The sequence below is a fragment of the Aquarana catesbeiana genome, linkage group LG06 (assembly GCF_042186555.1).
Source record: "Aquarana catesbeiana isolate 2022-GZ linkage group LG06, ASM4218655v1, whole genome shotgun sequence".
Lineage (NCBI taxonomy): Eukaryota > Metazoa > Chordata > Amphibia > Anura > Ranidae > Aquarana > Aquarana catesbeiana.
In genome coordinates, this window is record NC_133329.1 from 404,815,183 (window position 1) to 404,887,271 (window position 72,089).

General features: G+C 45.3%; 1 protein-coding gene across 1 annotated transcript; it reads left to right on the forward strand.

Annotated features, from left to right (window-relative positions):
* Nucleotides 1-17,287: 17,287 nt before the first annotated feature.
* GYPC (glycophorin C (Gerbich blood group)) lies at nt 17,288-48,495 on the forward strand. Its single transcript, XM_073634438.1, has 3 exons — nt 17,288-17,449; nt 42,357-42,401; nt 45,783-48,495. The coding sequence occupies exons 1-3, from the start codon at nt 17,410-17,412 to the stop codon at nt 45,980-45,982; spliced, it is 285 nt and encodes a 94-aa protein (XP_073490539.1). The 5' UTR covers nt 17,288-17,409; the 3' UTR covers nt 45,983-48,495.
* The last annotated feature ends 23,594 nt before the right edge of the window (nt 48,496-72,089 follow it).

Consider the following 72,089-nt stretch of genomic DNA (forward strand, 5'->3'; position numbering starts at 1 on the left):
TCAGTGTGTGTGCCTTATAGAAAAGTTGCTGCAGTTAAGCTGTTGCAGTGTCCTGGCAGAAGACAGATTTCTGGTGAAGCTTTTGCCCAGAATCTTATCAGATCATTGGAAGACAGAAGCTGGGCTCAGACTGCAGACACAGAGCACCACTCATTCTGTCTGCTTCATCTGTACAGGACAGATGACAGGCATTTTCTTCAAGTCAAACCCAAACACTTTAGCGGTGCACAGCTATTTTTTTTTTAATAGTATAAACTATACATATATTTTCCAATAAATAACATTTCTAAATTAATTTAATTTCTTTAAATTTAAATTAAATTGATTTCTAAATTAATCCCATCCTGCGAGTCCCCCTTTACATCAGATTCCACAGAGTTCCCCTTTTACATCTGAACTCTCAGAGTTTCCTTACACTGTAAGAGGGAACTCTGCAGACTCTGATGTAAGGGAGAACTCTGGGGACTCTGACATAGGGGATGTTCTGGGAACCCTGATTTCAGGGGGAGCCCTGGGAACTCTGATGTAAGGTGAGGTTTCTGATGTAAGGAGGAACACTGTGGCCTTTGGTGTAAAGAGGAGCTCTGATGTAAGGGGTGGTCTGAGAACCCTAATTTACCTTAGTGTACTCACTCAGAGACAGGAGAGAGAAGGGGGGAGGGGGGGAGACTTCAGTTACAGACAGGGATGGATGGTGAGCTCATTCACCCTTTGGCAGTCAGCCCCTCTCATCCAGATGTATCTGAGGTTACTGGACTTCAAATTTCCCACCCCCCCCCCCCACTTTCCTTTTCTGAGCCACAGAGCCAGGGATTGGAGTGTGGGCAGACACAGAGGGGTAGGGGTGTGTGGAAGAGGTGTAGATCGAGCCTTCTCTCCTCTCCCGTCTGTGTGTGTGTGTTGTGTGTGGGGGGAATTGTTAGTGCTGGCTTTGGGCAGTGCGAAAGAGAGTATACTGTAACACACGTTCAGTTTACACAACTGCAGCCAACAACCCTGCTGGGAAGCCATAGTCCAGTCTGAATAATGTGTCCGGGTTTCAGGCGGTCTGAAAAACCCAGACGCTTGATTCCAAACCCGAACTGTCCGGGTGAATCCCAGACAGGTGGCAACCCTAGCTGAGAACGGGGAAAATGATCTGTGTCTCAATCTGAATTGAATCTGAATTGCACTGTTTTATGCTTTCTCTCCTGAGCTCTCTGTCCACCCCCATTCATCCTGAATCCTGAGGTCTTCCTGTCCAACCCCCATCTTATCCTGCGATTTCCCCCGTCCTACCCTGCGATCTCCCCGTCCCACCCTGCGATCTCCCCGTATAATTCTGCGCTCTCCCCGTCCAATCCTGCGATCTCCCCGTCCCACCCTGCAATCTCCCCGTCCCACCCTGCGTTCTCCCCCTCCAATCCTGTGATCTCCCCATCCCACCCTGCGATCTCCCCGTCCTATCCTGCGATCTCCCCGTCCCATCCTGCAATCTCTCCGTCCCATCCTGCGATCTCCCCGTCCCATCCTGCGATCTCCCCGTCCCACCCTGCAATCTCTCCGTCCCATCCTGCGATCTCCCTGTCCCATCCTGCGATCTCCCCGTCCCACCCTGCGATCTCCCCGTCCCACCCTGCCATCTCCCCGTATAATTCTGCGCTCTCCCCGTCCAATCCTGTGATCTCCCCGTCCCACCCTGCAATCTCCCCGTCCCACCCTGCCATCTCCCCGTCCCACCCTGCGATCTCCCCCTCCAATCCTGCGATCTCCCCATCCCACCCTGTGATCTCCCCGTCCTATCCTGCGATCTCCCCGTCCCATCCTGCGATCTCCCCGTCCCACCCTGCAATCTCTCCGTCCCACCCTGCAATCTCCCCGTCCCACCCTGCCATCTCCCCGTCCCACCCTGCGATCTCCCCCTCCAATCCTGCGATCTCCCCATCCCACCCTGTGATCTCCCCGTCCTATCCTGCGATCTCCCCGTCCCATCCTGCGATCTCCCCGTCCCATCCTGCGATCTCCCCGTCCCACCCTGCAATCTCTCCGTCCCATCCTGTGATCTCCCCGTCCCATCCTGCGATCTCCCTGTCCCATCCTGCGATCTCCCCGTCCCATCCTGTGATCTCCCCGTCCCATCCTGCGATCTCCCCGTCCCATCCTGCGATCTCCCCGTCCCATCCTGTGATCTCCCCGTCCTATCCTGCGATCTCCCCGTCCCATCCTGCGATCTCCCCGTCCCATCCTGCGATCTCCCTGTCCCACCCTGAGATCTCCCCGTCCCACCCTGCGATCCCCCCGTCCAATCCTGCGATCTCCCCGTCCCACCCTGTGATCTCTCCGTCCAATCCTGCGATCTCCCCATCCTATCCTGCGATCTCCCCGTCCCATCCTGCGATCTCCCCGTCCCATCCTGCGATCTCCCTGTCCCACCCTGAGATCTCCCCGTCCCACCCTGCGATCCCCCCGTCCAATCCTGCGATCTCCCCGTCCCACCCTGTGATCTCTCTGTCCAATCCTGCGATCTCCCCGTCCAATCCTGCGATCTCCCCGTCCAATCCTGCGATCTCTCCGTCCAATCCTGCGATCTCCCCGTCCCATCCTGCGATCTCTCCGTCCAATCCTGCGATCTCCCCGTCCCACCCTGTGATCTCTCCGTCCAATCCTGCGATCTCCCCGTCCAATCCTGCGATCTCCCCGTCCAATCCTGCGATCTCTCCGTCCAATCCTGCGATCTCCCCGTCCCATCCTGCGATCTCCCCGTCCCACCCTGCAATCTCTCCGTCCCATCCTGTGATCTCTCCGTCCAATCCTGCAATCTCCCCGTCCCATCCTGCGATCTCCCCGTCCCACCCTGCAATCTCGCTGTCCCACACTGCGATCTCCCCATCCCATCCTGCAATCTAAAGCCTCGTACACACGATCAGATTTTCGGACGACTGTTCATTCGTTTTTTGTTGCATGCTAGTCTCACGTCGAAAGTGAAGAGGTTACTCACCATACGAAAATTCTCGTACGACAGAATACAACGTCAGAAGTGACGTAATGTGTTGTGTTGAATAGTTTTGTATGTATTCTTTCGTTTCTGAGCAAGCGTACTCTTGCTTAGGGCTGCAACTTACGATTATTTTCATGATCGATTAGTTGGCCGATTTATTGTTTCGATTAATCGATTAATCAGTTAATAACCTTAAAAAAAGAGTGGTGTATCATTTAGTTAATATGTAAAGTTTAAAAAAAAGGCAATTTATTCTTAAAGTGATTGTAAAGGTAAAATAAAAAAAAAATTAATAAAAGCATAAAAAACATTTCATACTTGCCTCCACTGTGCAGCTCGTTTTGCACAAAGTGGCCCCGGACATCCTCTTCTGGGGTCCCCCTGGCGGCTCTCGCGGCTCCTCCCCACATCTGATAACCCCCTCGGAGAAGCGCTCTCCCCCGGGGGTTACCTTGCAGGCGTGCTCCCGAGTCCAGCATTCGGCGTCCATAGAGGCCGAATGCAGGACTCGGCCCTGCCCCCCCGGCACCCGCGTCATTGGATTTGATTGACAGCAGTGAGAGCCAATAGCTGCACTGCTATCAATCTATCCAATCAAGAACCGAGAACCAGGGGCAGAGGGACAGCGCGTCCCCGCCTGGTCAAGTTCCAGGGCTCAGGTAGGTAAAACAGGGGGGGCTGGGGGGCCAGTCACTGCCAGGTGTTTTTTCACCTTAATGAATAAGATGCATTAAGGTGAAAAAACACAAAGGTTTACAACCCCTTTAAATATCTCTATATGCAGTGGTCAGGGGCGGACTGACAACTCATGGGGCCCCCGGGCAATAGGAGATTATGGGGCCCCCGGGCAATAGGAGAAGATTATGGGGCCCCCAGGCAATAGGAGATTATGGGGCCCCCAGGCAATAGGAGATTATGGGGCCCCCAGGCAATAGATTATGGGGCCACACAGTATACACACACACACATACAGTATACACACACAGACACACAATATACACACACAGAATACACATGTACACACTGAAAAGGTACTGGAGAGGCGGGGCAGCTATAATCTTGGGATTTTTTAATAAACACAGATTTTTACATACTGTCCCTGGTTTTATTGAGGCTGGCCACCCTGATGGGGCCCCTTAGTGGCATGGGGCCCTCGGGCAGTGCCCGAGTGCCCGAATGGTCAGTCCGCCCCTGGCAGTGGTAAATATAAATAACCAACTGTATGGTTAGGTAGTAAAATCTTTAATCCACTCTGAGAATAACGGACAGCAGAGATATACTGCATATACTGTTAGAGGTTGAATCTAGAAAATATCAACAGACTCAGAGATCAAATTTTTTTTATTTAAAAGAAAAAAAAAAGTTAAAGACTGTTTTGAAGATTTTCAAACAGAACTGTAATATATTATATGCTGGCCATACAAAAACAATGTCTTCCTTCAAGAAAAAATTTCATTTTAAGAACGTTTGTTCGATTTTCTAATCGTTAGTGGGGTCAAATCGACATTTGATTTTCTTTTTTTGCGCACGTAATTTTGCTGCGATTTGCGTTTCTGCATATTTTTATGCCTTTTTTTTGTTGTTGGGCAGATTAAAAAAAACAAAAAAAAACACAAATTGCTGCAAAAACGCATTACATGCTTTTCTGCAGCTTCTCCATTGAAGTATATTGAACCAAAAAAGCACCGTTTTTACATTGAAAAAAGTCCCTGACCCTTTCCAAATAGGCAGCAGCTTAAAAAAGCATAGATGTGAACTTTAAATGAACTGTAGTGCGTTTCTGCAAAAAGCACCAAAAAACACATAGGTGGCAACCAGGCCTAAGACGTTTAGTGACAGAATGGGGTTAACAAAAAAAAAAAATTAGCTCTTTATAGTACAAAAAGAGCAAATAATCGCTACTGTAAGGGGTTCATTTTTTTTACTGTGCAACAGTGAAAGTAATATTTACAGTAGCAATTATTTGCTCTTTTTGTACTCTAAAGGGCTCATTTTAGGTTTTTTAACCCCATTTTGTCCTGGCCAATTAAACGATTATGAAATTAATCGATTACTATTTTTATAATCGATTAATTGTCGATTAATTGATTAGTTGTTGCTCTTACAAATTTTTTTTTGGACAAAAACCGTAGTATTGAAACGAAAATCGGATGTTGAATTCACGTACTGTACACCAAAAATGTTATCGTCTGTACATCCAACTTTTGTCAGACGGAAAAGCAAAATTGGCTGTCGAAAGCACCAAACTAACGATCCGAAGACCGGCAGATCCTTTAAATAAAAAAAAAAAAAGGGGGGTGCTGATGCCTAAAAAATTTTTACCTTAAAAAAAAAAAAAATGTTTAGGCTTTGGAACCACTTTAACCCCTTCACACCGACCGTATGCAAATATGCAGCCTTCAGCTTGAAGTGGTGGTGGCATCACCCCGGTACCGTTTTATTTTTTAGATCTGACGGTTGGCTTGCTTATGATAACAATTGAGCCACTCGATCCTTACCTTAAGCAACCGGAGGGGACGCCCCCCTCTTGCCACCTTCCGCAGCTCGCCCGGGCTCTCCCATCTCACCGGGAGGCTCGAGCGAGCAGTATAAATTAAAATAATGGCACTGCAGATAAAAGTATACCCTGACCTCAAATCAACCACAAAATAAAATTAAAGACATAAAAACCACCAATAATTAGAAAAAAATAAAGCAGCAAAGGGGTTGATCGCCAAAGAGCTAGCAATCAGAGTTACAGTACAGTTTCCTAACTGACCCTAATAACTCCCCATGCAGTTTCCCTATCCTTTCCTTAGAGAAGCTTCCAATTTACCAACACTATGGTTGCTAGGTGCTGCTCCTTTTTATAATAAGGTGACTGGCTTATATAAAAGCCCCTTTATTGAGCCAGCTGGTTATAGTTCAAAGCCCGTGCAGTGCAATATGGCTTTAATAAATTCTCCTGGGTGAATCTGCACACAAATTCACCTATATTGTAAATCTTAAACCCGTAGGATTTGCCTCCATGGTAGCAGCAAGCCAAGGCTCATCGCTACAATTAAAACTCCAAAGAGAACCTGACTATTCCTCCCCCTATTCATAACAGATGTGAGTTGCAGTTCATTCATGGAGCCTGTACATGACTACTCTTGTCCTGCAGATCAATCTGTAAGTGAGGCCTAGGTGGTGTACCAGACGTATGAAAGAATAATGAGACAGGGTGGTTTGGCACTGTCTTTTATGGCAAAGAGATTAACAAATTCAACTGTCAACCACAAGGCACAGCCATCAGTTCCAGTCTTGGTGCACTGGTTCCTTGTCTGTAGAATACTGGTAAGGCGGTAGACTCTACTCCCGAATGATACAGGTTTCACTTCAAATATCACTCTACCAAAGGATTTCTTCATTGCCTTCCTTCACATCAGAGGTCCTCCATCACATCAGAGGTTCCCCCAACACATCAGAGGTCCCCTGTTCACATCAGAGGTCCCCCGTTCACATCAGAGGTCCCCCATCACATCAGAAGCCCCTCATCACATCAAAGGTCTTCCTTCACATCAGAGACCCCATCACATCAGAGGTTCCCCCAACACATCAGAGGTTCCCCCAACACATCAGAGGCCCTCCTTCACATCACAGGACCTCCTTCACATCAGAGGCTCTCCTTCACATTAGAGGCCCACCTTCACATCAGAGGCCCACCTTCACATCAGAGACCCCATCACATCAGAGGTTCCCCCAACACATCAGAGATCCTCATCACCCCATAGGTCCCCCATCACATCAGAAGCCCCTCATCACATCAGAGGTCTTCCTTCACATCAGAGACCCCATCACATCAGAGGTTCCCCCATCACATCAGAGGTTCCACCAACACATCAGAGGCCCTCCTTCACATCAGAGGCTCTCCTTCACATCAGAGGCTCTCCTTCACATCAGAGGCCCACCTTCACATCAGAGGCCCACCTTCACATCAGAGACCCCATCACATCAGAGATTCCCCCAACACATCAGAGATCCTCATCACACCATAGGTCCCCCATCACATGAGAGGTCCCTCATCACATCAGAGGTCCCCCATCACATCAGAGGCCCTCCTTCACATCAGCAGAGGTCCCTATCACAGCAGAGGCCCTCCTTCACAACAGAGGCCCCCATCACATCAGAGGTTCCAACAACACACCAAAGGTCCCCCATCACATCAGAGGCCCTGCATCACATCAGAGGCCCCCATCACATCAGAGGCCCTCCTTCACTTCAGAGGTTCCCCCATCACATCAGAGGCCCTCCTTCATGTCAGAGGTTCCCCCATTGCACCAGAGACCCTTCTTCACATCAGAGGTTTCCCCATCACATCAGGAGGTCCTCCTTTGCATCATAGGTTCCCCCAATATATCAGAGGTCTCCCATCACATCAGAGGTCCTTTCATCACATCAGAGGTTATCAATCACATCAGAGGTCCCCCATCACATCAGAGGTCCTCCAATCACATCAGAGGTCCTCCCGTCACAGCACAGGTCCTCCCTCCTTCACATCAGATGCCCCCCAATAAATCAGAGGTCCTCCCATCACATCAGAGGCCCTCCCATCACATAAGAGGCTCCCCCAACACATAAGAGCCCCCCCCATCACATTAGAGGCCATCCTTCACATCAGAGGTTCCTCCAATATATCAGAGGTCCTTCCATCACATCAGAGGCCCTCCTTCACATCAGAGGTTCCCCCAACACATCAGAGGCATTCCTTCACATCAGAGGTCCCCCATCACAGTAGAAGTTCTCCTTCGCATCAGAGGCCCCCATCACGTCAAAAGCCCTCCTTTACATCAGAGGTTCCCCCATCACATCACAGGTCCTCCTTCACATCAGAGGTTCCCCATCACATATCACATCAGAGGCCCTCCTTCACATCAGAGGTCCCTCCATCACATCAGAGATTCCCCCAACACATCAGGGGTTCCTCTTTCACATCAGAAGTTCCCCCATCACATCAGAGACCCACCTTCACATCAGAGGTTCCCCCAACACACCAGAGGTTCCCCATCACATCAGAGGTCCTCCCATCACATCAAAGGCCCTCCTTCACATTGGAGGTCCCCATCATATCAGAGGTCCTCCCATCACATCAGAGGCCCTCCTTCACATCAGAGGTTCTTCCATTACATTAGAGGTTCCCCTACGCATCAGGGGTTCCTCCAACACATCAGAGGTCCTCCCATCACATCAGAGGATCCCCATCAAATCAGAGGCCCTCTTTCACATCAGAACTTCCCCCATCACATCGGAGACTTTCCTTCACATCAGAGGTTCCCCATCACATCAGAGGCCCTCCCATCACATCAGAGGTTCCCCCAACACATCAGAGGCCCCCCATCACATCGAAGGCCCTCCTTCACATCAGAGGTTCCCCCAACACATCAGAAGTCCCGCCATCACATCAGAGGCCCTCCTTCACATCAGATGTTCCCCCAACACATCAGAGGCCCCCCTTCACATGAGAGTTTCCCCCAACACATCAGAGGTCCCCCATCACATTAGAGGTCCTCCTTTACATCAGAGGTTCCCTCCACACATCAAAGGTCCCCCATCACATCAGAGATCCCCATCACATCAGAGGTTCCCTCAACACATCAGCAAGAAGACCACATGCTTCTGTACAACTATAATCAACTGTAGGCAGACCATGCTGGGACTTGTGGTGTCTCCCTGGAAATTGACTTGCTGCAAGACAGAAGTCATTCTATAACTGAGACGACAACAGAGAACCGTTCCTCTGATTTATATATTTCAGAATCCGCCTCTGATGTCACGAGGTGTCAGCTGCCGTGGTGGTTATATATTGTGGATATCATTTAACAAAGTTTATTTGTTGTGAAACCGAGTCTCGGGGATGGATCAGCACGGGTTGATATTGTGAGATCATCTCCCCCCTATCCCTGCTTCCTCTTCTATGGCTGCAGTGGAGTTTTGAGTGTTTCACGGGGGAGGTCAGGAAATTCCACAGGAACTCTCCTCATAAAGGAATGTCAAGTGTTTTCCCTTTTTTTTTGTTACTTTTTTATGGTTGTCTAAAGAGAAAATATATGTTGACCATATGGTATTCTCGTATTATTGGCCCTCCCAACCTCAGTGTGCCTGTTTAGCAACATAGCTGGATGAGCAACGAAAAGATTCAAACTGCCTATGACCTCCAAGTTAACCAATCGGCATTCTTTTGGATCGGAGATACACTGCTGGCTATTAGATGCTCTTTTCATTTAGTTTATTTAATTATTTATTTATCACTACTGTTATTTTGTAGAGGAAAAAAATAGCATTTTAATGATCAGCACATTTAAAAATAAAGACACTGAAATTTATATGCAAGTCTTGACTTTTACAGCAAAAGTCAAGCTTGGCCCCACCCTATCGTCCTTGCAAGTTTGCTGATTCTCTTTTTTACAATGGCGGCACCGTTTATAGGTATGCATAATTGGGAGTCATCCTGGTCTAAAATGTAAAAAAACGTAAATGTTATTTATCAAGGGGATACCTAAGCCTGGGACAAATCACAAAACTGCCTTGATGATCAGAAGCACCCTTTCACATCAGAGGTTTCCCCATCACATCAGAGGTCCCCCATCACACTAGAGGCCCTCCTTCACATCAAAGGTACCCAAGCACATCGGAGGTGCCCATCACATCAGAGCTCCTCCTTCACATCAGAGGTCCCCTCATCACATCAGAGGTCCCCCATAATATCAGAGGCCCCCCTTCACATCAGAAGTCTCCCATCACGTTAGAGGTCCCCCTTTACATCTGAGGTCCCCCCATTGCATTAAAGGAACCCCCATCACATTATAGGTCCTCCTTTACATCAGAGGTCCCCCCATCAAATCAGAACCCCTTCTTTACATCAGAGGAACCCCCATCACATCACAGGTCCCCCAATTACATCAGAGACCCTCCTTCACATTAGAGGTCCCCCCATCACATCAGAGGTTCCCCCTTCACATCTGAGGTCCCCCATTGCATTAGAGGAACCCCCATCATACCAGAAGCTCCCCATTCCCACTTTCCATCTGCAGAAAATATAGCCTGAGAATATTTGATTTAACACATTTACACAGAACAAATGTACATGCAGTTTTGATGGTTGAATAACTATTGTTTTATTGAATTGTTCCTCTTTTCATTTTAATGCAGTCATTTATTTGTTCCATCACTTTAGTTTCATTCACCACAGCTATCCACTGACCAACTGATGGGGGTTCCATGTTTGCAGTATAAATATTTTAGCGGCCTTAAGAAGATGGATCAAGAGGGACTTCCTATATCTACGCCTCCAAATCGGAGTGAGGTGAAGCAAGCACTGCATCAGATCGTCTGCTAGTGGAATGTCTGTCAGTCTACAAACCAAGTTCCTGGATAGTGTCCCAGAAGGGGGCGGATAAGGGGGCATGTCCAAAATTAGTGTAATAGTTAACCGTCAGGCTGTTGACAACCCCAACAAGTGGAGGCAACTGAAGGGTAAATATTATGTAAGAGTGTGGGCACTCTATACCATCGTCCATCAGGTCAGGACCTTGAACCCCACCTCCTGGAACCTACTCACAATGGAGGAGCGGTGCGAAAAATACAAAATATGCCCTCTTTGTTCCTTTGAGAAGGCTCAGCCCAGGTTGCGCTCCCAATTCCGCAGATAGGGAGCTATAAAGCCTTCCTGGGGTTCAATCTGCATCATGTACATCAATGACAGAAGGTGGCAGAGAGGTGCGGGATCTAGGCAGAGCCTCTCAAAAGCAGACAAGGAATGACTAGAGGAGGGCACATATTGCGAGGAGATGAGAAAGTGTCTAATCGGTGTTGCTCTCCACCTGTCCAAGGGGGTGACATCATTGCTTGAATTTCTTCAATAGTGCACCATCGACTCTCAAGAAGAAAGTCTTGGGGTCTAAACCAGTTGGTCAAGATAAATTCCTTGATTGAACCTCCTCCCTGACAGACTGGAAGGGAATTCTTGAGCACCAATAACAGGTGACAAAGGTGAGGGGGTAGAAGGGATCATTGTGACTTAGCCCGTTGTAGCTATTACTGACAAAGTAGTCCCTATCAAAGGGTGGGATTTCAGGGTAGAAGTCTGCCACAACAAAGTTGGAAGTGGAAAGGGTGACACGGCCTGTTCCACTCCCACACACTCCTTCTCCGAAAAATTCTTGGCTCCAGTCCAGGGCTCTGGTTAACAGGGCCGCATAGTAATATTTAAACGGACCAGGGAACCCCTATACTGTATACCACCCTGGTCCTTTGATAAGATCAAGATACAGTGGGACAGTCTTTTAGATGTGTAACCCCCGAGAGGAAATTCAAAAACTCCCCATGGACCGACCGCAGAAAGTGACATGGGACAGCCATCGGTAATGTTTGAAAGAGATACATTAGTTTCGGCAAAATGGCCGAAACTTTTCCTACCAAGCCAGGAGAAAGAATGCTGGTGCCAGCGCTTGAGATCTAGTCGTAGAGAGGCAAGCTAGGGTGAAAAATTCTCCTTAAAAACCTCAGACAGTGAGGGGGTGAGATAAAAGCCCAGATATTTGATTTTGTTTGCGAGCCCAAGAGAAGGGAAAGTTCTGTTGTAGGTTACGTAGAGTCTCACTGGGGCAAATTTATGTTCAAAACTTCAGATTTGTGCACATTCATTTTGTAATTAGAAAGAACGGAGTACGATCTAAGGGCCTTCAGTGAATTCGGGATAGAAGTCTCAGGGCTTGTTATGAAGAACAATAAATTGTCGGCATATATTTGTGATGTGTGTTACCTGCACCCTGTGGCATCGGGAGGGGGGGGATGGAGCCCCGAATGGGTCCCCAAAAAGCCCCAGGTGTCAGGTATTCACAATTTTATTGTTAGCCCTGAACGACGCCGAGCGGGGACCTATCTGATCCTGAGCGCCGCCGAGCGGGGACCTATCTGATCCTGAGTGCCGCCCAGTGTGGCCGAGTCACATAGCAGGTCCCACCTTCTGGAGCCTGCAGCGCCTATGATGGACGTCCCACTGGTCCAATAGCGGGACCGCGGGACGTGTGACGTCCATCATAGGCGCTGCAGGCTCCAGAAGGCGGATGTCATGACCTTGCAGAAATACTTTCATGACCTGTCTGTCTCTTACCTGGTCTGTGTATCAGCCTTGAGGCTTGAACTCTCACACCTGCATGCTTAAGTAATCTTCCCTCAGTGTGGCTCCACCCTAGCCTCAACAGGAACCACTATTTAACACCGTATTCACCAAACCTGCCTTGCCGTGCAATATTGTGTGTTTGGCTTCCTGTTTCCTGTTTGCCGTGTGCTCTACATTTGTCTCTGTTACTGATCTTGGCTTGTTCCCGACTATGCCCATCTGCTTGTGACCCTGACCTTTGGAGTGTTCTCGACTATCCCTGTCTGCTTGTGACCCTGACCTTTGGCGTGTTCTCTGTTATCCTTGTCTGCTAGTCGACCCGACATTTGGCTACCTCCTTACTATCCCTTGCTGTCCTGGGCTGCTGTTTCCTCTCCATCCTCCTGTAGCCTAGCGTGATCTTGGAGACCCTGGGGGCCGCGACCTGGAGCCTGTTGCAGCCCAGTCCATCCTCACCACTAGAGGCTCTGGTGAACACCTGCTGGCTCTTAGACTCCGCGCCCTGGGGAATCTTATGCTCTAACTCACTGTGGGATCTGTGTTGGTGCTCCAGGGGTCCTGCCTTCCTGAACCACCCCAAGTTCCATCCGCCGCAGTCAGCCTTAGGGTCCACTATCTTAGCGGTGCACTCCTGACCCCAACGGAGTGCATCTGTCACCTGGACTCAGGTGGCCCGACAGCGTAATTACAATGCAGCCACCTTGCCACATCGATCCCCAGCTCGGCGCTCGGGGGTGGGCGGCTCTCCTCCTCTCCTCTGGCTGCCTTGCACACCATGGATGAGCTGCTGCTGCAGGGCACATGAAGTCTGTCTCCCTCCTGGTCAGGTAGGTCAGTGTGTGTAGGTCAATGTATGTCAGGTAGGTAGGCCAGTGCGTGTCAGGTAGGTCAGTGCATGTCAGGTAGGTCAGTGTATGTCAGGTAGGTCAGTGCATGTCAGGTAGGTAGGTCAGTGTATGTCAGGTAGGTCAGTGCATGTCAGATAGGTAGGTCAGTGTGTGTCAGGTAGGTCAGTGTGTGTCAGGTAGGTCAGATAGGTCAGTGTGTGTCAGGTAGGTAGCTCAGTGTATGTCAGATAGGTCAGTGTGTGTCAGGTAGGTAGGTCAGTATGTATATGTTGGGTAGGTCAGTGTAGGTAGGTCAGTGTGTGTATGTCAGGTAGGTCAGCGTGTGTATATCAGGTAGGTAGGTCCGTGTATGTCAGATAGGTCAGTGTGTGTCAGGTATGTAGGTCAGTGTGTGTATGTCAGGTAGGTCAGTGTAGGCAGGTCAGTGTGTGTATGTCAGGTAGGTAGGTCAGTGAATGTCAGATAGGTCAGTGTGTGTCAGGTAGGTCAGTGTGTGTATGTAGGGTAGGTCAGTGTGTGTGTATGTTGGGTAGGTCAGTGTAGGTAGGTCAGTGTGTGTATGTCGGGTAGGTAGGTCAGTGTATGTCAGGTAGGTAGGTCAGCTGAAGCCCCTGGTCTTTTTGCCATCTAGCAACGCCCCTGCCTGCACCGATGCCCTTTATATTTGTATTGTCCCTAATATGGCCCAGCCAGGTTTTCCAGTACCAATACAAATATCAAGGGCGATAATGGACAGCCCGGTCTCATCCCATTGGTCAGGGAGGAGGGAGAAGAAATTGCTTAATTGGCCCAAACCGCCACTGAGGGATGGGAATAAATTTCCTCTATCCATGGGTGGTTGGGCTTTAATGCCAAGCCGCTGTGTATATGCACCCATGGGGATCGGCTTTTCTGCAAAGTACCTGAGCTGACACAGGCAGCTCCCAATGTACACCTGCAATAAGGCCGGGTGGTGGCGTTGGCAAGCGGTTAACAGAGAAATTGAGAGCAAGTAAATACGTTGGATGTAAGGTCTCGTTCACATGGGCATGAGTGTTTTTTTTTTTCTGCTGGCCATGTTTGAGGTGCCCTACCAATTCATCGCAGTGCAAGCGCGGCATGCGTTTTTCGAGCGTCCTGGGTGTCAGTTTGCGACCTGTTCCTCTGTCCCGCGGCCATGAACGGGTCGCTCTCTGACAATCTCGATATCCGAGTTGTTCTCCGGTTTTCGGTGGGACGGGCAGCGGAGGGTTAAGCGTCCCGGCAGCTGTTAAAGTAGCTTTGTTGTGAAAGTTTCATAAAGAACAACTGTTGGAGGAGGGGGCCCAACCCGCGGGACCCCCCCTCCACTTCCTGCGTCTTACTGTGTGTGTGTGTGCGGCCGCACGCTGCCATACGGGGTCCCTGACACCAAATGGTGAGACGTGTTCAGTCCCTACACACTCCTCCCAGAAATATCAGAGCTAAAAAAAAAAACGTTCAATACAAATACAGCCGAATGTGAGCTGGTGGGTGGGGGGGGGGGGGCGCCCTCCCATGACCCTCCCTATGACTGTCCCTGTACAGATAAGGTCCTAGTCAAACCTTCATGATGTAATGCATGTTAACGCATGAGCATAGCTTTGCCATTGTGCTCATTCACATCTATGTGCTGCATTGACATTCGTTGGCCAGAGAACTGCAGGTCCTCTTTTTTTTTAATGTATCAGCAGCGTCCATTGTGAGCCCCCTGGAGGGCCATAGCAGAGGGAAACGCATGTTACATACATTGTATCATGTGCCCACCGCATGGTGAGCAGCCCCTCCCATAACAACCTTACTCAGCATTTCATCCACTCATTGCATTTAAACAATCATGAAGATATGTGTGATCAAAACATAAACCTAATCATCCCTCCAATCCTAACACTAATTCTCCCCGTAATCCTAACACTAACCCTCCTGTAATCCTAACACTGACCCTCCTGTAATCCTAACACTAACTCTCCCTGTAATCCTAACACTAACCCTCCCTGTAATCCTAACACTAACCCTCCCTGTAATCCTAACACTAACCCTCCCTGTAATCCTAACACTAACTCTCCCTGTAATCCTAACACTAACCCTCCCTGTAATCCTAACACTAACCCTCCCTGTAATCCCATCACTAACCCTCCTGTAATCCTAACACTAACCCTCCTGTAATCCTAACACTAACCCCCTGTGATCCTAACACTAACCCTCCCTGTAATCCTAACACTAACCCTCCCTGTAATCCTAACACTAACCCTCCCTGTAATCCTAACACTAACTCTCCCTGTAATCCCAACACTAACTCTCCTGTAATTCTAACATGAACCCTCCCAGTAATCCTAACACTAACCCTCCCTGTAATCTTAACACTAACCCACCTGTAATCCTAACACTAACCTCCCTGTATTCCCAACACTAACCCTCCCTGTAACCCTAACACTAACCTTCCCTGTATTTCTAACACTAACCTCCCTGCATTCCTAACCCTAACCCTCCCTGTAACCCTAACACTGACCCTCCTGTATTCCTAACACTAATGCTCCCTGTAATCCTAACACAGACCCTCCCTGTAATCCTAACACTAACCCCCCTGTAATCCTAACACTAACCCTCCCTGTAATCCTAACACTAACCCTCCCTGTAATCATAACACTAACCCTCCCTGTAATCCTAACACTAACTCTCCCTGTAATCCCAACACTAACTCTCCTGTAATTCTAACATGAATCCTCCCAGTAATCCTAACACTAACCCTCCCTGTAATCTTAACACTAACCCTCCTGTAATCCTAACACTAACCTCCCTGTATTCCCAACACTAACCCTCCCTGTAACCCTAACACTAACCCTCCCTGTATTTCTAACACTAACCTCCCTGCATTCCTAACCCTAACCCTCCCTGTAACCCTAACACTGACCCTCCTGTATTCCTAACACTAATGCTCCCTGTAATCCTAACACAGACCCTCCCTGTAATCCTAACACTAACCCCCCTGTAATCCTAACACTAACCCTCCCTGTAATCCTAACACTAACCCCCCTGTAATCATAACACTAACCTTCCCTGTAATCCTAACACTAACCCCCCTGTAATCATAACACTAACCCTCCCTGTAATCCTAACACTAACCCCCCTGTATTCCTAACACTATCCCTCCCTGTAATCCTAACACTATCCCTCCCTGTAATCCTAACACTAACCCCCCTGTAATCATAACACTAACCTTCCCTGTAATCCTAACACTAACCCCCCTGTAATCATAACACTAACCCTCCCTGTAATCCTAACACTAACCCCCCTGTATTCCTAACACTATCCCTCCCTGTAATCCTAACACTAACCCTCCCTGTAATCCTAATATTAACCCTCCCGGATCCTGCCTTTTTTTCCTCTTTTAATTAGCCAAGCTGCTCAGCAAAAGCGTCATTTAGAGGGTTGGGACAAACAATTTTTCCAATTTTCCCAAAAGGAAAAAAAAAACTGTTTGTTGTAGCTGCTTATAAAATATTAGCCGGAGTTTGGCTTCAGTTTATCCAAATCTTCTAGTCAATCCCCCCCCCCCCCCAAGACTGACAATGCAGCTGCCTGCTGGGTCTTCTGTGCTCCTTCATCCAGAGTGGGGGGGGCGCTCTAATACGACTTTACAGAGAGGGGGAAAAGGCCTAAAAAAAGAAAACGAATGCAGCCACCACATCTAATAATGATTGGTAAGCAACAATATATCACATTTTTAGTTTTACTCTTATTTGACTTTTATTTTGTTATATTTTTTTAAATTATTTGTTTTATTTTTATTTATATTTATTATTTTATTATTATTTTTATTGCATTTTACTTATTCTTTTATATTATTTTATTGTTAGTTTTATTGCATTTTACTTATTCTTTTATATTACAGTATTTTATTATTAGTTTTATTATTTTTTATTGTATTTATACTTATTATTTTTATTATTGTATTATTATTTTATCTTACTTTAATTTTACTTTTACTTACATTTTTTACAACTCGTAAGACTTTACGGTGAGGGGGAAAAAGCCTAAACAAATAAAATGAAATATATGACATTTTTGTGTTTATTATCGCATTCAGTGAACATTTTTTACTCCTTTAGAAAATTTGCCGCACTGAGCGTCCAGGTTCCCCTTTAAATTCGCCCCGTCCTCGGAGTGATTGTGCTCGGTGTTGCTCGGGACGCCTCCCTGAGGGGGTTTTTCTATAAACTTTTTTTTTTCTTGTTGTCAGCTGTTTGCTCCTCCTGGCTGATAGCCGAGCCGGTCTAAAAACAGTTCCTGTTATCTGGTGTTGGGCGCCCCTCCCTCCCCCCCCCTCCTATGTTCCCCGGCTCCTCTGACACACATGTTGTGTCTCTTCCAGTCTACAGAGAGACCCACAGCCACTGCATCCCCGTCCTCCAGCCCCAGGGCCACACTTCCAGCGGGGCCCCTCCACCATGTCCAACAAAGGTGACTTCACCTCTCCACCAGATCCACGTGAGTACCACGCCGCGCCATGGGGGGGGCCTGTCCTCCGCCTCGACTTAACCACTTCCCCGCCAACATGCGCGTTCTTAAACTGTTACTTTGTTGCTTCATCATCTAGTATTTGTTACATTCAGCTGGACTTGTTCTGTGATGTTGAAGGCGTTTCCTCGTTTTTCCCGGACACTTCTTCAGTGAGTGGAACATGTCCCGGGCAGTTATAGCCACATGGGTAGCACAGGCACCTTTACGCGGTATTAAAACCAAAAATTTTATATATTGCAGCTTACCAATCTTTCTTTCTTTCTTTCTTTCTTTCTTTCTTTCTTTCTTTCTTTCTTTCTTTCTTTCTTTCTTTCTTTCGACCGAGCTGTCCAGCAAAAATAGCAGTTAGAGGGTTGGAACAAACCATTTAATCCTAACACTAAGCCTCCCAATAACCCCAACTATCCCTGTACACTAATCCTCCCCTCCTCTGTTCCTAACAATAACTTCTCCTATAATACTAACACCAACCCCCCCCCCAGTAATCCTAACACTAGCCCATCTGTGTTAGTAACACTAACCCCTCTGTAATCCTAACACTAACCCACCTGTAATTTCTAACACTAACCCCTTTGTAATACCAACACTAACCACCCCATGTTCCTAACATTAACCCCCCCTGTAGATATAACACTAACCCCCCCCCATGCCCCCAACATTAACTCCCCTGTAATCCTAACACTAACCCCCCAGTAATCCTAAAACTAGCCCACTAACCCTCCTCATAATCCTAACACTAACTCCCCCGTGTTCTTAACATTAACCCCCCCTGTAATCCTAACACTAACCTTCCCTGTAATCCTAACACTAACCCCCCTGTAATCCTGACACTAACCTTCCCTGTAATCCTAACACTAACCCCCCTGCAATCCTGACACTAACCCCCTGTGTATCTAACAATAACCCCTCCTGTAATCCTAACAGTAACCCCCGTGTGCCTAACAATAACCCCTCCCAGAATCCTAACACCCCCATTGTGTTCCTAACACTAACCTCCCCATGTATCTAACAATAACCCCTCCTGTAATCCCAACACTTACTCCCCTCTTATTCCTAACACTAACCTCTCCTTTACTCCTCACACTAACCCCCCAGTTATCCTAACACTAGCCCATCTGTGTTGCTAACACTAACCCTCCCTGTAATCCTAACAATAATCCCCCCCATGTACCTAACACTAACCCTCCCTGTAATCCTAACAATAATCCCCCCCCATGTACATAACACTAACCCTCCCTATAAGCCTAACACTAACTCCCCCGTGTTCTTAACACTAACCCCCCTGTAATCCTAACATTAACCCCCCCCATGTTTTTAACAATAACCACCCCCTGTAATCCTAACACTAACCCCCCCGTCCTGTTTCTAACACTAACCTCTCCTGTAATCTTAACACTAACCCCCCATTTTCCTAACACTAACACCTCCCGTAATCCTAATACTAACCTCCTGTGTATCTAACAATAACCCCTCCCATAATCCTAACACTAACCCCCCTCGTGTTCCTAACGCTAACCTTCCCTGTAATCCTAACACTAACCCCCTGTAATCCTAACACTAACCCCCCATGTATCTAACAATAACCCCTCCTGTACTCCTAACACTAACACCCCTTCCTGTTCCTAACACTAACCGCCCCCCTGTGTTCCTAACACTTTTTTGTTGTATTTTCACTTGGTGATCTGGCCAGTTATTTTTCAGCTTCCAATAACAGACCGAGCTGTCCAGCAAAAATGACAGTTAGAGAATTGGGACAAACCATTTAATCCTAACACTAAGCCTCCTGATAACCCCAACTCTCCCTGTAATCCTAACACTAAGCGCCGGTTCACATTAGAAGCGGCACGACTTGCAGGTCGCCTCACCGACCTGCACACGACTGCCGCGGCGACTTGCAAGACGACTTCTGTATAGAAGTCTATGCAAGTCGCCCCCAAAGTAGTACAGGAACCTTTCTTCTAAGTCGGAGCGACTTGCGTCGCTCCGATTAGAACGGTTCCATTGTACAGAACGGGAGGCGATTGTCAGGCGGCTAGGTCGCCTGACAAGTCGCCCCCGTGTGAACCGGCTCTAATTCTCCTTGTGTCAGGAACATGTCCCTTGGTGATCCGGCCAGTTAAACTTCTTTAGCAGGCCAAGCTGTCCAGCAAAAAAAAACAGTTAGAGGGTTGGGACAAACCATTTACCACTGACAGGGGTGCTTACAGCAGTACAGGTCAGTAAAACTGTGTGGCTAAATCAGACCTTCAGTCATTTTTTCATCTTTCCATCTATTAAATCTTCTGCTCTTGTTGTTGTTGTTTTAACTTTGGATAGTAAAACATTTTTTTTCTCTGCCAGTAAATCCCTTATACAGCCCACTTCCTGTTTCTTGTCTGGTCATTAGCCTAGGATTATGACATCATACACAGCTCTCTTCCTCTCACTCTCCCGAGAGTTTGCCAGGAAGGGAGGGGGGAGTGAGTCATAAGAGGGCCAATGATGAGAGCTACAGAGCTGGAGGGTGCCTCTGTGTGTCTGTGTAAATCAGGAAGTGAACAGGCAGCAGCTTCACCTGCCCACAGTTAAAATGGCTGCAGCCAGACTCAGAGGAGGGAGATTTCTGCAGCATATTTGGCAAGTACAGAATCACAGAATATATATAAAATAATATGCAAAAGTGGTTGGAGGGAAGCTTCGGAATGGCAAAGATGTTTTGGTTACAAACGATGTGAGCGGACCGCAGTTCCTCTTTAAACTGAGCTTTTACTGCATCATCTGACCGCTACCAGGTCTGCTACGGGCGCTTTGGGGTGCCAATAGCGATTACGCGACCGCAAACACGCAACCCGCATGTAGAAAGTGCGCAGGTGTGAATGCAGCCTTAATGAGATGGAGCTTGGGTGCAAAGGAAAAAAAAAAAAAAAAAACAGCATTTTTTTGCTTGCACATGATTGGATGATGGAAGTCAGCAGAGCTTCCCCTCATTTCCTAAGCGCCGACGCAAATGCTCTTGCAGAGCGCTCAGTCTATTTGCCTTTAGGAAATCCAGCCTGATGCCGGTCAGTCTGCGGGGTGAGCGCGGTGCGGAGTTGTAGCGGAAGTGTCAGGTTTTTTTTTTTTTTTTTTTTCCATCCTAAAAATATTTCCGGGATTGTTGGAGAGACGCGTGGTGCGGGAGAGCTGAGCGCAGAGCGGCTCTCCAGGATTATCTACGAGTGACACATGACATGAGATACCAGCGCGGTCACATCGCATTCCGCGACCCGGGCCGGTTATCTAAGGTAGACCTAGAGAGATTTCTGGACTACTGCACTTAATATGGGTCTGAAAAGGTTACTGTTTTTATATATAAATATAAATATATATCTATATCTATATATAGATATATATCTATATATCTATATATATCTATCTATCTATCTATCTATCTATATCTATAGATATAGATATGTATATACACATATATATATACATATATATATATATAATAATCTATATCTATATATAGATATAGATATATATAGATATATATATATATATATCTATATATATATATATCTATATATATCTATATCTATATAAAGATATAGATATATATAGATATATATATATATCTATATATATCTATATCTATATCTATATCTATATTATATCTATATATAGATATAGATATAGATATAGATATAGATATATATATATATATATATATATATATATATATATATATATATATATATATTTTTTTTTTTTTTTTTTTTTTTTTTTTATTGTACTATATATTATATTAATAATAATAATAACATCAAGCAAAAAAACAGGGTTTCACCATGTCAGACCAGTGTGTTTTTGCCACATCCCTAATTATCCCTAATTATGTATCAAGAAAAAAGAATCCCCCTTCGTTGGGACTTTATAGGCAGCAACCACACATGTGAATTGAAAAATATAAATTTATTAGATATACATGAACTCATTTGATCATAAAGTGACCGATGGTGAAAAGGACATAGAAAAAAATATATATATTACACAAATATACGAAAAAAACACAGAAAAGACAAAAAACACGACAAGTTACATGATTTGCACGACAAAAAGATTGTTGTTGCTCTCTGGTATATAGCGATCTCCGGTACCTGACGCGTTTCTAGTTCAAGCACCTTCGTCAGGGGTATTTAAAAAGAGTATATGCAGTCATAATTTTGTCTTACTACAAAGAATAGAAAAAAAAACAGAAAAAAACATATCATAGCGGTAAAAAAGCATGGATATTTGACAACCATAAGGCCCTTTCACACTGGGGCGTTGGGGGCGTCGGTGGTAAAACAGTGCTATTTTTAGCGCTGCTTTACCGTCGTTCTTGCAGCGGTATTCGGCCGCTAGCGGTGCGGTTTTAACCCCCGCTGGCGGACGAAAAAGGGTTAAAACCGCTTGTATAGCGCGGCTATAGCCGCGGTATTGCCGCGGTATAGCCGCGCTGTCCCATTGATTTCAATGGGCAGGAGCGGTGAAGGAGCGGTGAAAACACCGCTCCTTCACCGCTCCAAAGATGCGGCTAGCAGGAGATTTTTTCTTCTCCTGCCAGCGCACCGCTTCAGTGTGAAAGCCCTCGGGCTTTCACACTGAACAAACAGCGGAGGCTGTTTAGGGGCGGTTTGCAGGCGGTATTTTTAGCGCAATAACGCCTGCAAACCGCCCCAGTGTGAAAGGGGCCTTAGGGACGAATGAACAGCAGTGATTGTAAACGACACCTACCATGTGAAATGTTCCACCATATAACTTAGAAAAATGGATGAAGCACTGGTATGTGTAATAACAACAACGAATAATATTAATCACACTAGCAACAGCAATAATACTAAAAATAATAATAATAGCAATAATAAAAACAACAACAAAAACAACAATAATAAGTCTGGGTGGACTTGAGTTTTTTTTTTTTTTACAACCAGATTAACTATGTAACAGTAATAATAATAATAATAATAACATCAACAAGAACAACAACGACGATAATAATAACAACAGCAACAAGAATAGTAATAATAGCAATAGTAGCAAAAATAATAACAACAAGAACAATAATAATAACAAGAGCAACAATAATAATACTACAAATAATAACAACAATAATAATATTAATTACAATAGCAAAAACAATAGTAATACTAAAAATAATAGCAACCAGTGGCAGCTAGTGCTCCATCAGTTTCATTAGTTGGGAGGGGCGGCAGGCAGACCTGACCACAGACCCCCGTCGCTCCAGCCCGCCACCCCACACTCTAACCCCCCCCCCATCACTCCATCCTGCCACCACACACTATTGAAACCACCCCCCCCCCGTTTCCGGTTCGCCCTCTCGCCCCCCACCAGGCCCCCGTCAGCCCCACACTTACCCCGTGCAAGTTACGTCTTCGGCTTCCCCCTTCTGTCCCCTCCATTTCCCGGCCGTCGCTTCTCCTCCCGGCCAATCGGGTTTTCGAACTGGCCAATGGGGTCCTCAGAATCCACTTCCTGATTGGCCGGGAGGAGAGGCAGGAAGACATTAGTGAATATTAATTTGCCAATGTCACACAACAGGGTGGGCTCAGGGCCAATCAGAGCCTCGGGCTCTAAATATCAAGTGCTTCTAAAAAAAAAAAAAAAATCCATAGAACTTCATGCATCCGGCATATAGATTGAGGGGGGGGGGGCGCATGGATTGGGGGTGGCGGCGGCGACACCCATGCGCTCCTAATTGAGCAGCCGCCACTGATAGCAATGATAATAACAACAGCAACAACATCGATAATAAGAAGTCTGGATGGACTTGTGTCTTTTTTTAACCAGATTAACTATATAACTATGTAACAACTATAATAATAATAACAACAACAACAACAATACCAATAGCAACAATAATAACTGCTTGCCGACCACTCTATATCAGCTTTACTGCTACAGGGTGGCCACTGCGCAGAATCATGTACAGTATATAGAGTAATGTGATCTGGCACTTCCGGGTAAGGGGCGCCCCACTTCTGCTGTGATTAGTCGCAGCAGAAGCTGATCAGCAGTGTGCCGCCAATGGATGTCCGCCGGCACCCGCTAATCGGTGAGAAGACACAGTGGATGGAGCGCTGCCTATGTACAATGCAGAGCTCCATCCTGTCGGCAGGGATGTGCCTGAATTGTGTTTCCCTGCAAAGCACACCCCTTAGTAAAAGCACCACACAGGACACATAAACACTGGCTAGGAACACATTGTAATGATTAAAGCGGTTGTAAAGGTAATTTTTTTTTTAAAAAAAAATAACAAACATGTTATACTTACCTTCACTGTGCAGCTCGTTCTGCACAGAGTGGCCCCGAACCTCGTCTTCTGGGGTCCCTCGGCGGCTGTTTCAGCTCCTCCCCGCAAGCATTCACCACCTTAATGCGAGCTCCCTCGCATGGTGGTGAGTGCTTGCGGGCGCGCTCCCGTGATACAGCCGGCGGCTATAGCCGCTCGCTGTATCACTCGGCCCGCCCCCCGGCGCGCCGCGTCATCGGATGTGATTGACAGCAGCGCGAGCCAATGGCTGCGCTGCTTTCAATCCATCCACTGCAGCCATTCAGCGACCAGGCTGAGCTGCAGCGAAGATGACAAGAACGTGCAGCGAAGATTCGAGGCGTCAGGTAAGTAAAACGGGGGGGCTGGGGGCGGCGGTACTGTCAAAAGTTTTTTCACCTTAATGCATAGAATGCATTAAGGTGAAAAAATTTTTACCTTTACAACCCCTTTAAGCACAATTGTACTGTGTGAAACGCATCGACAAGACTTGTGTGTTGGTGTCCTTTCGATGTCATTTTGGTGCGGCATTTGGACTCCTATTGATGTGCAGCCCTTTCTTTTTACCATACACATTTAACCCCTTGATCTACCCCAGTGTTTAACCCCTTCCCAGCCGGTGTCATTAGTACAGTGACAGTGCATATTTTTAGCACCAATCACTGTATTGGTGTCGCTGGTTCCCACAAAGTGTCAGTTAGCGTCAGAACGTCCACCGCAATATCGCAGTCCCACTGTAAGTCGCTAATCACCACCATTACTAGTATACATTTTTTTCTCCAGTATACTGTATATCCCATAGTTTGTGGACGCTATACTGTTCACGTAAACCAATCATTATACGCTTATTGGGATTTTTTTTTTTTACCAAAATAATGTAGCACAATACATATTGACCTAAATTGATGAAGAAATTTTCTTTTTAAATGTTTTTAATTGGGTGTGTTTTGTAGCAGAAAGTAAAAAAAATATTTTTTGTTTTTCAAAATTGTCTTTTTTTTGTTTATAGCGCAAAAAAAAAAACTGCAGTGGTGTTTAACCGCTTCAGCCCTGGAAGATTTTACCCCCTTCCTGACCAGAGCACTTTTTGCTATTCGGCACTGCGTCGCTTTAACTGACAATTGCGCGTTCGTGCGATGTTACACCAAAAAAAAAAATTGACGTCCTTTTTTTCCCACAAATAGAGCTTTCTTTTGGTGGTATTTGATCACCTCTTCGGTTTTTATTTTTTGCGCTATGAAAAAAAAAAAGAGCGACAATTTTGAAAAATAAGCAATATTTTTTACTTTTTGCTATGATAAATATCCCCAAAAAATATATTAAAAAGATATTTTTTTTTCCTCAGTTTAGGCCGATACGTATTCTTCTACATATTTTTGGTAAAAAAAAAAAAAAAATCGCAATAAGCGTATATTGATTGCTTTGCGCAAAAGTTATAGTGTCTACAATATAGGGGATAGATTTATGGCATTTTTATTATTATTTTTTTTTTTTTTTTTTATTAGTAATGGCGGTGATCTGCAATTTTTATCAGGACTGCGACATTATGGCAGACACATCGGACACTGTTGACACTATTTTGGGACCATTTATACGGCGATCAGTGCTAAAAAATTCACTAATTACTGTGTAAATGACACTGGCAGGGAAGGGGTTAAACACTAGGGGGCGATCAAAGGGTTAAGTGTGTCCTAGGGAGTGATTCTAACTGTGGGGGGGATGGGCTACCACTGACATGACAGGGAGCAGTAGATCTCTGTCATGTCACTAGGCAGAACGGGGAAACGCCTTGTTTACATAGACATCTCCCCGTTCTGCCGCTCCGTGACACGATCGCGGGACACCGGCAGACATCGAGTCCGCGGGACCCGCGGGCACGGTCACGCTGTACGGGGCAGGCGCGCACGCCCACTAGCGCCGCCAATTAAAGGGGACGTACAGGGTCACCCATTTGCCCAGCCGTGCCATTGTGCCGACGGACATACATTTTTTTGTGGGGTACAGCGTCACGCGACCGCGCAATTGTCAGTTAAAGTAAGGCAGTGCCGTATCGCAAAAAATGGCCTGGTCATGAAGGGGGGTAAATCTTGTGCGGGTCAAGCGGTTAATAGTACTAAAAATAATAACAAAAACAACAATAATAAACAATCGGCATGTTACACCCCGGTCACGCCGATCGCGACATTGGAGTCGCGCTACTTTAGGCGCTACTTGGAAGACCTCCATGTGGCGCACAGATGTCTATACAAGTCAAACCTGAACTTGCAAAAATGAGGAACTACTTTCAAAATCAGTGCGACTTCTGATGGAGTCGGAGTCGCACCAATTTGACCGTTTCCATTGCGGACAATCGGGTGCGACTTGTCATGTGATTTGAAACGATCAGTGTGGCGGGGGGGGGGGGGTAGCACTCTATAAAGTAGGTGTTAATAGATGAAACCCAAATTAAACATCTAAAGCGGTATTACACCCCAAACCATAAATGTAATATATCACAGCTTATCAATCATTAGATGTGGTGGCTGCTATAGTTTTCTCCCCCCCACACACCTTTTTTTTCACCTGGTAACAATACAAACATAGGTACATAGTTACATAGTTAGTAAGGTTGAAAGAAAGACACCAGTCCATCCAGTTCAACCTGAGTGAGTGTCTACAATTGTCCCCTATCCCTGTACATTGTGTCTCATTAAGATGCTCGTATATTATATTATTATTTATTTAAGGTACCCAAACCTCCTGTATTAGAGCACCTCCGATCTGGGTGAAGGAGCACAGGGGTTATGTTTGGACAGCAGCATTATCAATCTGGGGGGGGGGCGGGGTGGTAGGGGAGTGTTAAATGGACTAGCAGATTTAGATACACTAACACATTGATAGGATAAAGGTTGTAAGCACCCCCATGTCAGTGCTAAAATGGTTTGTCTCATTCCTGTAACTGATACATTCTGCTGGAGAGTTTGTTCTGTTGAAAAAAAAAAAAAAAAAAAAAAACAACAGGCTTCCTGGCTGGATCACCAGATGAAAGTAGAAAGAAAGCCTAAAAAAAAAAGGGAAACAAATGCAGCCATCACATCTAAGAATTGGTAAGCTGCAAATATAATAAATGTTTGCTTTTGGGCTTAGTCCCACTTGAAACCGGTTTCCCGGCCGCCCCGATGTACATTTACTGCGGTGGGGTGGCCGTTTTGCGCAGAATCACGTACCGGTACGTGATCTGACACTTACGGGTCGGGGGGGGCGTGCCCGATCATGAAAGGGGGGGGAAGGGGGGTACACTTCCGGAGCTGAAGTGGTTAATTCAACTCTTGAATCCCCTGCACTGTTTTAAAACGGCATATGAACAGCGATCAGACTAGGCCCTACACCTTTTGTGGGTCAGGAATTGGAATATTTCCAATATGCACAGAAACGCGTTGCCCTGGTGCCATTAAATGTTAGTGACACCCTCACACATCTACTAACAAGGTTTGAAAAAAGGGCCAGGGACTTCTTTTTCAGATTTCTCGTGCTTAGGGACAGCCCATTGAAATAGGCTGCGCTACATGTGACATGTGACATGTGGAAAACACGTTGGGACGTACAGGCACTCCAGCACGGTGTGAACAGGGCCTTAGCTCAGGAGAGGTGGGGGGGAGGGCAGCAAGCTACAGCTTTGATTTGGACCTTACATGAATGGGGGCTGTTTCCAAGTGTCGGGCTCTCAGTGCAGAAGCCTTCAAGGCACCTTGATGTTCTTAAACAGTGTCTCTTTATCTCGGCTTCCAACTGTCCCAGTTTTAAAACCAAATCCCTCTGTCCCACTTTACTCTTCAGATGTCTCTTTTTTTGGTCTGATCTATAGACACAAACAAAGGTCATCTGGATCTGATCTGCACACAATGTAGAAATAGATGGCAACCGAATATATAGACACAAATCGTTAGGATGATGTAGCTCCAAGACTCCAAGAATTCACACAATCCAAGTTATAAAGTTACACCAAGGTCTTTTGCTTCATCCCACATGATGGTCATCACTATGTCTGTCAATGGATCCATTGGTAGGGACACATTTTGGGGATGTCCTCTTCCTCTGGGGGTATATCCTCAAAGCACATCCCTAGCGATGGAAACCACATTTGGGCATTGGACAGAGTTATCTGATGAGTGATGACCATCAGGTTGGAGTAGAGGTGCATGAGATGAGACTCTATTACTAGCTCCAGTCTCCAGTCTTGATGGGGGGCTTCTCATGTGATGGGGGCTTCTGGTGTGAGAGTGGGGGTTATGATTTATTGGGGGGAGCTTTGACATGATGGGGGGGCCTTTGATGTGATGGGGAGCTTCTCGTGTGATGGGGGCCTCTGATGTGAAGGTGGGACTGTGACTTAATGGGGGGAACCTCTGACACAATGGGGGGCCTCTGATGTGATGATGGACTTCTCGTGTGATGGAGGCCTTCTGATGTAAAGGTGGGGCTGTGATTTCATGGTGGAACATGATGGGGGGCTTCTGATGTGATGGGGGTACCTCTGATATGATAGGGAACCTCTGATGGGATGGGAGAACCTGTAATGTAATGAGGGGGCTTCTCATGTGATGGGGGGACCTCTGATGTGATGATGGACTTCTCGTGTAATGGAGGGCTAGTGATGTGAAGGGGGGGCTGTGATTTCATGGTGGAACCTCTGACATGATGGGGGGGGGGGGGCTTCTGATGTGATGGGGGGACCTCTGATATGATAGGGAACCTCTGATGGGATGGGAGAACCTGTGATGTGGGGGCTTCTCATGTGATAGGGGGACCTCTGATGTGATGATGGATTTCTTGTGTGATGGAGGGCTAGTGATGTGATGGTGGGTCTGTGTTTTCATGAGGGAGCCTCTGACATGATGGGGGGGCTTCTGATGTTATGGGGGGACCTCTGATATGATATGGAACCTCTGATGGGATGGGAGAGCCTGTGATGTGATGAGGGGGCTTCGCATGTGATGGGGGGACCTCTGATGTGATGGCTGATCTGATAGCTAAATATTTTTGGCGTATTATTTCTTCCTGGTAGAGTTAATTTGTTACATTCTTTATTGAAAGGTGTAATTTATCCTCATCTCAGAAATTTGGGAGGTTTGCTTTTATTACAAGCTGTATAATGACAGGTTCTCTTTATCAGAAGGCGTCCTGCGGTGTTCAGTTTAGCGGTTCCTTTATATAAAGCAAGTGTTGCGTTTAGCTCCTTCTGCTGTCCGGCGTGATTGATGCCGGGCGATCCGGCAAGCCTTCTGCTCCGGCGCTCTCCGGCGTACACAGTCCTGGGGATCGGCGTACACACGGCACACATCGGATTATGTCTGGAAATGGCTCCGATCACACTCTATTAGCTCTCCATCTGTCCTGTGATGGCCTAACAGTGAGTCTTCCCACTGACACAAACAGGATATTCCAACATCCTCTCCCCATCCCCGGGCGGATGCTGGATGGATCGGTTCTCACAGCCGTCTACAGATCCACTGCCAGGTTTTATAGGACTTGTATAAGCCGGCCATAATCTGCAAGTGTTATATTCCCCCCACCCCACCCTGCTATCTTGCTGACGCATTTATACCTCTTTGGCAGCCAGAGCTGTTTCTGCGGGTTTTTTTGTGTTTTTTTTTGTACACAAAATCATTTTAGTCCTGAAGATTACGCAATCCCCACAAACAAATAGTGGTAGCTTTAACTCTTTATATCACACGATATTAGCAAAAGTTTATGAAACACAAAAGTTCGGTAAAAAATACACTAAAGTTACTGTATCTCACAAAAGTAAGTACACCCCTCACATTTTTGTAAATATTTTCTTCTATCTTTTCATGTGACAACACTGAAGAAATGACACTTTGCTACAATGTAAAGTAGTGAGTGTACAGCTTGTATAACAGTGTAAATTTGCTGTCCCCTCAAAATAACTCAACACACAGCCATTAATGTCTAAACCGCTGGCAACAGAAGTCAGTACACCCCTAAGTGAAAATGTCCAAATGGGCCCAATTAGCCATTTTCCCTCCCCGGTGTCATGTGACTCGTTAGTGTTACAAGGTCTCAGGTGTGAATGGGGAGCAGGTGTATTAATTTTGGTGTTATCGCTCTCACTCTCTCATACCGGTCACTGGAAGTCCAACATGGCACCACATGGCAAAGAACTCTCTGAGGATCTGAAAAAAATAATTGTTGCTCTACATAAAGATGTCCTAGGCTATAAGAAGATTGCCAAGACCCTGAAACTGAGCTACAGCACGGTGGCCAAGACCATACAGAGGTATAACAGGACAGGTTCCTCTCAGAACAGGCCTCGCCATGGTCCACCAAAGTGGCTGAGTGCACGTGCTCAGCGTCATATCCAGAGGTTGTCTTTGGGAAATAGACGTATGAGTCCTGCCAGCTTTGCTGCAGAGGTTGTAGGGGTGGGGGGTCAGCCTGTCAGTGCTCAGACCATACGTCGCTCTGTGATGTCATCATGGGGGAGTGGAAGAGGACTCCATTGACAACCTGTGAAGCTCTGGTGAACTCCATGCCCCAGAGGGTTAAGGCAGTGCTGGAAAATAATGGTGGCCACACAAAGAATTGACACTTTGGACCCAATTTGGACATTTTCACTTAGGGGTGTACTCACTTTTGTTGCCAGGTTTAGACATTAATGGCTGTGTGTTGAGTTATTTTGAGGGGACAGCAAATTTACACTGTTATACAAGCTGTACACTCACTACTTTACATTGTAGCAAAGTGTCATTTCTTCAGTGTTGTCACATGAAAAGATAGAAGAAAATATTTACAAAAATGTGAGGGGTGTACTTACTTTTGTGAGATACTGTAATTTTTAAGGGAACACCAATGCAATAAAAACACAATTTTTTTGTATAATATAAAAGTTGTGATTGCGCTGAGTAATAGACCCGAACATGTACTGTAACACCTTAAAATTACAACAAACTTTTGCACCCTATATTTTTCATGAGTGACACTTTAACAGCATCATCAGTTCAGAGTTAGTCATAAATAATGGGCCGATAATTATTGATCTTACTCTAGCGTGCACAGCAATATGTAACATGTGTATCGCCAGGGCTTTTTTTTTCAACAGGAATGTGGGGGGGATCGCAGTTCCAGCACCTCCAGAACTGAATGTATGTAATGGCAAGGGGTGCTGGGGTGTGCTGGTGTGCTCAATTCTTGTGGGGGAACTATTGTTGCGAGGGCAGTCTATTTTTGCTGGGAGGGATCTACTGTTAAGGGAGGGGGCTATTGCTGCTGGGAGATCTATTGTCACTGGGGGAATGTTGCTGAGGAGGTCTATTGTTGCTAGTGGGGGTCTATGTTGCGGTGTGGATCTATTGTTGCTTCAGCTGGGCATATTTTGTTTCAGGGGGTCTATTGTAGCTGCAGGGGATCTATTGTTGCTGGCTGCAGGGGATATAGTTTACTGCTTTTCATTAGCACAATCCATACAAATGGCTTAGCACCACAACATGATTCTTGGCTTTGTTAGTCTCTAAAAGGTGTGATACTGGGAGATGGGTAGGGGGTAGAACTAAGGGACGGTACTCAGAGGTGGGTAGGGGGTGGAACTAAGAGATGGTGCTCAGAGGTGGATAGGCTGTGGAACCAATGGGTAAATGCTCAGAGATAGGTAGGGGTGGAAACAAGGGACAGTGCTCAGAGGTGGGTAGGGATAGAACCAAAGGATGGACTCAGGGGTGGGTAGGGGTGGAACTAAGGGATGGTGCTCAGAGGTGGGTAGGCGGTGGAACCAAGGGGCAGGTGCTCAGAGATGGGTAGGGGTGAAACCAAGGGACAGTGCTCAGATGTAGGTAGGTGGTGGAACCGAGGGACGGGCTCAGAGGTGGGTAGGGGTTAAACTAAGGCACAGAGCTCAGAGGTGGGTAGGGATGGAACTAAGGGACAGTGCTCAGAGGTGGGTAGGGGTGGAACTAAGGGATGGTGCTTAGAGGTGGGTAGAGATGGAACCAAGGGACGGGCTCAGAGGTGGGTAGGGGTGGAACTAAGGGACAGTGCTCAGAGGTGGGTAGGGGGTGGAACTAAGGGATGGTGCTTAGAGGTGGGTAGAAGGTGGAACCAAGGGACAGTGCTCAGTGGTGGGTAAGGGGTGGAACCAAGGGACGGGCTCAGAGGTGGGTAGGGTTGGAACTAAGGGACGAACTCAGATGTGAGTAGGTGGTGGAACCAAGGAACGGGCTCAAAGGTGGGTAGGGGTGGAACTAAGGGACAGTGCTCAGAGGTGGGTAGGGATGGAACCATGGGACGGGCTCAGAGGTGGGTAGGGGGGGAACTAAGGGACAGTGCTCAGAGGTGGGTACGGGTGGAACTAAGGTATGGTGCTCAGAGGTGGGTAGGGATGGAATCAAGGGACGGGCTCAGAGGTGGGTAGGGGTGGAACTAAGGGACAGTGCTCAGAGGTGGGTACGGGTGAAACTAAGGTATGGTGCTCAGAGGTGGGTAGGGATGGAATCAAGGGACGGGCTCAGAGGTGGGTAGGGGTGGAACTAAGGGATGGTGCTCAAAGGTGGGTAGGGATGGAACCAAGGGATGGGCTCAGAGGTGGGTAGGGGTGTAACTAAGGGACAGTGCTCAGAGGTGGGTAGGGGGTGGAACTAAGGGATGGTGCTCGGAGGTGGGTAGGGATTGGAACCAAGGGACAGTGCTCAGGGGTGGGTAAGGGGTGGAACCAAGGGACAGTGCTCAGGGGTGGGTAAGGGGTGGAAACAAGGGACAGTGCTCAGAGGTGGGTAGGGGTGGAACCAAGGGACGGGCTCAGAGGTGATTAGAGTGCAGAGACAAGGAGTAAAGGGGCAGTAGCTGCTGCACCTAATCTCTAAGAAAAAAAAATTCCTGTGTATCGCAATCAATGTTTTTGCTGTGTCCCCTGACCTATGCATGTATGTGGGGGGGGGGGGGGTCTCAAACAAATTTGGGGGTGTAATTTTCATTTTTTACACTTTTTTTTTTTTTTACTAAACTTATTTTCATCACATAAGGTGCATTTTTTGGTGACAGGTTCTCTTTAATGAGACATCCAAGGGTCTGATGCCGGACGTTCTCCAGCCAGGAAATGAGGGCGGGGCTCTATCTGACTTCCTGCAGCTTCTCATGCACTTTGTGAGAAGCTCGCAGTGTGCGGTGAAATCAGAGGAAGCCATTTCAGTCCAGGAGAGGAGCCGCTACAACCGGGCAAGACTGAAGGGAAGGCCGGAGGTCACCTCTGAACATTAGGGGGCAACAACCCAGAAGTGACCAGATCTCTTTTTCCCAAAACATTTCTGTCTGGTTACGAAGGACTCTGACACTTCTCTATCGGATCTCATCCTGATCTGGAGTTCTGTGTCTGAACCCCATTCCTCACATTTCAGTGACCTGGCCGTGTTTTAATTTCTGTTGCCTCCAATGAACAGCTGGGGAAGTCATTTCCCCTTTAAGAGAAGCGTCCCCGTCTCTGACGGCTCCCTTTTTTCCCCTGGCAGACGCCGTCGTGCTCGGACGGGACGTTGAGCAGCTGTCGTCGGCGCTCCTGTCATGTTACCTAATTCATAATTAAATCTGTTTACTGTGCGTTGTACGCCTGGAGACACTCGCCGCTGTATCTGTCTCTGCCAATTGTGTCCAAGTCCTATCGTCGAGGGGGGAACTTACCTAAAGACCGTCCAATGGGGACGAGCGAACCCTTACACACCCCACCCCCCCAAATAACGATCTCGCGATTTGGGATTGTGGGCAGAACACGCAATGCGCTTCTGTGTGCCATTATTCTTTCGACAGCACCCCAAATTCAATGAGATTTTGCCACGAATATCGTGTAGCAATCAAAACTCTCTATACAGCAAGTCGCAGTACACACATTACACATATTTAGGCCCACATTTAACCCTTTGATCGCCCCTGATGTTAACTCCTTCCCAGCTAGTGTCATTAGTACAGTGACAGTGCATATTATTATCACTGATCACTGTATTAAGTGTCACTGGTGAGGTAAGTGGCAGTTAGTCAGTCCCCCCCCCCCCCCCCCGTGTCAGTTAGTGTCAGATTTTCTACCACGCTATCACAGTCCCACTATAAGTCGCTGATTGCCGTCATTACCAGTATATATAAAAAAAAAAAATCGCAGTATAAGGGCCAGTTCACACCACATGTAGGATATACAGTGGAGGAAAATAATTATTTGATCCCCTGCCGATTGTGTAGATTTGCCCACTTACAAAGAAATGAAGGGTCTATAAATTTTTATCATAGGTGCATTTTATATGATAGAGACAGAATATCAACCAAAAATCCAGAAAAAAACCACACATAAAACAAATGTTATAAATGGAGTTGCAGTTCAGTGAGTAAAATAAGTATTTGATCCCCAAGCAAAACATGACTTAGTAGTTGGTGGAGAAACCCTTGTTGGCGATCACAGAGGTCAGACGTTTCTTGTAGTTGGTGATCGGGTTTGAACACATCTCAGGAGGGATTTTGGTCCACTCTTCTTTACAGATCTTCTCTAAATACTTCAGGTTTCTTGGATGTCTCTTGGCAACTCTTTTTTCAACCTCACCTACTATGTAACTATGTAACTCGAAGTTTCATCTCCCTCCATAAATCTTCTATAGGATTAAGGTCTGGAGACTAGCTAGACCACTCCATGACCTCAATGTGCTTCTTCCTGAGCCACTCCTTTGTTGCCTTGGTGGTATGTTTTGGGTCATTGTCATGCTGGAAGACCCATCCACGACCCATCATCAGTGTTCTGGCTGAAGGAAGAAGGTTCTCATCCACGATCATCCATGGCCCCGTCTATTGGCCCCTCAACGCGGCAAAGTCGGTCTGTACCTTTAGAAAAGAAACAGCCCCAAAACATCGTGTTTCCAACTCCGAATCATCAGAATGGGGAAGAAAGGGGGGTTTAAGTGACTTTAAACGGTGGCATGGTTGGTGCAAGACGGGCTGGTTGGAGTATTTCAAAAACTGCTGATCTACTGGGATTTTCACACACAACCATCTCTCAGGGTTTACATAGAATGGTGGCAAAAAGAGAAAATATCCAGTGAGCGGCAGTTGTGTGGAGGAAAATGCCTTGCTGATGTCAGAGGAGAATGGGCAGACTGGTTCCAGATGATAGAAAGGCAACAGTAACTCAAATAACCACTCGTTACACCCAAGGTAGGCAGAATACCATCTCTGAATGCACAAAACAATGAACCTTGGAGCGGATGGGCTACAGCAGCAGAAGACCACACCGGTTTCCACTCCTGTGGTCTAAGAACAGGAAACTGAGGCTACAATTCGCACAGAGCACCAAAATTGGACAATAGAAGATTGGAAAAACGTTGCCTGGTGTGATGGGTCTGGATTTCAGCTCCGACATTCAGATGGTGGGATCAGAATTTGGTGCATGGATCCATCCTGCCTTGTATCACCGGTTCAGGCTGGTGGTGGTGGTGTAATGGTGTGGGGGGGAAATTTTCTTGGCACACTTTGAGCCCCTTAGTACCAATTGAGCATCGTTTAATCACCACGACCTACCTGAGTATTGTTGATGACCATGTCCATCCCTTTATGACTACAGTGTCCCCATCTTCTGATGGCTCCTTCCAGCAGGATAATGCACCATGTCACAAAGCTCCGATCATCTCACCACTGGACAATGAGGTCCCTGTACTCCAATGGTCTCCACACTCACCATTTCTCTTCCAATAGAGCACCTTTGGGATGTGGTGGAACGGGAGATTGGCATCATGGATGTGCAGCCGACAAATCTGCAGCAACTGTGTGATGCTATCAGGTCACTATGGAGCAAAATCTCTGAGGAACGTTTCCAACACCTTGTTGTATCTACGCCACCAAGAATGAAGGCCAAAGGAGGTCCAACCCGCTACTAGCAAGGTGTACCTAATAAAGTGGCCGGTGAGTGTAGAATATTCCTGCACCGCACTCCCGTGCCCCGTCCTCTCTGCTCTCTCGCTGGGTGACTCCTCTGAGTGGGTTTTGTTTGTAGTTTTGGCTTCCTCCTTCCTTCCTCTCCTGAAGAGCTTTCTATCCTGATGACCCGGGCCTCCTGCCAGGGCTTGGCGGTAGCGCGCCCGGCGGTATTACGGATTCCGCGTCCGTTATCTCTCTGGAAGAGTTTATTTCCAGCAGCTCTGATAACTCCTGAGGAGGCGCTAAGCTGTTTATCAGCGGAGTGCAGGAGGCGGCGGGGAGGGGAGGGGGGGAGTTGGGCGGGGGAGGGGGGTAGAGTTGGGCGGCTGGTCTTTGTAGTGTGCCCAGGGAATGTGCGCGGTCTGGTACCAGCTTCAGATAAAGGACCATGTGACTCCCACTCCACAGGAACTGCTGGCAACGCTCACTGCAGGGATGGGCGGCATGGGGGGGGGACTACAACTCCCAGCAAGACTTATCAACATGCTGAGGACTTCACAGTAATATACAGTGCCTAGAAAATATATTCATACCCCTTGACATTTCCCACATTTTGTCATGTTACAACCAAAAACGTAAATGTATTTTATTGGGATTTTATGTGATAGACCAACACAAAGTGTCACATAATTGTGAAGTGGAAGGAAAATTATAAATGTTTTTTATTTTTTTTTTATAAATAAATATGTGAAAAGTGTGGGGGGGGGGGGGGCATTTGTATTCAGCTCCCTTTACTCCTAATCAAAATCTAGTGGAACCAATTGCCTTCAGAAGTCACCTCATTAGTAAATAGAGTCCACCTGTGTGTAAGTTAATATCAGTATAAATACAGCTGTTCTGTGAAGTCCTCAGAGGTTTGTTAGAGAACCTCAGTGAACAAACAGCATCATTTCCTTCCACTTCACAATTATGTGACACTTTGTGTTGGTCTATCACATACAATCCCAAAAAAATACATTTACGTTTTTGGTTGTGACATGAAAAAATGCTTTTTCAAGGCACTGTATATCAGAAACATACAGTAGAAGAGTGACAACAGAAATGGACAAAGAGTATCATTACTGCTGTTGAGGGAGAGGTCTATTGTTGCTGGCGGCCGGAAGGTCTATTGTTGCTAGTGGGTATCTATGTTGCTGGGGTGGATATATTGTTGGTTGGGGGGTATTTCATTGTGGGGGTCTATTGTAGCAGAGGGGATCTATTATTGCTGGGGAGGTCTATTGTTGCTGTGAAGGTCTATTGTTGCTGGTAGGGATCTATTTTTGCTGGGGGTGGGGTTGTTGCTGGGGGGGATCTACTGTTGCGTGAGGGGTCAATTTTTGCTGGGTTCCCGAAGATCTATTGATACTGGCTGCTGGGCAAATCGGTTGTTGCTAGTGGGCATCTACGTTGCTGAGGCGGATCTATTGTTGCTGGGGGGTATTTCATTGTGCGGGTCTAATGTTTCTGGGGAGGTCAGTTGTTGCTGGTGGTGGGGGGTCTATTGTTGCTGGGGATCTACTGTTAATGGAGGGGTCTATTGTTGCTGGCTGCTGGAGGGTCTATTGATGCTGACTGCTGAGAGATCTATAGTTGCTAGTGGGCATCTGTGTTGCTGTGGTGGATCTATTCTTGCAAGGGGTATATTTTGTTGCAGGGGGTCTATTGTAGCTTGGGGGATCTATTGTTGCTGGGGGGTCTGTTGCTGGCTGCAAGGGATCTATTTTACTGCTTTTATTGTTATCATTAACAAATTCCATAGGAATTACTTAGCACCACAAATGATACTTGGTTTTATAGTCTCTAAAAGGGGTGGTACTACGAGGTGGATAGGGGGTGAAACCAAGGGATGGTGCTCAGAGGTGGGTAAGGGATGGAACCAAGGGGATATCCTCAGGGGTGGGTAGGGTAGTGGAACCAAGGGACAGTGCTTAGAGATGAGTAGGAGGTGGAATCAAGGGATGGTTTTTAGAGGTGGGTAGAGGGGTAGAACCAAGGAACTGTGCTAAAAGGTGACTAAGGGACGGTGCCGCAGAGGTGGGAAAGGGATGGAACCAAGGGACGGTGCTCAGAGGTGGCTATGGGGTGGAACCAAATGACGTATTTAGAGGTGGGTAAAGAGTGGAACCAAGGGACAGTGCTCAGAGGTGGGTTCAGAATACAGAATGCTTTATTAATACCAAAGGGAAATTGGGAAATTGGCACGACACAGACACACTTAATAAAGACAACACAAGATCACAACAATAGACTTAACAAGATGCAAAAACACAACAAAATTACCAATAGCAGCCATTAACATCAAATAACAAAATGAAAACAACACTACAAATAAAATTTAAAAAATCCATACAATTAAAATGCAACATAGAATAAATAACACAGATTAAAATAACAGGCAAACCAAATACAAATAATACACCACTTTCTCTAACACCCCCCAGATAATAACCAACACAATACCAACATACTATAAAAACAACACAAAATCCTTATCATAAACAACCAGAATTATATCTTCACCTCCAGGTAGGGTGTGGAACTAAGGGACAGTGCTCGAAGGTGGGTAGGGGGTGGAACCAAGGGATGGTGCTCAGAGGTGTGTAGCGGGTTGAACCAAGGGATGGTGCTCAGAGGTGTGTAGCGGGTTGAACCAAGGGATGGTGCTCAGAGGTGGGTAGAGGGTGGAACCAGGGCACAGTGCTTAGAGGTGGGTAGGGGGTGGAACCAAGAAATGGTGCTCAGAGATGGGTAGGGGGTGGAACCAAGGGATGGTGCTCAGAGGTGGGTAGGCAGTGGAACCAAGGGACAGTGCTCAGAGGTGTGTAGGGGGTGAAACCAAGGGACAGTGCTCAGAAGTGGGTAGGGGGTGGAACCAAGGAATGGTGCTCGAAGGTGGGTAGGGGGTGGAACCAAGAAATGGTGCTCAGAGGTGGGTAGGGGGTGGAACCAAGAAATGGTGCTCAGAGGTGGGTAGGGGGTGGAACCAAGGGACAGTGCTCAGAGGTGTGTAGGGGGTGGAACCAAGGGACAGTGCTCAGAGGTGTGTAGGGGGTGGAACCAAAGGACAGTGCTCAGAAGTGGGTAGGGGGTGGAGCCAAGGGATGGTACTCAGAGGTGGGTAGGGGTAGAACCAAGGGATGGTGCTCAAAGGTGGGTATGCAACCGCCTGATTGCCTCCATCTAATAGATGACAGTCAGCTTGGCCCAATTTACATGCACAGCTGTGTTGGGACAGGGTAACAAAAAGCTGACAATGTAAGTAGTACTAACAAGGAAGAACTGGAAAAACATTTATAAACGAATTAGCTTAACATGATTGGGTATAAAGGTGAGTGACGGCGTCCCAACATTTTTGGGAATTGGGGTTGTAGTTACTTTCCATAAAAATCAAACCGGACGCCATTTAAAAAATATTGATCAGGAAACGGGACAATTACTCTTCACAAACCAGTTCAACATTTCACTCCCACCATCTGCGAAGACAGAAGTTCTTCTCGCCCCGCGCCGCCACCTGCCGCCAATCACTTGTCACCCGCAGTGCGGATGAGCCAAGAGACGAGCAATCTGCCGGCAGCTATTTTTGGCCCATCCAAAAATACCACTTTGTCATGTTTTCGGCATTTTCCGCTGGCACGGCTCGAGTCTCTGGCTGCCAACATTTTGTCACATTTTTAGAAATGGGAAATTTTGTCTTTTCCTAATGAAAATCTTTGGAACCCACAACTGCTTATCACTAGGAATAGAATATCCAGATTTACTTTCTTCAAATTCTTTCCATCTGATCTCCGGCCTCCCCTTCAGTCTTGAACAGTTGTACCGGCTCCTCTCCTGTACTGAAAAGGCTTCCTCCGATTTCACTGCACACTGTGAGCTTCTCACAATGTGCATTAGAAGCTGCAGGAAATCAGTTAGAGCCCCGCCTCATTTTCTGGCTTCATCTATCGCTTTCCTTCACACGCTAACTGTTCCTGGTCAACCCCTATTATTCTTTGGCTTCAGCTCTTTCAGTCATGGAGGGTCACATGTAGATTATACTTACGACAGGGCCGGATCTAACCTATCTGATGTAGGGGTGCAGTAAAAAATGTCAGGGGGTAGAGAACAGGATCAACAATATGTAGGGCATCGTACAAAGGATATTAGTTTGTAGGAAAGAGGACTAGGGGCAGCAGGGCAGTGTACAGGGGTCAGCAGGGAGGAGGAGGATAGGGGTCACCACTTGCAGGGCAGAAGACAGGGATCAATACTGGCAGGGCAGAGGACAGGGGTCACCACTGGCAGGGCAGAAGACAGGGGTTACCACTGGCAGGGCTGACGACAGGAGATCACCACTGGCAGGGCAGAGAACAGGGGTCACCACTGGCAGGCCGGGGGCATGCGTTACCAATGGCAGGGCAGAGGACAGGGGTCACCAATGGCAGGGCAGAAGACATGGGTCACCACTGGCAGGGCAGAAGACAGGGTTCACCACTGGCAGGGCAGAGGGCATGGGTCACTACTGGCAGGGTAGAGGACAGGGATCACCAGTGGCAGGGCAGCAGACAAGGGTCACTGCTGGCAGGGCAGAGGACAGGGAGCACCACTGGCAGGGTAGAAGATAGGGTTCACCACTGGCAGAGCAGAGAACAGGGATCACCACTGGCAGGCCGGGGGCATGCGTTACCAATGGCAGGGCAGAGGACAGGGGTCACCAATGGCAGGGCAGAAGACATGGGTCACCACTGGCAGGGCAGAAGACAGGGTTCACCACTGGCAGGGCAGAGGGCATGGGTCACTACTGGCAGGGCAGAGGACAGGGATCACCAGTGGCAGGGCAGCAGACAAGGGTCACCGCTGGCAGGGCAGAGGACAGGGAGCACCACTGGCAGGGTAGAAGATAGGGTTCACCACTGGCAGAGCAGAGAACAGGGATCACCACTGGCAGGGTAGAAGATAGGGTTCACCAATGGCAGAGCAGCAGACAAGGGTCACCGCTGGCAGGGCAGAGGACAGGGATCACCACTGGCAGGGTAGAAGACAGGGGTTACCACTGGAAGAGCAGAGAACAGGGATCACCACTGGCAGGGCAGAGGACAGGGGTCACCACTGGCAGGACAGAGCTCACCACTGGAAGAGCACAGGGCAGAGCTCTTTCACCCATTCCTGCATTGTATACAGTGCAGCTGCAGTAACCAGCTACACAGTGTGCAGATTGTGGCTGTGTGTACAGGAATCTGATTTCAGCCACACAGTGTGCTGTGCGGGAAGGAGGAGATCTTGCTGCCTGTGCTCAGGCTGTGTACACTGCAGGGATGGGATATGACCGGGCACAGCATCAGGAGTGGTGGGAGGTTGTGGGTTCACAACTAAGATCAGCACCCCCCCCTAGATCCGGCTGAGGGCTCTTGAGAAGAGTACTGAGGTTGGGTGCTGTGATGTTTTCAGGAAGCTATGTACAGCACCCGACCGGCCCCTCCCACCAGCCATGATCTGCCTGCATTGCATAGAGAAGCACAGAGACCCAGGGATGACATGACCGGAACTACTATCAGATATGTAATGTGACCCCTTTAGCCCTAATATTAATAATGGAAGGTGTGGTTGCTGTGATGACAGCAGTTTCAAATCACACCCCTGCTGTCTGAATGTGGCAATTACATTCACAACAGAGGAGCATGGGGTAAGGAGTTCCAGAGGATGGAAGAGGCTCTGGAGAAGCGCTGGAGGTGAGCTTTGGAGGAAGTAATGAGGAGGCTGGAGGGCAGGAGGTCGTAGGAGGAGCGAAGTTGATAGGTTGGGTGACATTTTGGAACAAAGTTGGCGATGTATCTCGAGTAAGAGCCGAGGATGGCTTTGTATGGAGTTCCATTGTGTTTTACAGGCCACACTGAATAGCAACCAATCTGACTTTATTAATTGTAATCAGATCTGCAACAGATAAAACCTCTGCCCTTCGTTACTACACTTTCTTGCTTTGTTCCTTATTAAATAAGCAATTAGTGTCAATTACAGCAAAGAAGCGTGGGCTGTATGTTGTAAGTGTTGTCCTGATTATGATCTTTTGTACTTTACTACTTTTGCAAATTGCAACAATCACCATGTTCTGATTTTAAAAAAATCTATCTATCTATCTATCTATCTATCTATCTATCTATCTATCTATCTATCTATCTATCTATCTATCTATCTATCTATCTATCTATCTATCTATCTATATTTCTTTTTTATTTATTTTTTTTAGAGCAAAAACTGATTTTTGCAACTTGTAATATAGTGTTGATATAAATAAATAAATTATATATATATATATATATATATATATATATATATATATATATATATATATATATATATATATATATAAAATCAGAACATAGGCGATTGTTGCAATTTGCAATATTTTTTTTATATCAACACTATATTACAAGTTGCAAAAATCAGTTTTTGTTCTGAAAAAAAAAATATATATATATATATTATTTTTTTTATTTTTTTTTCCAGAGCAAAAACGGATTTTTATAACTTGTTGTAAGATGTAAGTGTTTATATTAACCCTTCCCCACCCATGAAGCGTTTTGGCATCTGCCATTGCACTTTGCAGAGTGTTGGCGGAGCAGACGGCGGTGGTGGGTGTCGTATTTTTTTTCTAAAAGATGTTCCAATAATGACTCTGTGTTCCCATGTTTGCAGCTGCGGAAGATTCCAGCGGTGGAACAGATGTTGCGATGATAGCGGGTGAGTTAATGAGTCCTAATAGAACAAGTAGTGTCTAAGATGTCATGCTTGCTTTGTTACAAGTCTAATATTGGGCCCCTGGAAAGATGGAGAGCACACAAAATAACTAGATATCAGATTAGAAGGATAACTCCACTGTCAGGGAAAAAAAAAATCAAATATAATAAATATAGGGCTGTTACTGATTAAAATTTTCGTGTTTGATTAAACGATTTTTTTTAAATCAATGAATTGACTAATTTCGATCAATTAGAACGCACATACAGATCCAACTACTTTTAGCTGATTTAGCACTGTTGTTATGGCAATGGCCAAAGCCAGACATAGCGGGGCATGGCTAGGATGTCACACGTCATAAACTCAGCCTCACCGTGCCCATAATCGCAGCCTTACCGTGTCCATAATGCAGTCTCTCCGTGCCCATGGTCTTAGACTTACCGTGCCCATAATCGCAGCCTCATCTTGCCCATAATCACAGCCTCACCATGCCCATAATGCAGTCTCACCGTGCCCATGATCGTAGACTTACCGTGCCCATAATCGCAGCCTCACCATGCCCATAATGCAGTCTTACCATGCCCATAATCGTAGCCTCACCGTGCCCATAATGCTGTCTCACCGCGCCCATAATCGCAGCCTCGCCGTGCCTATAATTGCAGCCTCGCCGTGCCCATAATGCAGTCTCACCATGCCCAAAATCGCAGCCTCACCATGCCCATAATCGCAGCCTCACCGTGCCCATAATCACAGCCTCACCATGCCTATAATCGCAGCCTCACCATGCCCATAATGCTGTCTCACCGTGCCCATAATGCTGTCTCACCGCGCCCATAATCACAGCCTCGCCATGCCTATAATTGCAGCCTCGCCGTGCCCATAATGCTGTCTCACCGCGCCCATAATCGCAGCCTTGCCGTGCCTATAATCGCAGCCTCGCCATGCCCATAATGCAGTCTCACCGTGCCCATAATCGCAGTCTCGCCGTGCCCATAATGCAGTCTTACTGTAGTCAGTGCCTGTGCCTGGATTACACAGTCTGCGGGCATCTCCCGCTGTGTGTCTCGGAGCTGAGTGTGAAAACTTTGGCTGCGCTGTGAGAAAAGTCCCGCCCTCCTCCTAGATCAGCTCGTGTGATAGACAGAACACTGCGTCTATAGACAGAACACTGCATCTATCACACGAGCTGATCTAGGAGGAGGGCGGGACTTTTCTCACAGTTTTCACACTCAGCTCCGAGACACACAGCGGGAGATGCCTGCAGACTGTGTATGACATATAGTGGAGGAGGAGGAGGAGGGAGTGGAGCGCTGCACTGCAGCCACAGAATTAATCGTTAAATTCCGCAGCCCTAAATATATATATTTATGTATATATATTTATGTATGTATGTATGTATGTATATATATATATATATATATATATATATATATATATACACACACAGTATCTCACAAAAGTGAGTACACCCCTCACATTTTTGTAAATATTTTATTCTATCTTTTCATGTGACAACACTGAAGAAATTTAACTTTTCTACAATGTAAACAGGGGTTGTTGGCCGGCTAATTAGTCTGCGAATTGTGCCACATCCTAAAACAAGAATTTGAAAAGAGAAAGTTCCCCTAGTGGACTTTAAAGGCACATATGAGAGGACATATAGGAAAATGTATAATAAGTAAATATTAGTTTATTCGTTACAAAAACATCATAAAAAGCATCAAGATATAATACAAAATAAAGGGAGTGCGATTCATACATGTATACACATGTATCTAACGATACCAATGTGCTTGCACCCGACGCGTTTCGGAGTTGTTAGCCTCCTTCTTCAGGGGTGGTTGTAAATGTTAGAAATGGTTTATTAGTATATGTGCAGATTCGCTACGCATTCCACAGAGGTTTAAAAACAAACGTGCTGACACTGTCTGCCATCCATCTTGTTTCCCAATTGTGATATATAAGAGTAGTTAAGCATGCCCAGGGTGTTAATATTTCATATGTAGAAACGAAAGTAGCTGGGTATGGATATATAGGAGAGTTTTCCTTCCTTATAATAGGAAGAGGCCCGTCGGTATAGGGCGTGTAGGTGTTTGGATCTGAAGTCCCACTGAGGCCGAATGCGGGTCCTGATGAGCCTACTGTAGAGAGTTCAAACGGGAAACTACAAAGGGTAATGGATGTGAACCAAAAAGATCTCAGATAATTTGTATTGTGACAGCTCACACCGACAGCGTCCTGTCCGCAGCAAAGGACTATGCTGCGGGCAGGACGCTGAAACACGCCTACTCCCATGGGAGGAAAACCAGGAAGTGCAAAGAAGATTAGAAAAAAAAAGGTAATTACGGCGATTTAAATTTTTTTACACAGCATGTCAGCATCTAGGCAAGGAAGAGAATGCATAGAGATAATGTTCAAAATTTGGGTGGAACCCCGCTTTAAGGCAGTGCTGGAAAATAATGGTGGGCACACAAAATATTGACACTTTGGGCCCAATTTGGACATTTTTACTTAGGGGTGTACTGACTTTTGTTGCCAGCGGTTTAGACATTAATGGCTGTGTGTTGAGTTATTTTGAGGGGACAGCAAGTTTACACTGTTATACAAGCTGTACACTCACTACTTTACATTGTAGCAAAGTGTCATTTCTTCAGTGTTGTCACATGAAAAAACATGTTTGGTATCCATTTACTCAGCGTAAAATCATCTTTTACATTTTATTTAAAAAAATTGGGTTCTCTATGGCGTTTTTATGCAAAAAATTGCATTTGAAAAGCTGCTGCACAAATACTGTGTGACATAAAGGGTCTTTGTTAGAAAATATAAATATATATATATATATATATATATATATATATATATATATATATATATATATATATATATATATATATATATATATAATGTTTGAGGGTGCTGAGTAATATTTTTAGCAAAAAAATTATGATTTTTTTCATGTGGGAGAGAATTGGCCCGGATCCGATGCAGTTAAGCAAGAGCTCATCCAGCTAGCTCAGCCAGTATAGCAAGGATAACGTACAAGACGGCACTCCATGAAAGTTATCTCATTAGATTCAATCAATGTAGCCAAATTCAACACAGTTCCTGCCCTAAGCCACGCCCCTCCGACATTGGTTCATTTGTATACAAATGAACCAATTGGGGTGAAACGCGTCAGTGGCATGGCTTAGGGCAGTAGACAGTGTCAAGTTAGCTACTTTGATGAAATCTCATGGGATGACTTTCATCCCATTTGGTCTTGTACTTTTTAATTTTTTTTTGGGCAGTCTTGTACTTCATCATCCACTTTGGGTTACATCTGCTTTAATCTGGATCATGAGTTGTGCTTGGTGATGATAATGTTAGCTGTTCCTTTCTCCTTAGGTATTGCTGTTGCCGTCGTGGTTGTGGTCCTCGTGGTCCTCATCATCGTGGTGCTTCGTTACAAGTACAGACACAAGGGGACGTATTTCACCAACGAAGCAAAAGGCACGGAATTTGCCGAGAGCGCCGACGCCGCCCTGAAAAACGACCCATCGCTGCAGGAGTCCATAGATGAGTCAAAGAAAGAATATTTCATCTGAGAGGACGGAGAATCATCTCTCCAGCCCCTCACCGTCCTCACCGTGTTTACATTGGGAAACACTACCACGTTCTACGACAGAAGAACTCCATCAAAGTCCCGTTTCCCAGAGCGGGGCCCATTGTGTCTCAGGGGATCACCACTAACATGCTGGATTATATACTAAAAATAGAGAACATTTTTGGCACGATGCCGCGAGGCCAATGAAAAATTCTAATGCCAAGGCGTTTGTATTGAGGCTTCCGGGAAGGACGGCCGAGGAATTAACAAAGCTTTTGTATCTTGGATTCCGTTTATTGGCTACATTTTAATGATAATCCCCATTCCTTAAATCAGCCTTTCTCAACCCTTTTTTTAACACAGAGGAACCCTTCAAATATCTTTCAGGTCTCAGGGAACCCCTGCTAAAAATGACTATATCTACAGCTCATGATATATTGGTGTGATGGTCATTGGAAAGAATGCTCCTTACACTTGTGGTCGTTGGGATGAATGCTTCTTACGATTGTGGTCATTGGGAGGAATGCTTCTTACGATTGTGGTCATTTAGAAGAATACTCCTTGCATTTGTGGTCATTGGGAAGAATGCCCCTACACTTGTGGTCATTGGGAAGAATGCTCCTTACACTTGTGGTCATTGGGAAGAATGCTCCTTACACTTGTGGTCATTGGGAAGAATTACCCCCTTACAGATAAAAAGCTAAAAAGATCAATGATATCAGTGGGAACTTATCTGAGAGGCACAATTTGCTCATTGCTCAAGGAACCTCTTGCAACCCCTGGAGGAACCCTAGGTTTCCATGGAGCCCTGGTTGAGAAACCTAGCCTTAAAGGAACAACCATCGTCATGACTTGATAAACCTATTGCCGTCCACACCATCATCACTTCTCCACCGTCTCCTAAAATCTGCTACTATGAGGCTGAAACGTGATGTGCACTAAAGTCTCAGACGATTACCGTTGCCAATTTACAAGGGTGCAGTAACCTACACCAACCAATCAGCTGCCATTGTTTCATCTGATGGGTTGCTATAGGTCAGCACTAAGTCACTACTGCTCTTAATACCAGCTTGTTAAAGATTGTTATATGTAATTGTTACATTGTTTGTTTTTTTTTCTTCTTGTTTTTTTTTTAAATCTATGGCTTGGTCCACACCTACAGGTGCAACAAAGCACAAGCGGGCCTCCACGCGTTCCCGCATGTCACACATAGGGCAACCCATTCATTTCAGTGGGCAGCCCAATGCACGAGAAATGATTAGTGGGAAGGGTCCCGGGCCTGGAGGGAAGAGCCCCAAGGCTCAGAAGGAAGGGAGGGAAGGGTCCTGATACCGATGGCAAGGGCCCCAGGACCAATGGAAAAAAGTGCGGAGACAGTAGCAGGGAAGTAGGTTAATCTACTTCCCTGCTCAGGTCCCCATGCTTGCTATCTTCGCCAATTCCAACATTGTCCTTAAGGCAAGTTGAAATCAGAAACACAATTTTATTCTGCTATATGTAAAAAAAAAGTATCAAAATAATGCTTTGTTTGAAGGGGGAGGTCAGGGGGGGCCCTTCATGGTTTCTTGCACCGGGGCCCTGAAGGTTCTAGTTATCCTGTTTAAGACCTAGCGTGATTGTCAGTGATGGCTGCAATATAAGCCCTACCCCCCAAATAAGCCCTACCCTGTTTCCCCCGAAAATAAGCCCCACCCTGAAAATAAGACCTACAAGGACTTTAACTAGGGCTTATTTGGGGGGTAGGGCTTATATTGCAGCCATCACCGTCAATCACACTAGGTCTTATTTTCAGGGAAACGGGGTTGGTCTCTGCTGCACTGAACAGGCATCATTGTCATGAGCTTTGGTTTGGGCAATAACCAGAAGGAAGTTGTCAGCGCCAATTTGCTGCGGGCAGGGGATCCTCCACCATGCGGCTGCACCTGCGCAAAGGCACGGAGATGCTCATAACATCAGTGACCTGTTCGCTTGGCTATGTAAGGTCAATCAGCATTGGCTTTAAGAGCAATAGCAGGCACTGCACGGCGGGGGAACCCGATGCGCGTGGCCGGCAGTCACCCACGATCGTGGGAACGAGAGCCAGAACGGGGATCTGTCGATGTAAACAGACAGATCCCTGTTCTGACAGAGGAGGAGAGAAAGATCTGCTGTTCCTAGTGATCAGGAACAGCGATCTCTCTCATACTCCAGTCAGTCCCCCCCCCCCCTCCCACAGTTAGAAACACCTCCCATGGAAGACATTTATCCCCTTGATCGCCCCCTAGTGTTAACCCCTTCCCTGCCAGTGACATTTATACAGTGATCAGTGCATTTTTATAGCACTGATCGCTGTATAAATGTCAATGGTCCCAAAAAAGTGTCAAAAGTGTCCGATCTGTCCACAGCAATGTCGCAGTCCCCGTTAAAAAAAAATCACAGATCGCCGCCATTACTAGTAAAAAAAAAATTAAAAAAATAAAAATGCCATAAATCTATCCCCTATTTTGTAGACACTATAACTTTTGCGCAAACCAATCAATATACGCTTATTTGTTTTACCAAAAATATGTAGAAGAATACATATCGGCCTAAACTAATGAAGACATATTTTTTTTTTTTTTTGGGGGGGGGGGGGGGATATTTATTATAGCAAAAAGGTAAAAATATTGTTTTTTTTCAAAGTCGTCTGTTTATAGCGCAAAAAATAAAAAATGCAGAGGTGATCAAATACCACCAAAAGAAAGCTCTATTTGTGGGGAAAAAAAAGGAAATCAATTTTGTGTGGGTACAGCGTCACGCGCAACCGCGCAATTGTCAGTTAAAATGACACAGTGCCCTATCACAAAAAAAATGGCCTGGTCATTAAGGGCGCAAATCCTTCCGCAAGTGGTTACATTTTGAGGAAAAATAAGCAAAATACAAAATATGGCTTTAGCTGTGCCACAAAAACAAAGGAGCCTTCTGACAGGCAAAGTTTACAATCTCTGAATGATGAGCATCAACTATGGGCTGATGATGTTTCTGATGTATTACAATACAAACGTTTACACTAAGCTGCAAAAAAAAAAAAAAATATATATATATATGTATATATATATATATATATATATATATATATATATATATATATATATATATATATATATATATATGTATACTTTTTTAAATAAATAAAAAATACAACTTAAATTAACATGCATACATATAAAAAAAAAGAAATAAGTAAAAAAAAAAAAAAAATATATATATATATATATATATATATATATATATATATATATATATATATTTTTTTTTTTTTTTTTTTTTTTTACTTATTTCTCTTTTTATATGTATGCATTTCATATAAGTTGTATTTTTTTATTATAAAAAAATGTGTGTGTGTGTGTGTGTGTGTGTGTATATATGTATGTATATATATATATATATATATATATATATATATATATATATATATATATATATATATATACATATACATATATATTTAAAAAAATAAAAAATACAACTTAAATGACATGCATACATATAAAAGAGTAAAAAAAAAAAAAAAAAAAAAGAAAAAAATGTGTATATATATATATATAGATATATATATATATATATATATATCTATATATATATATATATATATATATATATATATCAATCATTTTTTTCTTTTTTTTACTCTTTTATATGTATGCATGTCATTTAAGTTGTATTTTTTTATTATAAAAAAATGTGTGTGTGTGTGTGTGTGTATATATACAGTATATATATATATATTTTTTTTTTTTTTTTTTAGTAAATAAATACATTTGCTGCAGTTTAGTAACACTTGGGATGTTGAAACTGACGTTATTCTCTGTTTTGCTGCAGATAATTTATGGCTTTACCTTATCAGTCATTTCAGGATTTCAGGCTGGGAAGGGTGGGGTTATCTGCAATATTCTTTAAGGGGGATTCTAGTGAGGAAACAAAGTCTGTGAAGCAGTACAACCCCTCCTGCGCTTCTTTGTTATGTCATATATACATGTACATATATATGTTATGTCATATTAAAAGCATATCTAAATCCAAGAACAACAAATTAGGCTTACCAGTCCAGTGTGGTGTCTGCAATAGTTTTCTTTTTTTTTTTTTTCATTTTAGGCAAGTACTGAAAAATAACTACTGACCTTGCCAAAAAATTGTTGCGTCCTTGTAGCCTCCAGTGCTGTTATCAGCTTCATCTTCCGTGAGATACAGCAGTGGTCTCCAAAATGCGGCCCAGGGTCTGGATGTGGCCCTTTGCTTGCCTTTTTCATGCCCTTGAGACACTATTCCTCCCACTTACATAAGGCATACTTCTTGTCACTGACCCCAACAATAGGGTCCTAGTCCTACCACTGACCCAAACAGTGTGGCACTGTTCTTCTCACTGACGCCAATGATTCCTCCCACTGATACCAACGCAGGGACCTATTCCTCCCAAAGACACCAATGACGGGGCACTATTTCTTCCCCCTAATACCAGCAACGGGGCAATATTCCTCCCACTAATACCAATAATGGGGCATTTTCTACCCCCATTGGCCACATTCTGGCCCCCCTCAAAGTCTGAAGGACACTAAACTGGCCCTTTTCTTCAGACAGTTTGAAGATCCCTGAGCTACAGAAATGTGATGGCGATGAGTTGAGGAAAAGGTGTTTGTAGTCCAAACCAGAAGAGAAACCGAAGGTGACAACACTGCTCCTCCAGAGATTCAGTACAGTGAGTGAGCGTTGTCACTAAGATAGGAAGTGTGTTACCGGCAGGATCACCAGGTGAAAACAAAAAGAAAAAAAGCCTGAGGGAAACTAATGCATCCATCACACCTTAAGGTTGATAAGCTTCAATATATTATTTTTTTGGTTTGTTGGTTTAAAACACTTTCATTTTTGAGCAATTTTTATTTTCAACCTGCAATGGTCTTTTAAACATTTTGTTATGGCTTTGTTTGCAAGGATATGATTGTTATAATGTGCCTTTTTTTTTTTGTTTGTTTTTAGCAAAGAGTGTAATAAAAATATTGTATACTAACTTTCACGTTTGTATTTTTATTGCTAAGTAAACATACTCTTAAAGGGAAGGTATAATGTATTTTTGCTGTTTAAATTGAGTTATTGCAATGTTCATCTTAAAGGGCAAGTTCACCTTTTCAGGAAAAAAGGAATTTTCGGGAAAAAAAGAAATTCGAGTGCTGGTCGCCCCTCTGGACCCCGCTGCATATAGCGGCCGTGATCACCCGTGCTACCGGTGTAGTGATCAGTGCACTGTACACCACAATGCACAGCCTCAGAATGCGTAATTCATCATAATGGTCTCAACGTGACTGCGCTGACCAGTGGGAAGTGCTTCTTTCTTTTGGGGCACCTTACCAGAAGAAGAAGCCTCATGACTGCCCTGACCAATGAGCACTTGCCATTGAGAACATTATGATAGATGCAGTACTTGGTGTACAGTATATTGCAGTGTATGATGTATGGACTGCTATACCAGCAGCCTAAGGTATCATGGCCACTTTGTGCAGCAGGGTCTTGAGGGGTGGCCAGGATATTTGAGGTTAGTTCACCTTTTCACTTTTTGTTTAAATAAGGTGCTGTGTCAGCAATACAGAGCGCAAGAATGCAACAAACCAGATGCAGGCTGGGAGAAAGGACCTTCCCCATATGAGCTATGTTCCAGGGGTTATAGGACCAACCCTAAGCTGACCCTCCTCTACAAGAACCTTACCCAGACCAACCATAAACTGACCCTCCTCTACAGGAACCTTTCTCGGACCAACCTTAAGCTTACTCCTCTCTACAGGAACCTTTCCCGGGTCGACTCTAATCTCACCCTCTTCTACAGGAACTCTTCCTGGACCAACCCTAAGCTGACTCTCATCTGTAGGAACCTTTCCCGTACCAACCCTAAGCTAACTCTCCTTTACAGCACCTTTCCTGAAACAACCCTTAGCTGACCCTACTCTACAGGAACTGTTCCTGGAACAACCCTAAGCCGTCTCTCTGCTCTACAGGAACCTTTTCTGGAACAACCCTAAGCTGACCCTCCTCTGCCGGGAACCTTTCCCATGAAAACCCTAAGCTAACTCTCCTCTACAGAACCTTTCCTGAAACAACCCTAAACTGACTCTTTTCTACAGGAAAGTTTCCTGGAACAACCCTACGCTCACCCTCCTCTACAGGAACCTTTTTCTGGACCAACTCTAAGGTACCTCTCCTCTACAGAACCTTTCCTGGAACAACCATAAACTGACTCTTCTATAGAGGAACTTTTCCTAGACCAACCCTAAACTGACACTCCTCTACAAGAACCTATCCCAGACCAACCCTAGGCTGACGCTCCTGTACAAGAATCATTCCTGGACCAACCCCAAGCTGACCCTCCTCCACAAGAACCTTTCCAAGACCAACCTTAAGCTGACCCTTCACTACAAGAACATTTCCCAGTCCAACCCTAAGTGGACCCTCCTCTGCAAGAACCTTTTCCAGACCAACCCTAAGCTGACCCTCATCTACATATGGGATTGTATTATTTTATTTTTTTTTGATTGAACTAGATGGACTTGTGACTTTTTTTAACCTATGTAACTATGTAACTATATACATGAACCTTTCCCAGCACTAATTCTACCTCTCCCTAGCCAGAGCATCTCCTTCCCTACTTAACATTCCCCACATTGCAGGGGGCACAAGAATGACCCATCAGGGACAGTAGCTTCTCTGTGTTCAACATGGCTGCCCAAATCTTGGGAGAGTTGCCAATCAGACAAAGGTTTCCCCAAAATGATTGCTGGGAGCCCAGTGCAGAGGACAAGGCAGTCCTCTACAGATTTTCCATGTCCCCTGTCTGCATTCGGCAACCTGAATCTGCATGCACCCACACCCATTCGGCTGTCCAATTGGCAGCAGCGGCTGTGTCCGTGCAACCACTGCGTCCCAGTTGACATGAATGGGACTGCCTGCACAGGGATGCATGGAAACACCTGTGCACCCCTGTGCTGGCAAACATGACCTAAGGCACTCACAAATACAAAACCTGCTGTGTTAATGCCAAAGCAAAAAGGCACCATATATGCAATTTTTTTTATTTTGCCCAGAGTTCCACTTCAAATCTACAAAGTAAAAGAAATGCACACCCAATGAAGGCAGATTCTGTTTTGTTCCTCCTGATATTCTCGGAAAAAGAAGAGTTGAGCCATGGCTGTATGGCTCCATTAGTGGTGGAATTGTAAGCCGGCTGTTAACGTTTATAACCTTAAATCAATGTTTGCTGTGCTGGAAAAGGTCAGGCAACTTAACAGGCCAGATGATATCACAATTTAGACTTTTATAGGTCTGCGATAATGAGCCGAGCTTAACCATTTCATAGAGTTTTTAGTGGAGGAATATTTCCATCCTATTGTAGCAATGAGAATGATTACAGCCAATCCCCCGGAGTACGGAGCTGTAGATAAATGGCGCTGTATATTCAGAATAAGTGGTTTATGTGCCATGGAAAATGCTGAGATCAGGGGATGGCGGAGAAAAGTGACTCCACTTATAATAGTGGAAAATGAGTACAAAACTCGGAAATGTTTAATAACATGCCAAAGGAATCATTAATGTAGTCACCTCCAGCAATCCACCTCCAACAATGATCTATTTTTCTATCCTTGAACTGTCAGTCTATTTCTTCTCTCCAGAAACAAGAATTCTTTACGTGAAGGAATTAAAAATTAAAAAAATCTAGGTGTATATTTATCCAAGTTTCAACATTCTCCAAACATTTTGTAGTGGTTACTAACAGCAGATAAGGGGTGAGCCATGAAAAACACAGGCAGTCACCGATATAATAATTCTCTGTAGCCATTCCCAGCTAGGGTGGATGGAGTAGATCCAAAAGACCCCATGGTCAAATGTCCCATCGCATCTCTAATAAAATATACCCAATGGTATTTACAAATCAAAAGTGACACTGGTAAGAGAGTGGGAGTCAATACATCAAGAAAATCATAAGGCACAATGGACAAGTCCTTAAACATTACTGGGGTGAAATATGAAAGTCTATGATGTATCATATGCTACTATATGTATGTGAGCGGAGCTTTGCGATGGGCTAGTAATGGTGTTAGGAGCACAAGTCTTACCCTCCTGCTGAGACTGAACCATCCACCATATTGGGCCCCACTCCATGCCATAGTCCTCCACGTGATATTCCCGGTCATTGAGCTTTATATCCAAAGTGAGGAATGTCCGCACATGAAAAGAATCGCTGCACTTTACAGATGGTATTTAGAGCATGGCACATACAGTGCATTCCGGAGTAACTTGATATTACATAGTCAATCACCTTTAGTGGACCGTCCACAGCAGTCACATCTGAAAGCATATACAGCACTTTAAGCGGCCATTTCCCTCTAACAATCTCTCCACACTCAGGGTCATTATTACTCACAGGACTGGACTCTCTATAGTCACCTCCTCCTTAGATACACCTTTCCCAGGACCAGGGACCTGCAGTCAGGGGAGGCAGGTGAGGCAGAGCCTCACCTGCCATGAACATTAAAAAACAAAAAATAATCGAGCCTCGAGGGTCATAGCTCGGCGACCTGAGGTCACCAAGACCCCAAATTTGGGGGGTAGGTAGCCTAAGTCCTACCCCACTGTTAAATCAGATTTAGGGGTCTCAAAACAAGACAGATGATGAGATAGAGAGTCCAGATCTTAAGATAAGATAAATAGGTGCTTTATTATTCACTGCAGTGGAGAGAAGGAAGTGTCTCTGACTTAAAAACATCAAGTTTAACAATATATACTTTATGAATATGCATAAGCACTAGGTGTGTTATAGGTGTGATCGTATAGTTTAGTCCAATCAGCATTCATATCTTCTTAGTAGCAAGAGAACAGTTAAATGGGTGGCATGTGACTGATAGAAAGCTAAAGAAAACATGGGTGCCGCCATGACACTACGGGAGCAGACCAGCTAGATAAGACTGTCCATTTCTCGGAGCAAAAAAAGGGAGTAAACTGTTGCTTCTTATCTGGCGGTGAAGGTCATCATAGACTGAAGACTCTGTCTAATGCCGCGTACACACGGCCAATAGCTGCCCTAGCGTCGGTTTTCGTCCGTTGGACTAGCGTACAGAAGAGCGGATTTCTCAATAGGAACTGGGTCCGGGGGAGTTCCGACGTAAAGATTTGAAACATGTTCCAAATCCGTCAGATTTTCGACAGAAACAGTCCGCTGAAGGTCTTATGAAGGTCCGATGAAGCCCACACATGGTCGGATTGTCCACCGGATTCGGTCCGTCGGACTAGTCCGGTCGAAAAGTCCGCTCGTGTGTACAGGGCATAAGAAGAAGCAAGAAAGTGTATTACAATTTTTAAAGCGACAGTCTCTAAATACATACATATATAGAACTCAACATTATCAGACCCCTATAATTCTACTCACCACCACTGGTAAAAATTGGTTCTGAGATACGGGGCTCCTTGCGCAGCCTGTCAGAAGCTGCATACAGAGCGGCCAGTAGGGATGAGCCGAACACCCCCCTGTTCGGTTCGCACCAGAACATGCGAACAGGAAAAAAATTCGTTCGAACACGCGAACACCGTTAAAGTCTATGGGACACGAACATGAATAATCAAAAGTGCTAATTTTAAAGGCTAATATGCAAGTTATTGTCAATAAAAGTGTTTGGGGACCTGGGTCCTGCCCCAGGGGACATGGATCAATGCAAAAAAAAGTTTTAAAAACGGCCGTTTTTTCAGGAGCAGTGATTTTAATAATGCTTAAAGTCAAACAATAAAAGTGTAATATCCCTTTAAATTTCATACCTGGGGGGTGTCTATAGTATGCCTGTAAAGGGGCGCATGTTTCCCGTGTTTAGAACAGTCTGACAGCAAAATGACATTTTGAAGGAAAAAACTCATTTAAAACTACCGCGGCTATTGCATTGCCGACAATACACATAGAAGTTCATTGATAAAAACGGCATGGGAATTCCCCACAGGGCAACCCCGAACCAAAATTAAAAAAAAAAAAATGATGTGGGAGTCCCCCTAAATTCCATACAAGGCCCTTCGGGTCTGGTATGGATATTAAGGGGAACCCCAGCCAAAATTTAAAAAAAAAATTGACGTGGGGTTCCCCCTAAATTCCATACCAGACCCTTCAGGTCTGGTATGGATTTTAAGGGGAACCCCGCGCCAAAAAAAAAAAAAAAAAACGGCGTGGGGTCCCCCTAAAAATCCATACCAGACCCTTATCCGAGCACGCAACCTGGCAGGCCGCAGGAAAAGAGGGGGGGACGAGAGTGCGGCCCCCCCCCCCTCCTGAACCGTACCAGGCCACATGCCCTCAACATTGGGAGGGTGCTTTGGGGTAGCCCCCCAAAACACCTTGTCCCCATGTTGATGAAGACAAGGGCCTCATCCCCACAACCGTGGCCGGTGGTTGTGGGGGTCTGCGGGCGGGGGGCTTATCGGAATCTGGAAGCCCCCTTTACCAAGGGGACCCCCAGATCCCGGCCCCCCCCCTGTGTGAAATGGTAAGGGGTTACTTACCCCTACCATTTCACTAAAAAACTGTCAAAAATGTTAAAAATGACAAGAGACAGTTTTTGACAATTCCTTTATTTAAATGCTTCTTCTTTCTTCCTTCATCTTCTTCTTCTTCTGGTTCTTCTGGCTCTTCTGGTTCTTCCTCCGGCGTTCTCGTCCAGCATCTCCTCCGCGGCGTCTTCTATCTTCTTCTCCTCGGGCCGCTCCGCACCCATGGCATGAGGGGGGAGGCTCCCGCTCTTCTCTTCATCTTCTTCTTCATCTTCATCTTCTTCTTCATCTTCTTCTTCTTCTTCTTCTTCTCTTCTTCATCTCTTCTTCCTTCTTCATTTCTTCTGCGGGCCGCTCCGCATCCATGCATGGAGGGAGGCTCCCGCTGTGTGACGGCGTCTCTTCGTCTGACGGTTCTTAAATAACGGGGGGCGGGGCCATCCGGTGACCCCGCCCCCCTCTGACGCACGGTGAATTGACGGGACTTCCCTGTGACGTCACGGGGAATGCCACAGGGAAGTCCCGTCATGTCCCGTGCGTCAGAGGGGGGCGGGGTCACCGGGTGGCCCCGCCCCCCGTTATTTAAGAACCGTCAGACGAAGAGACGCCGTCACACAGCGGGAGCCTCCCTCCATGCATGGATGCGGAGCGGCCCGCAGAAGAAATGAAGAAGGAAGAAGAGATGAAGAAGAGAAGAAGAAGAAGAAGAAGAAGATGAAGAAGAAGATGAAGATGAAGAAGAAGAAGAAGAGAAGAGCGGGAGCCTCCCCCCTCATGCCATGGGTGCGGAGCGGCCCGAGGAGAAGAAGATAGAAGACGCCGCGGAGGAGATGCTGGACGAGAACGCCGGAGGAAGAACCAGAAGAGCCAGAAGAACCAGAAGAAGAAGAAGATGAAGGAAGAAAGAAGAAGCATTTAAATAAAGGAATTGTCAAAAACTGTCTCTTGTCATTTTTAACATTTTTGACAGTTTTTTAGTGAAATGGTAGGGGTAAGTAACCCCTTACCATTTCACACAGGGGGGGGGCCGGGATCTGGGGGTCCCCTTGGTAAAGGGGGCTTCCAGATTCCGATAAGCCCCCCGCCCGCAGACCCCCACAACCACCGGCCACGGTTGTGGGGATGAGGCCCTTGTCTTCATCAACATGGGGACAAGGTGCTTTGGGGGGGCTACCCCAAAGCACCCTCCCAATGTTGAGGGCATGTGGCCTGGTACGGTTCAGGAGGGGGGGGGGGGCCGCACTCTCATCCCCCCCTCTTTTCCTGCGGCCTGCCAGGTTGCGTGCTCGGATAAGGGTCTGGTATGGATTTTTAGGGGGACCCCACGCCGTTTTTTTTTTTTTTTTTTGGCGCGGGGTTCCCCTTAAAATCCATACCAGACCTGAAGGGTCTGGTATGGAATTTAGGGGGAACCCCACGTCAATTTTTTTTTAAAATTTTGGCTGGGGTTCCCCTTAATATCCATACCAGACCCGAAGGGCCTTGTATGGAATTTAGGGGGACCCCCACATCATTTTTTTTTTTTTATTTTGGTTCGGGGTTGCCCTGTGGGGAATTCCCATGCCGTTTTTATCAATGAACTTCTATGTGTATTGTCGGCAATGCAATAGCCGCGGGTAGTTTTAAATGAGTTTTTTCCTTCCAAATGTCATTTTGCTGTCAGACTGTTCTAAACACAGGAAACATGCGCCCCTTTACAGGCATACTATAGACACCCCCCAGGTACGAAATTTAAAGGGATATTACACTTTTATTGTTTGACTTTAAGCATTAATAAAATCACTGCTCCTGAAAAAACGTCCGTTTTTAAAACTTTTTTTTGCATTGATCCATGTCCCCTGGGGCAGGACCCAGGTCCCCAAACACTTTTTATGACAATAACTTGCATATAAGCCTTTAAAATTAGCACTTTTGATTTCTCCCATAGACTTTTAAAGGGTGTTCCGCGGCATTCGAATTTGCCGCGAACACCCCAAATTGTTCGCTGTTCGGCGAACTTGCGAACAGCCAATGTTCGAGTAGAACATGAGTTCGACTCGAACTCGAAGCTCATCCCTAGCGGCCAGTTTAAATACAAGCTGTTTGCAGCAGACTGAGAGGATGAGCTCACAGTGCCTCTCCTCACTCCTTGTTAGAAGCACTGAGCTCAATGGACAGCTTGGAGTCTTGAACCAATGGTAAAGTACCATTGGTCCCAGCTGTCCAATAAAAATGCTGCAGTGGAGGCACACCTCTTACTGCAGCGTCATAGAAGGGCTAAAAGACACATGCTCCCTTCCAGCTCAGCCCTCTTAACTACAAGGGAAAAAAAGGGTTTACGGGTATAAGATTTACACACAATCCCATGTTGTTCTCACACAGTTAGGAGAATCTGCTGCTGTTGAAAAGGTGCAAACTAAATCATATATTATTATGCCCTATGTTATAAGATAATAATGTATTATTTATCTATTTACTGTGAAATTACTGGTGGGAAGTTATAACTTCAAACTTCAGTAATTTGTCCATCAAGCCACCTGCTTGAGTAAAGTTTTTGAAAATATAATAAATTACCTTAAAAACATTATATAATAATTATTTGTATATTACTTATGGTAATTACCCCTTGCCACCCACATCTCACACCCCCATTTTCTCTTACCCCTCTCTCTCTCAGCCCCCACCCAATTTTTTCCTCTCACTCATCCCCCTCTCTCTCGCTCTCACCCCCCTCTCATCTCTTTCTCTCACCCCCTCTTTGTTTCTTACCCCTCTTTCTCTCACCCCCCCCACCCCACACCCTTCTTTCTATCGCGTACTCATCCCCCCACCTTTTTCTTACCCCCTCTCTATTACATTTCATTTATTTTAACAAAAAATTGTTTGTATTTTCATATTAGTTAGGGCCCACCAAAATCCTCAGCACCAAGCCCATGATACTCCTAATCCGATCCTGAGTCTCTCTGTAGGGCTACTTTCACACTGGGGCGGTGCCAGCCTTAGCGGTAAAGTTTTAGCAGCGTTTTAGCGTGGCTTTACCGCTGTTATAGCGGTGCTTTTCACCCACCAGCGGGACGCTTTTAGCCTCCGCTAGCGGCAAAAGAAAGGTTTAAAATCGCCCATGCTGCGGCGCTGCCAATATGCTTTGCAGGCACTTCGGTAGCGCTGCCTATTCATTTCAATGCGCAGGGCGTTTTGGAAACGGTGAATACACCACTCCCGCACCGCCCCAAAGATGCTGCTTGAAGGACTTTTTTTCCCGTCCCGCAAGCGCACTGCCCCAGTGTGAAAGCACTCGGGCTTTCACACTGGGGAGGCATAAGAGGTGCTTTTTAGGAGCTTTATAGGCACTATTTGTAGAGCTATAACGCCTGAAAAGCGCCCCAGTGTGAAAGGGGTCTAAAGCAGTTGAGTTGTACTTCAGTTCCAGAAGCATCTTTTCTCAGGTCAGAACTTCTCCTCCTCAGTGGGATGATGTACAACGCATAGCCCCCTAATTGCCCCTAATTTGGAGGGACTGTCCCTCTTTCCTCTTCAGTTGTTCCTCTTTTTGGTCCAATCCATAGACCTTAATGGAAACTGTAATTTATTTTTTTGGCTGGTAAAAGCTTTACACTTCAGAAAAAACATTCATCCAAACTCTAAATTACTGCCTTTGTTATGTTGAAAAGCCAATAAAAGGAAAAGAAATGATGACAAAAAGCACTTGTGGGTTTAACCATTTGTAGCATTCTATTAGTTAGTCTGCGAAGCATATTTCGTTTGTGGCTCCTGCTGTATCCTATGGGAGCAGTGAGGCTGCATTCACACCTGAGCGTCACGTATTTGCATATTTTTTTCGTCAAGATTAGTGTTTTTTTGTTTTTTTTATGTATTTATTATTACTTCTTTTTTATTTATTTTGTATTTTATTTATTTATTTTTAATTATTATTTTTTATTTAAGTATTGCATTTGAGCAGAAAAACGCCCAAAATGTGCTAAAATGCACGAAAACATACAAATGAAGCATTTCTATGGAACAAAAAAAAAAGCTTAAAAAAATGAATCAATCTGCCCGATTCGAGCTATAAAAAATGCTCCAGAACTTTTTGAGCTTCAGGCATTTGGCTTCAGGAGACTTGGAGTGGAGATGTGAACCATCTCCATAGAGAATAATTGATTTTTTTTCTCCTCCAGCATTTTGGAGCTTTGAGCTTTAAGCTACAAAACGCTGATTTGTGAATGGGGCCTAATTGTTTAGTTTTGTCTTCTCGGAGCTACACTGGCTGGGAGGTGTTAAATGACCCCCCAGAATATTGAGCAGGGCCCAGCCAATTCCTAAGAAGGTCTACCCAGCTGGTGGCAGGGAGAGCTGTTAAATAGTGTGGATTCCTGAAGAGATTGTCTCTTCTTCCCCTGAGAGGATGGATCATTGAGCTGAGGGGGACAGGGGCTGGATGATGGATTACCCTTCATGGGGCTGCACCTTGGGACTGATCCTTTACCAGGACTTTGTGAGTAAAGCCTCCTTTCTGTGCTGCACCATAAAGCTACTTTATGGTCCCCAGCTGTGAGCCCTATTAGCTGTATTTGTGCTAAGCTACTTCATGGTCCTCAGCTGTAAACTTCGCTAGCTGTACCTGTTCTGCAGACTACCTCATGGTCCCCAGCTGTGAGGAAATAGACTTTTAAATATTCACTTTCACCTATGAAGATGATTGTCCTTGACCTGCTATTTGTCAATCGTTTGGAATATCTCCCTTCCCCTATCCCCTAAATCCCTCCCAAGTTCTACCAGCAAATAAACTACAAGAAAAAAAAAAAAAAAAACATGTTCTTCCCTCTGCCCACCCAATCTCAGAGATGAAGGCCTGACCCATGTATCATTAGTACTGTATCACTAGCAGCTCCCAATCATGTGACCACTGCTCCACCGCTAAAGACCCACTTAAAGAGATGCTGGGGGGGCAGGATAAGGGATCAACAGGTAATAAAAAAAAAACAATGTTATGAGAAGATTCAGAAAAAACAAAAAATTGCCTAAAGGGGAAGTTCCACTTTATGTTCTCCTCCCCCTCCTCTAACACCTCTAACACTTTCCGGTATTTTTTTTTGGGGTGGTGGGGTTGGGCGGGTACCTAGTTTTGGTAGGTACCCGCTTCCACTTCCAGTCAGATCTAGTGGAAGATTCCACCAAAAGTTTGCACATACCCCCCACCCTAAAGGGGAAGTTCCCCTTTATGCCCCCCCTCCTCTAACACCTCTAACATTTTTGGGTATTTTTTTTGGGGGGGGGGGGAGTGGGGGGAGTGGGTACCCACTCCCTCTTCCAGTCAGATCTCATAGAAGATTCCACCAAAAGTTCACACCCACTCGACCCTAAAGGGGACGTTCCCCTTTATGTCCTCCTCCCTCCTCTCTAACATTTTTAGGCATTCTTTTCTTTGGGGGGTGAGAGTTTTGTTAGGTACCCACTCCCACTTCAAGTCAAATCCTGTACACCATTCCACGAGAAGTTGCCCCCCCCCCCCCACTGTGAAGGGGAAGTTCCACTTTATGCTTTCATCCCCCCTCCTCTAACACTTTTCGCCTTTTTTTTTTTTTTTGAGGGGGGGGGGGGGGGGGGGAGTCTAGAGTTCAGCTTTAATACAAGGATAAGAAATCTTTCTTTCCAGTGTGTGGTTTTCAAATCTGTAACATTTAAAAATAGGGATTCTTATCTTGGTGCGTTAGATTGTGAATTGAGCCTATTGTCTCTTGAGAAGCTTCATGCATATTTCTGGAACTCAAACGTCCCTTTAATTTACAAGGGTGTCCACCTCCTGGTATGGGCTCTGCTCACGCTTGTGTCTTGTGCAGTCCTTGTTCACAGCCGAAAGCACAACCCAGCGCAGTGCAATGAATGGGTGCTGCACGTTGAGTTTCCGCTGGCTTTCCTCCATTACACACTCGCAAACTCTCCATTTCCTCCATTATAAGCAAAGTGCAATTCATATATCATCACACTAGGTTAGTCCGGCTCCACGGCACAGCCGGCTCGGCAATCCATTCATCACCGGTAAGCAGCTTTAGACCAGCTCAGCAGCAGTTGTTCGGTTGAAATGCTTCCTAAATTTAAATAATGGGATAAAGCTACATCAAATTATGACTTTAGTCATCCTCCTCGCCCCCTCCCTTCTAGAGGACCTGGCATGCTGTGCCAAACTAAACGCAACTTAAAGTATGTAAACCCTCAAAGGAACCTCTCTTATTTGTTCCCCTTTAGTCTGTTGAATATACCATTGAAACCAGTGGCATGTGGTGCTCCATTGGTCTGGGGGGGTTGGGGGCAGCAGACAGACCTGACTACAGACATCCACCCACCCCCAGTCGCCGGTCGCTCGCCCTCTGGCCCGCCAGGCCCCCCGTCAGCCCTGCACTTACTCCATGCAGGTCACGGCTCCGGCGGCGGCTTTCCCCCTTTGTCTCATTCGTGTCCCGGCCATCGCTTCTCCTCCTGGCCAATGGGGTGTTAGGACTCCCAGCCAGTGGGGTTTCAAGACCCACTTCCTGATTGGCCGGGAGGAGAAACAGGAAGACATTAGCGAATATTAATTCGCTAATGGCACACAACAGGGTGGGCTCAGGGCGCAGTGCTCAGTTCAGACTTTTATTTCTATTTCCCTCCATGTTCACGGGCATTACAAGCTGTCCATTCAAAGTGGTCAAAACAGAATTGTTACTGCAACCACTACTTAAGTTTCTTTTGGCATTGGTAACATTTGCCCCAACTCCGACCCTTCCTGGGCAGTGTGTAAACATGGAGAAAAATAGAAATAAAAGTATATAAAATGAACCTCCTGCCACCCAGGTAACCCAAAGAGGGTGGGCTTTAATGGCCGCACACCACACACATACGTCGAGAGCAGCCTGTGCTGAGAACGTGCCCACTGCCCACTCCCAGCACTGTGACCGAGCTGGCAAACAGCTCTCAGCCTCTACTAATAATCGGGAGCAGGTGGGACCGGCTCCCTACCATGTGATCACTGTGACAGCCAATCACAGTGGTCATATGATTGACCGGTCTTTCCTGCCCCCCCCCCCGCCAGGAACCCTATTAAAGGGACACCGGGGCTGGGTGGGTAGTGGTAAAAATATATTTTGACTTATTGATTCAGCTTGATGACTGCAGACCAACAGAGTTTTTACGCAGTCAGATATACAGCGAATGATTCCGGAAGGTAATTGTCAATTTTTTATGAGTGGTGCGGCGAGGGCTGACAGGCAGTTGCAGATAATTAAGCTGGTAGTTCAGGGTGATGATCCTCCGCTCTGGTCACTCCCAGATAGCGTTAGTGAAAGTGAATTATTTCTAACAAATGGCTTTATTAAATATACATGCAGGACGGGGGAGGGGGCCCCCTCAGTGCTCTTATCCAGCCTTTTATCGTTCTCCGAGTGTCAAACTCACATCATTAGTGAGGATAACGGCCCCGGCCTCATTGCATCTGTCACAAGCGTACCGCTTCAATTAGAGGCACCGGGTGACCCAACTTTGTGACTTACTAGACCTCAAGATATGAGCCTGAATTATGCTGAAGGGGATTAGCTTGGGAATGAACAGCAATTGACAGTGTGAGTTTTTGTTCAGTTCTGAAATTATCCATTCTGAGCCCATGTTGATCAACCTGATGGCATCTGCAACTCCGAGCTCAATGTGCATACCAGTAATAGATAAAAGTCGGCATATTGGGATTTAGACCTTGCAAAGTCTAATAGGATGTGTTCCTCAATACAGGTCCCCTATGGTCACAGAACCAGAACATCAAGGATTTCCTTTTTTTATTTCTTTGTGATTTCTGGCAGACTTTTATTGTCTTCTGTATCTGTGTCTTCTTATCTGTGTCTTCTCATTCTGTCAAACAAAATCTCCTGCGCTCAACAGTGGAACGATGGCAATGGAAGAAGCCTGGAAGTGCTATGGCTCCCAGTACATGCACAGGCCTTGCTGCCCTCCAAGGGTCAGGAAATACCCAACGGGAACACTGTAAATGAATGAAAAGAGGACGCACCAAACTTGCGCATTACCCATGTAAATTTTTATTAAAATCAAAAAGAAGGAAACCTACTGTACTCCGATACAACTGTATTTAAATAAAGGCCAGGAGGACTTGTTTTGATGGTTTCTTCTGGTTGAGGTTTTCATTATGCTTTTTATGCCTGTTGGGTAGAATTCTCCACACTTTTGATAGCTACATCAGAACTGAGGGGTAATAAGAAGACAGAATGAGAAGAGGGCGCACCAACCTTGCGCATTACCCAAGTAATATTTATTGAAAACAAAAAGAAGGAAACTTACTCGCAAACAAGTGGATAGTAAAAGCATATCAAAGTCCACAATGGACAAAAAGCAACCAGGTCACCAGGGCTGTGTCCGACAAGCCGACGGACCTTCCAGATGGCTGACGCATTTCGAGGGGAGATCTGTGGAAGAGGGGGATCTCCCCTTGAAACGTTTTAGCCAGCTGGAAGGTCCTCCGGCGTGTCGGACACAGTTCTGGTGACCTGGTTGCTTTTTGTCCATTGTGGACCATTGTGGACTTTGATATGCTTCTCATTCTGTCTTCTTATTACCCCTCAGTTCCGATGTAGCTATCAAAAGTGTGGAGAATTCTACCCAACAGGCATAAAAAGTATAATTAAAAACCTCAGCCAGAAGATACCACCAAAACAAGTCCTCCTGACCTTTATTGGAATACAGTTGTATCTGGACCTCGTAGTGGTGGTGTAGTGCTTTAATTTCCATTTTTAGCTACATTACACTACAAGCCAAGGACACCATGGAGATCCTCAGGGGGTGGGGGCTTGGAAGCCGCCTGCCCGGTAAACAGATCATTGACATCAACACTTTAGGATAGCAATACCAGTAAGAGAACCCTATGGATCCAGCACTATTTTCCAATTTTCCTCAACAGTATGTAAACTCAGGTTTAGATAGGAACCCATGGAAGCCCATGGAACAGCCTTTTTCAACCAGGGTGCCTTGGCAAAATGCCTAAAAATTGCCAAAAAAATTGCATACAAGCCAGTGTGTGGATGAAGGCTACCTTTTAGTTACACCAAGTCACAAGTTTTCATTGTGCACCATTACAACCTTCTAGCTGCCGGCGTCCTAATGACCAGTGGCGTCATCATTTGATAAGGAGGATGTCAGTAGGGTTGCCACCTCATCCCTTTAAAACCGAACACATAATAATTATGCAGGTTCTGTGGCTGTTTAAGGTGGTAATTAAACTCACTTGTGCCTTATCTGTATTCAATTAGCCTTAGAACCTGTCTAATTATTATGTGTTCGGGTTCAAAGGGATGAGGTGGCAACCCTAGATGTCGGCCAACCTGCATAGAATCCTTGTTTGACCCTCTTCTGCCCTGCTCCAGCTGTGGTGGTCACAGCTGAGAGATGAAGAAACATTGGCATATTAGTCAGTACCAGTTTGCAAATTTGCTTTGGAAGAATAAATCACCTCTAACGTTGGATGTCCTACTTGGACTTGTGGATGTTGCTGCATTATGTAAAACTATTAGAATCGTGTTTTCATTTAAGAATGGGGTGCCCCGAGACTGTCCATAATTTTTAAAGGGTGCCTCAAGACTGTCCATAATTTATAAAGGCTGCCTTGACTGAAAAAAAGGTTGAGAAACACTGCCATGGAAGGCCACCGTATATATTTTATTTGGTGGGCTGCAAATCCAATACTACAGGCCTCCAAGGTAAGAGAGCCGAACACTTAGCCACCACCATTCTTCAAAGGAACTTTTGGGAGCAAGTCAAATAAAATCACAGTACTTGCATCTGATTCTGTTCTGTCTTGTTGGAAATTAGCATCCTATGTTGTATTTATCTTCAGAATATGGGATTGTGTGCAGATGAGAAGTGACAGAAAATCCATCGCCGTATCCAGCTGAACACAGGACTAATGAGCTTCCCGTCACACAAATGGTCCCATATTAACTCGGGTGATCATAATAATAGGGAAATCAATGCAAGGAGATGATGAAATGATATAGATTGATGTTTTGCCTATTTTTATGGATCATATGTAAGCACAGATGATGGGATCTGGAAGATGACACACAAAATAAAGCTTTCCTAAGGGGCAGCATGACATCCCAAATACTTGCATTAGCAGAATGAGATGTCAGCAACAGCTGCCGCCCTATGTCTTCTAGAAAAGGTTTCCTTTAATAAACAGTTATTTTTCTATAATGCCCATCTGAATGGCAAAGGGAGCTTAGCATTAATAAAAAAAATACATAAATACAATATATATACTGTATATATTTTTTGAAAATAATACATATTTTAAATTATTTTTAACAATTTAAAAATATATAAAAATGATATATATATAAATAATTTTTTTTTTTTTATTTATATATACAAATAAATAAATAAATAATAAAAATAAATAAATAAAAAAAATTATATATATATATATATATATATATATATATATATATATATATACACACACACATAGATATATATATGTGTGTGTGTGTATATATATATATATATAGATATATATATATATATATCTATATCTATATAGATATATATATATATATATACCAAGCCCTGTTGGGGGACTTTGTTGAAATATCAGGGGTCTAAACAGACCCCTGATGTCTCTCTTTTGAGACAGAGAAAGGGGCTGAGGGCAGAGATTCCCCAGTCCCTTTCTCTGCAGTCTCAGCTGCACGTGGCAATAAATAAATAGGGAGTTCTCTGTGCTAAGCAGCTTCCTGTTCATTCACAAACGTTTACTATGCTTCAGTTATGACTGAATAAAAAAAACGAACAGTACCGATCACTCACTGTATTCATTCAGAAATTGAAGGGGCTGGTAAATGTCATATTTACCAGCCCCTTCCCCCGCTCTCAATCCTGACACATCCCCTGCAGCAGCTGGTGGGAGAGGAGGGGAGGGAAGCTGGCAGCAATGTCGTCCGGTGGGATACGGGGGGGGGGGGGGGCTCGGGCAGCAGGGGGAATTGGCGCATGCCCAGGCACACCTGACACACCCCCTGCACATGCCTATGGTCATCAGCTCCATCTAGTGGATATGATGCAGTATTTTCATGAAAAAACTTCCAGGAAAAAAATGCATTATGCATGATAGCCACTATACGGAGCTGACGATCCTAGGAAACGCACATATTAGTGATTGTTTGTGATGGTTGTGCAAATGCTTGGGACGCTTGCACAGCAGGGTCTCCCTAAAGGGACCTCACAGTATATATATTTTATTTGAGACTCGGTGATGTCATCTCTATGCAATGCAGGCAGATAGTGGCTGGTGGGAGGGGCCAGCAGGGGGCTGTACATAGCTTACTGAAAGCATCACAGTATCCGGCCACTGCACTCCTCTCATAGGAGGAGTTATGCATAGACATGTGCAATTAGCTTTGTTCCGAATTCATTCTTTTAATGAATTTCGATAAATTAGTTAATTCGGAAATATCCGAATTATGGAAAACCCTGTTAATGAACTTTTCAGAATATTCGAAAATTCGTAAATTCGAAAAAAAATTGTAAATTCAAAAAATTTGTAAATTAAAAAAAAATTGTAAATTTGAAAATTTAGAAATTTGGAAATTCGAAATTCGAAAATCTGAAAATTCCAAAAATCTGAAATAATTATTAAATAACAATAACTTAACTATTACTAACTATTAAATTATAGGTATTGGAATTTCGTTTCAAATTTGGCTGTTTGTGAACGTAACAAATACAATTTTTTTCAAAGTTACAAATTATTAAATAACAAATGCCGCATCTAAACAAATGGAATGGAATAAAATAATAATAATAAATATTAATAATAGTAATAATAAAAAGTGTTTATTATTATTATTATTATTATAGTTATTTATTATTGTTAATTTGTTATACTCCATTCGTTTAGATGCGGCATTCGTTATTTCAGATAGTTTGTAACTTTGGATAAATTTGCATTCGTTATGTTCCCTAACAGCCAAATTTGAAAGGAAATTCCAATACCTACAATGTAATAGTTAGTTATTATTAGTTAGTTATTTTTTCAGATTTTCTTTCTTATTTTCGAATTTTTGGGTATTCGAATTTACGAATTTTCAAATTTACGCATTTATGAATTGCGATCGTAACAAATTACCTGAAAAACGAAACAAAAATAAAACGAATTAAATGAAAACGAAACAATTTTCCAGCAGTGCACATGTCTAGTTATGCAAATATGCAAATTATTTGATTGGTCAGCCTAGATGAGTGGGTGTTCCTAAGCAGGCTGGATTTGCATTCAGACCACCCTAGGTAACACAGCAGGTGATGCTGGGACAGGGCTGCTGATAAGGCAGTATAGCCAGCCCTCCTGTACCGGGTAGGGTTGCCACCAGTCTGGGATTCACCCGGACAGTTCGGGTTTGGAATCGTGCATCCGGGTTTTAGACTGCCTGAAACCCGGACACATAATTCAGACCGGACTATGGCTTCCCAGCGGGGTTGCTGGCTGCAGTTGTCTAAGCTGAGAGTGTCTGTCACACTCTCTTTTAAACTGCCCAAAGCCGACACTAACAACCCCCCCACACACACAGATGGGAGAGGAGAGAGGGCTCGATCTGCACCTCTTCCTCCGTCCCTACTCCTCTGTGTCTGCCCACACTCCAATCCCCGGCACTGTGCCTCAGAAAAGGAAAGTGGGGGCTGGAAATTTGAAGTCCAGCAGCCTCAGGTACATCTGGATGAGAGGTGCTGACTGCCAAGGGGTGACTGAGCTCACCATCCATCCCCGTCTGTGCCTGAAGTTTCCCTCCTTCTCTCTCCTGCCTCTGAGTACACCAAGGTAAATCAGGGTTCTCAGAGCACCCCTTACATCAGAGTTCCCCTTTACACTGGAACCCACAGTGTTCCCCCTTACATCAGAGTCCTCTCCGTACATCAGAGTTCTCAGTGTCCCCCCTTAAATCAGGGTTCCCAGAACATCCCTTATGTCAGAGTCCCCAGAGTTCTCCCCTACATAAGAGTCTGCAGAGTCCCCCCTTACAGTAAAAGGGAACTCTGTGAGTTCAAATGTAAAAGGTGGACTCTTGTTATTAACTTCATAGGATTAGAAATGTTATTTAATAGCAAAAAAAAATATGTATAGTTTATACTATAAAAAAATAAAACAATTACTGTGCGCCGCTAAAGTGTTTGGGTTTGACTTGAAGAAAAGGTGGCAACCCCCCTGAAGAAGACCTCTACTACATATGGTCGAAACGTGTTGGGGTTTTCCCAGTGTGATTCTTTATATATATCATGCTATGTTTTAATGTCCACTGTACAGCTGTGTCATTATGCATATTATGTATGTTTGCCAACCTCCATCACAGAGCTCATATTTTAACAGATAGTCATGCTTCTGCAATTCTATTCGTTTTTGTAATAAATACATTTTAAAACCACTTTGGACTCTTTTGCTGCAATACAAAACCCCCTAGGGAAATTCTTTCCGATTTCTGTACTTTCATCGGGGCGTGCAGCTGACTCTTGCTCACCCATTGTATTGCTTCCCCATTTTTACTATGCTTCTGTTTCTGAATGTACAGGGAGCCTCAGAGAGCTTCCCATTCATTTACTGTCCAGTGTAGCTGAGGGCTGTAAAGAAAGGGACTAATGAATCTCTGTCCTCAATCCCTTTCTCTGTCTCAAATGTGAGACATTAGGGTCTGTTTAGACCCCTGATATTTCACCAAAGTACCCCCCCCCCCCAACAGGGCAGTTAAAAAATAAATAAACAAATAATAAATAAAATATTTATATAAAAATATTAAATAAAATAAAAAAAGTAAAAAAATGTAAGTTCTAAAAATTAATTAAAAAAATGTAAGGACTCGCTCAAATGTGCTTTGCTCTCAGCATAAGGATCGCTCTTCAAAGGGCATTTGACACCGTACCAGTCACACCAGTGCACCGCTCGTGCTATTCACCTGAATGAGTCTTGTCGGATGGAGGTATAATATCTCACACCTCCCAACTTTTTGAGATGGGAATGAAGGACACCTATCAACAAAAGTATGCAGGCATAGGACACACCCCCTGCCACGCCCCCTTAAAGGAGAATTATAAAAAAAAAGAAAATAATTAGTTAAACCCACAAGTACTTTTTTACCACTACTATTCCTTTATATTGGCTTTTAAACTGTAGAAATGCAGCAATTTAGAAATTGGATGAAAGGTTTAGCACTGGGAAACACTATTTGTAAGATAAATAGTGCAATTTATATACAACTATATGGATCAGACCAAAATGAGGGACAAATGAGGAGGAAAGAGGGACAGAGGGACATTGCTCCAAATCAGGGACAGTTGGGGGCTATGGTATCTACCATGGCTGTGAAGCATAGAGTCACATCTGTGGCATTTTAGTGAAAATATAATTTGATATTTTAGAGGGGGGGGGGGGGTTGTCAGGTTGGCCTTAAGGGGCGCTGTGATTTCTAACAGCAGCCATCCATGATCGATTGAAATTCAACAAACAAAAAGGGGCGAGCCAGTGACAGTCAGAGGAAAAAAAACTAGATGATGATGGATGTCTTCCAGCCAGTAAATGAGGCGGTGCTCTATCTGACTTGCTGCAGCTTCTGATGCAGGGCCGGTGCTACCACTAGGCAAACTAGGCAGCCGCCTAGGGCGCCCTGCTGCCTAGGGCGCCCGGCCACTGTGGTGTTCCTACTCTCTTCTCTCCTCAGCAAGCAACTAAGTCTCAGCATCAGCAGGTAGCCGACGCTCCGTTCACACATAGTGTCAGAGGCGCAGTGGCGGCGGAGGAATGTGTCTGTGTCCCGACTCCCGAATGAATGGAAGTAAGCAAGCAATCATTGAAGGCGCTGGTAGGCTGCATTGATGGGTGCTGGTGAGGTTGCATTGATGGGTGTTGGTGAGGCTGCATTTGATGGCAGCTGGTGAGGTTGCTTTTGATGGGCGCTTCATTAAAAAGGTGGGGTATACATGGGCAGGGCAAATGGGGTGGAGTCAGGGGTGGAGCCAAGGGGGTGGAAAAATGAGGTTTTGCCTAGGGTGTCAAAAATCCTTGCACCAGCCCTGTTCTAATGCACATGGTAAGAAGCTCACAGTGTGCGGTGAAATCTGTGTAAGACTGCAGGGGAGGCCAGATGTCGGGTTTAAAAAAGAAAAAGCAAAGCAGTCCCGTATTTAAATATAATCCATCGGAAGCTCTTTGTCCCGCACCGATCGTTCGTTCCGTGTCTCTGCCGCATTGTCTGGCTGTTTGGAGCGTGTCGCCGCGTACGGCTCTTATCTGGCACACAGCGAAGTGTCTCCGGAATGAGCTTTTTCCTAATGTCGCCCTGTACGCCAAGTCTTCATATCTGGCTGTTTAAATGCAAAAGCGTCTTCCTCTCCGGAGATAACTTCCATTCCCAACTGCCGCAAACTCTCCCCAACTTGTCTGCAGTCACTTATCACGTTCAGGAAATAAAATCATCCGCGGTGTCAGCCGGATGGGAACCTGAAAATGATCTACGGACATCTGGAGGTTCTCCTTCCTCTATATTCCATCACCATTTATATCCAGAAGACCTAAACTCACTCCAATAGTTCTC

Bases quoted from the DNA above. Each gene is read 5' to 3' on its own strand.
- GYPC (XM_073634438.1), top strand. From the start codon at position 17,410: ATGTCCAACAAAGGTGACTTCACCTCTCCACCAGATCCAC. The intron at 17,450-42,356 runs GTGAGTACCACG...CCATGTTTGCAG, and splicing joins CACCTCTCCACCAGATCCAC to CTGCGGAAGATTCCAGCGGT. The intron at 42,402-45,782 runs GTGAGTTAATGA...CTTTCTCCTTAG, and splicing joins AGATGTTGCGATGATAGCGG to GTATTGCTGTTGCCGTCGTG.